Source organism: Hippocampus comes, unplaced genomic scaffold (genome assembly GCF_001891065.2).
Source record: "Hippocampus comes isolate QL1 unplaced genomic scaffold, H_comes_QL1_v1.1 scaffold94, whole genome shotgun sequence".
NCBI classification, from domain to species: Eukaryota; Metazoa; Chordata; class Actinopteri; order Syngnathiformes; family Syngnathidae; genus Hippocampus; species Hippocampus comes.
This window is the reverse complement of record NW_017806059.1, coordinates 1,239,811-1,311,899: the sequence shown is the minus strand read 5'-3', so window position 1 is coordinate 1,311,899 and position 72,089 is coordinate 1,239,811. Positions and strand designations below refer to the sequence as shown.

The 72,089-nt window shown below is 40.2% G+C and overlaps 3 protein-coding genes and 1 long non-coding RNA gene across 4 annotated transcripts in view; 1 reads left to right on the top strand and 3 right to left on the bottom strand.

The window, feature by feature from the left end:
- Positions 1-11,431, bottom strand: part of LOC109529668 (myelin basic protein) — a 39,885-nt gene extending 28,454 nt beyond the window's left edge. Inside the window, exons 1-2 of the mRNA XM_019893046.1 lie at positions 11,216-11,431; positions 1,862-1,920 (exon numbers count right to left, since the gene is read on the bottom strand). Of these exons, the coding sequence (XP_019748605.1) occupies positions 1,862-1,906 (45 nt within the window). The 5' untranslated portion in view covers positions 1,907-1,920; positions 11,216-11,431. The remainder of the gene's footprint in view (positions 1-1,861; positions 1,921-11,215) is intronic.
- Positions 11,432-21,475: 10,044 nt separating this feature from the next.
- On the top strand, positions 21,476-29,608 carry galr1a (galanin receptor 1a). Its single transcript, XM_019892987.1, has 3 exons — positions 21,476-22,440; positions 22,525-22,590; positions 28,255-29,608. The coding sequence occupies exons 1-3, from the start codon at positions 21,781-21,783 to the stop codon at positions 28,573-28,575; spliced, it is 1,047 nt and encodes a 348-aa protein (XP_019748546.1). The 5' UTR covers positions 21,476-21,780; the 3' UTR covers positions 28,576-29,608.
- An 11,142-nt stretch (positions 29,609-40,750) lies between these two features.
- On the bottom strand, positions 40,751-60,845 carry LOC109529700 (DEP domain-containing protein 1B-like). Its single transcript, XM_019893106.1, has 11 exons — positions 60,663-60,845; positions 56,283-56,548; positions 55,400-55,541; positions 51,411-51,538; positions 51,206-51,336; positions 51,081-51,128; positions 49,119-49,259; positions 48,876-49,042; positions 44,882-45,058; positions 42,293-42,475; positions 40,751-42,190 (listed from the first exon to the last, which is right to left on the bottom strand). The coding sequence occupies exons 1-11, from the start codon at positions 60,708-60,710 to the stop codon at positions 42,026-42,028; spliced, it is 1,596 nt and encodes a 531-aa protein (XP_019748665.1). The 5' UTR covers positions 60,711-60,845; the 3' UTR covers positions 40,751-42,025.
- Positions 45,995-46,959, bottom strand: LOC109529701 (uncharacterized). The gene is made up of 3 exons (XR_002170882.1): positions 46,895-46,959; positions 46,297-46,409; positions 45,995-46,214 (listed from the first exon to the last, which is right to left on the bottom strand). It is a non-coding gene; the product is annotated as an uncharacterized LOC109529701 (long non-coding RNA).
- Positions 60,846-72,089: the final 11,244 nt, after the last annotated feature.

Below are 72,089 nucleotides of genomic sequence, written 5' to 3'. Positions count from 1 at the left end.
GTAGCTTTCTCCAGCTGCCATAAAGCCTCGCCCAGAAGGTTTGCACTTGACACAATCTGCTTTTAACCAAAGTATTTCCATCTGTCCATCCCTTCTCTGTACTGCTGACCCGAATAAGGCTCGCGGGTAGGCTGCAGTCCATTCCAGATGACTTTGGGCAAGAGGCAACCCCACCAACCTGAACTGGTCGCCAGGCAACCTCAGCAGCAACAAATAACCATTCACTCTGATGAACAATGTAGAGTTTTCAATGAACCTACCATGAATTTTTTTTAGAATGCGGGAGGAAAAATGGAGTACCTGGAGAAAACCCACACAGGCGTGGAAAGAACATACAAACTGCTGACAGGAAGGCTCAATTTTAACCCACAATCTCTGAGCTATGAGGCAGATGTGCCCAACAGTCATCCACTAAGGCATTTTCAGGCGAATGAAAAGATGAGCTGAGACAAGGCTTCCATCTTGTTTGGACTCCCCTTCTCCCAATGCACTGACACAATCCCATTGTCCAGTAAGCTTCAGCCAGGCAGCCAAATCTAAGCAGGACGACACGATCAACAAGGAAAATGCTCTTTTTCATTTTTCCTTTTTTCTTCTTCCCACTCACAACAAGCCCGTAACCTTTGCAAAGCTTATGGACACCTCACCTGTAATGCCCCACACTCATTATAGCTTCTCTGATTTTGAAAGGCTGTGACAATAACGACTTGAGCAAGGCTCTGGTTAATTATATCATGTCATGAAATTGCATGTGTTCCAGTGGTCCTGTTTCAACCTGACCCCCGACACATTAGAGTAACAGTGTCTCGCCTGTCATGTCTGCATCCAACTAAACAGAACGATGTTGCAAAAGCCTCACTCCAAAATACATTATGTGTGCCATTTTGATAGACCGTATACAGTACTACATTTTTTTGTCAAACGCCAGAGGCACACTCGAGCACCTTCACTGGTCAATCAGAATGCCTACTGTTGAGGTGTTCAATGCAACAATGAATGTAATCATCTTGCTGAGGAGAATAGGCTTCAATTTGCTGCAAAACATGACACCTTATGTAAGCAAACCTTCTGTTCTAAGCAGCTACTAATCAATCCATACTGAGCCCTTCAAGTAGAACTATTTTGCATTCAATCAGTTCTTGCTGCCCACCCACTGACAAAACAAGGCGTTGACAGGAAGAAAACAAGCCATCACAAACTGTAACTGCTTACCCATACCCACTTAACCCAACCTTCAGACATAGCTAGTTGGGTTTGGGTGGATTTGAATGGCCAAGCCCTGAATGCATCAAAGCCCTTTGGGATGATCTGCAAGAGACTTTCCAAGCCAGAGCTACTCAACCTACATCAGTGATTTGATGTCACGACCTGAATCAATGGATGACTTCCACACACTCCAAAATCTACCCGTACTTGGAGATTTCCTTCGAGTTTGAATTCCTGGGGAGTATTCGCCACATGTCACACTATTTTCAATATAGTGGCAATTGCAAAGTCCTCAGAACAGATCAAATTGATCTGTTTCAAATTGCAAACATCAATGAAATTGTCGAAGAGTATGCATTAAAGCATTCAGTGAAGCTTGGTGTTCTGTTTCTAATAAATTGGTCGGGTAAAAAAAAAAAAATAATAATCGTCCATTATTACAGATTAGTCAAGTGCAAATATAGAAATGAATGGCAAAAATTATACTTTTGTTTAACAATGTGCTACGCTATTTGAGGGTTTTCCGAGAAGTTGACTACAGTTAGTAAATTTGTGGGAATGAAGGAGCATGACAACTTGGCCACAATCAGTCCAAACTCCAACTCATAAAAGCTAACGTTCACGCAGCCATGACGGCACCTTGAAGGATTTGTACCTTGTTGTCTGTTGGTGACTCTCTCTTTCCAAGGCGCTGCCCCATGCTGCTGACAGAGGCTGTAAGGAGAAAAAAAGAATCATGAAAAACCGGTAAAAACCAGGGGGTTGGAAAAAGTGTGTTGTGAGACTAATTTTTGGCAAAGCAAGAAGAGTGATTACTAAAGCATGACTAAAATATACCTACACCTTGTGCACCACTGAGGACAATTGTGTCATGGAAAAACAATTTCCTTTGGTGATTGCATTCTAGGAATGGATGTGATATAACTTTGTATGCATGTAGTGTGCTGGAAAACACAGAACACAAATGAGTGACATTTTCTCTCGTAGGCTATCAGACGGCTGTGATTCAAATGAAGTTTTCTGCCTGTTTCCATAGCAGTTACACTCTGCTGTGCCGTTATATGACTGGGTTGTGTTCAGTCAAAGTAGGAGCTCAAATATTCCTGAAGAGACTAGTGCCTTCAAATATAAATTATCAGACAAGATGCATTCTATCAATAGTAAGTGGTCAAGGAAAATAGAAGTTTGCACTCACGTGAAGTGCATTCTTATTTGAACTTTTCCAATGTGTTAGGCGAGTCTATTGAGTTGACATTTGCCTTCTTCAAAATATTGGTTTCACAGAAAAATTGTGTGTGTGTGTGTGCGCGCGCGCACACACACACACACACACACACACACACACACAACCAGTGGTACGTCTACTTACGAACGCCTCTTCATACGAAATTTTCAAGGTATGAAACGCCTCGACAGGAAAATATTGCCTCTTGTTACGAAAGCAATTTCAAGATACGAAAGGTAAAAATACAGTATGGGTTGCTACTCGCAGCTTCAAGTTTCCTGAACACAGCATACTTATAGCTGCTCTGCCATTGGCTATCACCGAGCATCTTCCTGCCATCCCTTGGCTTAGAGGGACCTCTACCGTATGTGTCTATGTGTGTAAATAGATAAATAGATATGTATCGATGCAGCTTCCTCGTTATTCGCCCCTCGGGCCATGAGGCGTTCCGATAGTTTTACGTAAATCTGAATTACTCAGAAAAAATGTTCACCAGTCCGGTGATCACTCACTTTGCTGATATTTTGCCTTGGAGATTTTTGAAGGATTGTTTAAATAAATAAGAGAGAGAGAGAGAGAGAGAGAGAGAGAGAGAGAGAGAGAGAGAGAGAGAGAGAGAGAGAGAGAGAGAGAGAGAGATCCACTGTAAGTCCTATATATTGTTGTGCTTTTTTTAAAACTAAAATTTCTCTTTTGTGTTCCGAATGTGCTGGTTTTAGAACAGAAAAACGAGCAATCCCCCCAAAATCCATCCATCCATTTTCTGTTCTGCTTTATCCTCACAAAGGTTGGCGCCTCCCCTAGCAGCCTTCGGGGAGTAGAAGGGTTACACCCTGAACCGATTGCTAGCCAATCATCGGGCACACGTAGACAAACAACCATTTGCGCTCACAGTCACACCTAAGGACAATTTAGAGTGTTCAATCAGCCTGCCATGCATGTTTTGGAATGTGGGAGGAAACCGGAGTACCCGTAGAAAACCCACACAGGCCCAGGGAAAACATGCAAACTCCACACAGGGAGGCCGGAGCCGGAATCAAACCCTGCACCTCTGCACTGTGAGGTCGACACGCTAACCACAGGGTCACCGTTCCACCCCGACCCATAATATAAGCTGAAATTTAATGCTAGTCATGCAAGGGGGAACCATTAGAATTGCCAAAGGCTGGGGATTCAGTTAAGTGCCGTACTCTGACTTAATGCAAACCAAAATCTTTGAGTCAGGCACGGAAAGATATCACAGAGACCAAATGTGAGGCCTCACAGCCAGTTTCACTCTCGAATGTTACACAATCAGAGTTGTGATCCTGAGAAGACTTGCAAGAAAGGACTGTTGCATAATACAGTGGAAAAAGGCAGAAAAGGTTGTTGAGCAGCGGGGGGGGTGATAAAAGCCTACAATTACAATTCAGCAGCATTACTTCTTAAATGAAAAATCACGCTCGCAAACGCATTCCGTTGGCATTTCCTCTCCCACTCGGTGTCCTGTGATTTTGAAAGCCATAGGGGAGGTGTTAATAAAACATGCAGCAGGAGAAAAAAAAAAAATGGGCCGGTTTAATCTTTTACAGTGTAATGCTATATCGCAGTTCAACTTTCACTTTTAAGTACACTACTAAGCTGCAGTCATACTCATTGTTCCCACAGAGCAAAGAGAATATGCCGGTATTGTTATAAGCATTTACAAACGGAACAGTTGACGACATTCAAAAGCACAGCAGAGAAAACAAAAGTAGTTCACAAAAAATAAGAATGTACAAGAAAATGTCCATTAAAGTCCATTAAATAAGGTTTCTAAAACTGCTAAAAGAAAATAAATTATTTAAAAAATCATTAGAAGACCTTTAATCAAAGGCATGGAGATAAAGCAAAGTTTTTAACTTGGACATAAAAGCATTTACACTCGAGGTTGACTTCACTTCTGGTGGCAGTTTATTCCATTCGTATGCAGCATCACAACGAAATGCAGTTTCACCATGTTTGCTTTGAACTCTGGACTCCACCAATTGACTCAAGTCTGCAGATATTAGAGCCCGACTGGGCTTATATTTAATCAGCATTTATTTGATTTATTCAGGACCCAAACCATTCGGTGATTTATAGGCCAGTCGTAAAATGTTAAAATCTATTTTCCATCTGATTAGGAGTCATGTTCTGATCTCCTTCTTTTGATCAGAACCCGGGCTGCAGTCTTGAGAATTAGCTGTAGCTGTTTGAGGCGCTTTTGAAGGATCAAGTCTACTGGATATAAAAGCATGGACAAACGTCTCCCTTCAGTCTGGATATGTTTTTCAGATGGTAAAAGGCTGTTTTAGTGAAAGATTTGATATGACTGCTGAAAGTCAGGTCCAAGTCCATCAGCACCCCAAAATTAGCCATTATTAAAAAAAAAAAAAAAAAAAAAACCCAGACTCCTCAGATTCATGATAACCACGATGCGTCCCCTGCCTTACAAAGCGTCAACAATTTTCAATAAAAGAGAGGATCTTGAGGCTGCATTGCGTCCAGATCATCCGGAAATTGACTCATTATTATGTCATTGCTCCTTTCCAGGATGACAATGTCAGTTTGGTGAATAAGTGACGAGGACTATAAACTCAAACAAGAAAAGAGGCCAACAAGTAGATGTTGTCGGCATGGTGACAGTCAGCTGTAAATGTCTGGTGAGAAGTAGAGCTCCTGCAAAAGCCTGAGGGCTCCCACTGTTGCTCTGAAACATCAGGGCCACTACCTGCTGTCCTTCTCTCTTTATTAACAAGCTATACTTACTACAATGTTAACATGGAACCTGTTTTATTAAGAACAGTATTTCTGTATGTATACTAAGGTAGGCAGTGATTTCCTTTTCACAAACTCAATCTTGTCTTCTATCTAGTTTATTTTCTGGTTTCATCCATGTTAGGGACCCAACGACAACCACATTGTAGCTCTGGAGCTGTTTGTACTTCAGGTAATGAGACTCAACCTGTTGACCGAGAGGCACAAACGGAGAAGGAAGACAGAACGGAAGTTGACTCATTTCAAGAGACAGTATCGCTTTCACTTGCGAATTTGTTCACTGCATTCGCATGCACTCAGCATGTTGGGAACTTGTATAAAACCGGCTATTAACTGGTATGAATGTGTTTTGAAGAAAGAGTAACGCCAACACATTATATTGTGTGCTACGGAAAATGCGAAGAAATTCAGAGGGATGCCGAGGAATGCATTCCTGCGGCTTTCCCAGCTAAGTAGTCACAGGCAAACAGAGCCTTGGCCTTAAACTACGGCATGCGAAGGTTAAGCTACAACTTCTGGCATTCTCTCTTGTATGCTCGTAATCCAATCCAATGATGCAAAATTTGTCCGTCGAAAGGCCATCAATGGAACACAAGATTAGGATATCTAAGAATGTTGTGAATGTGTGGTCATCATGTTTCATGCACCCTGGAATTTGATGGTGTGAAAACAAAATCCCTCATCAACTAAAAGGTGAGGATTACGTCATGCACACAGTGTTGTACAAAAAGCCAAGCTTCTGCTCAACACACCTGTTCTGTTTTCTGCTCCTTTGTCTACCATTGTTTTTGGCATTATCACACAATTGTGACAATTGGTGCTTTTTGATGATGCATAGATCAGATGAGCGCAACCTGAGCGTGCAGACTGCAGACGCATCAGATACATATCCGATTTATATACGTGTACAAAAAAAATAAAAGGCTTGGGGCCGATTTGGGGCAAAAAGGTAAAAATAAATAAATCAGAAATGTACTGTTCATATTGACATGAAAAAAATCTCATACATGACACATAGGACGAAAAAAAATCGGAACTGACCATTTTGTACATGGCTTTAGACAAATTTGGCAAAATTCAGAAAATGTCTCGGATTTATTTGGGGGTGGGAGGGTTTTTTTAAGATACAGTATTATAATGTCTCGTGGTGTTTCAGTTATCAACATTGCTTCCCTCATTTTCTGTTTCCGGGCAAGAAATTTCATTTTGGTCAATCCCTACTTCTAAAGGTAAGCACACTTCAACCCTTTCAGCCAGCAGACAGTGCACAGCTTCTGTTCCATGTCATTGCAAAATGCTGTTGACCAGTGCTTCTACATTCAATTCTACATTAATGGTGCTTCATTTGATTTGAAAGATGTACAAGAAAGAGAAGGTTATTTTCTGATCCCTCGTCAAGACAACAGTCTATTTATATCAATCAAAGTGCAGGAGAAATCACAATTGACTGACTCACCAGCAGGAAAATATGATACTTTTTAATGTGATCTCCTCCTAATGCAGAGTGACAGGCAGGCCTCTTTGTATTTGTATGTTTCATTCAACATCGGTGAAGCAGGGAGTAATGCAGAGTGACAGGCAGGCCTCTTTGTATTTGTAGGTTTCATTCAACATCGGTGGTATAGGAGATGCCAGCTGATATAGTTTTGACACACTGCACCCACCGTTTTGTAGCTGCAATCAATACATTTGTTTATATTTTAGCAAGATTTCACAAACTCTACACAGCACCCTTCAAACATAGCATATCCTTGATTTTTTTTTTTTTTTTTTAGGTTTCTACTTTCTATATAAACTGTTCAATGTTGATTGATCATGTCAGTTGGGTATTCATTTACATCAAGAATATGCTCAACAATGTCAAACCACAACGATGGACATATTGTTCAGTTAATACACTGGTGTCAAATTCAAGGCCCGGGGCGCAGATGTGGCCCACCACATCATTTTAAGTGGCCCGCAAAAGCAAATCAAAGATGACAACTTCCATGATGCTTGCTAAAATCTGAACAAAAATTTCAATTTTTCGTTTGTAATAAATCAGTTACATATTGTAATCATTTTCTTGTTACCAACCCCTTCATTACAGTTACTTAAGCAATAATTAAATACAGTAAAATGTTCTGGACTTCTTTATATAGTTTCAGTCGTAACGGCCCTACAAGGGAAACGGTAATTCCAATGTGGCCCGGCAGCGGCAACAATGAGTTTGACGCCCCTGAGTTAGTAAATTTGCGGAATAAATAATACAAGTGTTGTGGCCGATTAGTGTGGTGTACATGGTGGGTGACTAGGCATCAAAACGGGGCTGTCCAAACTTTTTTGTTTGAGGGCCGCGTACAGAAATATGGAAGGATGAAAGGGTCACTTTAAAATTCTTCCACTGTTTAAAACACACTAAAGTCAGTTAACAAAGCAATGATATATTATTTGTACTGTCTGTTTAATTTCAGCAGCTCTCTGTTAAAGGTATTAAGGCAAATAGTTGAGTATTTTTCTGAGTTTTTGGGGTGGCCAACAGCCGTCTATCTCACAGAGTAAATATGGCTCTGCACTTAACAGCAGCCGAATACCATTTCCGCATTCAGAGCCAAAAAAAGAACCAAGTGTCGTAAAGGGACCATTTTTCAAACAGTTAACTTGAGCACAAAGTGGAAGAAACAATTTCTTCCTCCAAAATTGAATTACTGTATCTTAATTCACGACAGGGTTTCGAAGAAAATGTGTTCTCTTAATCATAATTGGTTTATTTGTAACTTTGAATACAGTATAGAGAAAAGTTCGACAGTACCTAAACAAATTCATTCGTAGTAATGGCACCTATTTTTCTGACAACCTCCTTTCTCCCTCTGCCGACCTCCACCTTCTTTAACCAACCTTGCGGCCCATGTCAAATGTCATTTTTAGTACATTTTTTTTTTGTCATGACGTGGGCCGTTAAAAATGGATGGTGGGCCGGAAATGGCCCCCGGGCCATAATTTGGACACCAGTGTGACTCATTCAAAATACGACATTTCTTTTAAAAACAGACGATGCAAAAGCTGGTATCTCACTGAGTGGCAAATGCTCGTGAATGCTTACGCATGTAGCGAATTTGGGGTTTTCGTCAGGGTTCGTAGAAGGTTGCAAAGATGTTTGCAGATAGTTTTTACTTGTCCTACACAGTTTTTCTCGTCAACAAGATATTTTGAATATGTTAAAAAAAACTGTTTGGGGCAAGTACCGCATTTTGGGGATTATAAAAAGTGACTTTTTTCCCCAAACTTTGACCCCTGCTTATTTATGGATTTTTACTGACAAACAACAAGTCGTCGATAGATTTTCCCCATTCTTGTCACATCTGACCAATGAAATTACCGAACATGTCACGCCCTCATATTGAATTCTCATCAACTACATTGCAGCTCCAGGAGAAATCAGCTGGCTAATAGAGAGAGAGCAAAGAGTGAGAGAATGCGACTCAAAGGGGACAAAAACGCACGGCACGGCTGTTTGAACAAATAATTAAGAGCCAAAATAAGCATCTTAAATTGCGTTTAATTTGAGTAAAGGGAACAAATGTAATAAATGCAGCCATTGCTGTAGTGAGACCCGGGTCTTAGCTCGTCTCTGAATTTGCCCCATATGACAGCAAGAGTCTTAGAAAGGTTCTGGGACACTCTGCAATTGTAGCTGCTTTCAGAATGGTTCTATGTGGGGGGCGTCTATACCGTTTCATACCCTATTTAATAACGTGGCGACCGCAGCTATTAGTCCGAAACCGCTAAAGTATATACAAATGAGTTTTTAGGCATAAATTTAGCTCTTGCAGCTTTTAATCAGGTGCATTTTCATCGTGCCATTATGCGAACTGTTTATCTTTACGAGAGTCGCGGGCGTGCTGGAGCCAATCCCAGCTGTCTTCTGGCAATAGGCGGTGCATACCCTGAAATGGTTGCCAGCCAATCGGAGATCTGTGTGTTTTCTAGTCCAGAAACTGTGGTTGAACATATTTTCATCCACCCTGTATATCCATATTGGGCCAAAGCAACTGTTTATTTTCATATTTCACTAGAGATTGTGAAATATCACACTTAATCCAGAAATTGTTTCACAGGGATTTGTGATGCGGCATCAATTTAGTTTTTGCAAATGTGAATTATCAGTGGCACAGAAAATGGATGTATGGCTGAATAATATAAATTGTTTGTGTTTGGGATGGGAACCTCTCACCAAGTCAGCAGGCTATGAGTTTAATCTGTTAATTACACTTTCGTTCGATTCCGTCCTTCCCGTGTGGAGTTTGCATGTTCTCCTGCGTGGATTTTCTACGGGTACTCGGGTTTCCTCTCACATTCCAAAAAACATGCATGGCAGGTTATTGGAACACTCTAAATTGTCCTTATGTGTCAGTGTGAGCGTGGATGGTTGTTCGTCTCTGTGTGCCCTGCGATTGGCTGGTAACCAGTTCAGGGTGTCCTCCGCCGTAGACAGCCGGGATAGGCTCCAGCACCCCCCCGCGATCCTTGTGAGGATAAGCGAATCAGATGGATGGATTACACTTTATCGATTGCATCACCAGCAGATGCATTATTTAACGTACACCATTTATTTTTTTCTTACTTTGAGGCGGCTTCACTGCTTTAAATACAGTATTAACAATGATCCCTAATTCCTTTACTACAGTAAATGACAGGTAGATTTATTTCTACTATTATTTATTTAAACAAATTAGAAGATGTATAAATTACCTCGTTATGCTGTAGTGATAAATCTTTGAATCTCAAAGTCTATGTCTGATCACAAACAAATCAGTTTATAATTCACTGACATAAATTTTAAAAAAAAGGGATCACACATCACACATCATTGATGCGTTAGACGTTCCTTCCCCAGAGCCATTGACGTAACACACCCCAAGATTCATATTTACTAGTTTAGCTGGTTTGGAAATTACATCACATGATGTGACTGACAGATTTAAATATGTATTAATTGTGTTTCCGACGACCACATGTGGTTAAACTGTAGGTGGGTGCTGCACGTCACTTGAACTACCAGCACTAGGTTATTTAATAATCAATTATTGCTATTTATTAAATCAATTCAGAAACCTCTGTCCCAAACATACAGTATGCACATTTGCAAGGATACAATGACTGAATTGATAATATTGATTTCATTGTCTAAAACATGGAGCCAAATGTTGAAAACAGAACAAAAAAACATTTCCCAAAATTTGCATGACAGTTGTCAGGTAGCAAAGGAGAAAAACAAAAAAAAGATGAATAATCCAGGACCCAAGACAGACCGGGGCCCATAAAAGAGCATTTTACATTTGTGGCATTAAAGTGGTGCGGTGGCTTCCCCTAATAGTTGGACATACATTACTTCATACAAAAGGGTTTGGGAATACAAATATGTAAAACATCAAGATGAATAGCAAAACAAGAGGAGCGTTTGCACTACAAAGTGTAGTATCAGGATCACTGTACAGTGCTTTAAAACTCAGCTTTTTTGAAAACAAACTAATGTTTCAATAAAATGACTGTGTGAACGACATGTAATATTCGAAATGAAGTAAAAGACATTTTTTGTAGGGTTAGATGTAAGCCGAATTACTGCAAATCTTGTAACATTGAAATGTTTGGATACTTATAATAATCCACTGTGCTACTCGGGTGCTTTTATAGTGGAGTTGTAGTAAATTCCAAGATTTGTGAAAGGTGATTGGTTTCACAAGCAGCGAGACAGTCGAGGGTCGTAGTGACTAAAATTAGTTGCAAAGATATTAACAGAATTGGAAGACGAGGAAGCAAATGAAAACAGGATTTGTTGCGCAACACGACGTACGCCAAGCGAAGTAAATACGCGTAAGTGGATGACGTGTATGTCGTCCGTAAACGCACTCGCGCAGTTCTGTCGCAGTCGAAGCGTACGAATACAATCAGATACACATAATCATATCATCGTTGAGTATATTACAGTTGTTTTTATGGCTAAGAGCAGGACTGGCGTGCACGTACCCTTCTCTCCGGTTACACCGTCAACAGCATCCACAGCTCAGCCTCGCCGTCAGTCCTGTCAGTGGTCGTCAACATTGAACTCAACACCTTTTTTTCCTCGACTTGACTCTAGTCAAAATGTGAAGTAAAATACGAGGAGGAAAATAACACAACGCCGCGTGTCGGCGTTTCCTGTTTTAGGTAGCTGACAGTGATGATGGTGTTTGCGAGGGGTGGGGCGGAATGCAGCTCGGGGAAAGCTAAAACACGTCCGTGCATGTTTTTTTTTTTTCACGAGACATTGCATGTAAATGGTAGGTTAAATATTTACTCCGTCAAAGGAATGACTCGTGCATTTATGAAAAGACTTTGACAGCATATACTTCGTCTGCAGTGCTCAATTATAAAACATTACCTGTAAAATTGGATTCCTTGGAAATGCTGCATTTAGCTTAAATGTCACTGCATTAATTTGTGTATGTTGATAGTTATGGCAAAACTAGACCTGACATTCAAAAGCTTGTGTTGCATTGCCTCACGCTCCCCGACCACTTCACTTCCGATTTGTTTGTGGAAGCCACTCCCCATGGCCGCTTCCTCTTGGCCGTGATTACCTGAGAAGGTGTCATGCAACTAGGCATGACCGTCGGCATCAGTATTCGTCTTTTCGTACCAGCTACAGCTACTAGTGGGTAGTTGGGCTGAAGTAAAACTTTCAGTTTTTCATCAAAAACGTTTTATTTGCACTCCCTCTATTTGAAATTATTTTTACCTTTTCTGAGTCGAAGATATTCCCCAATGAGGCTTTGTTAAAGGGGAAGTCAAGTCAAAAAAATGTTCTTTACAATTACGTATTCTACACTTGACTAACTTGTGGCTGGGCAGCGTGGGATCGGATGTGGGTGTAAATGGGTGTTTGTCTCTATATGTGCGCTGCAACTGACCGGCGACCAGTTCAAGGTGTAGTCTGCCTTCTGCCTGAAGTCAGCTGGGATAGGCTCCAGCAAGTCCCCACAACCCATGACCCTGTTGAGGATAAGGGCTGTTGAAAATGGATGAAAATGAATATGGATGGCTACGTTTGACATTCTGCCAAAAGTATTCCGCGAGCCATGTTGTCTATTAGCCAGAAACTGAGCTGCACTGTATTTGTTTAGGTACTAGCCGAATAGCAAGAGAATGAGGCAGTCACATGCTTTGTACATAACCTAATATGTTCCAAGTGGGAATCCTAATCATCGTCCCATCTTATCATATAAATGAGAATATACGGTATTTGATGATGATTATTATTTTTATTTTTATTATGGAGAATTAACTTTGAACAGAAGTCAATGACAAATTATCTGCCACATCTGTCTCATGGGCTTGAGTTTGATACCTGTGAGGGGTTTGTTTGTTTTTTTTTTTGTTGTGTAGTCTGCCTTCTGCCTGAAGTCAGCTGGGATAGGCTCCAGCAAGTCCCCACAACCCATGACCCTGTTGAGGATAAGGGCTGTTGAAAATGGATGAAAATGAATATGGATGGCTACGTTTGACATTCTGCCAAAAGTATTCCGCGAGCCATGTTGTCTATTAGCCAGAAACTGAGCTGCACTGTATTTGTTTAGGTACTAGCCGAATAGCAAGAGAATGAGGCAGTCACATGCTTTGTACATAACCTAATATGTTCCAAGTGGGAATCCTAATCATCGTCCCATCTTATCATATAAATGAGAATATACGGTATTTGATGATGATTATTATTTTTATTTTTATTATGGAGAATTAACTTTGAACAGAAGTCAATGACAAATTATCTGCCACATCTGTCTCATGGGCTTGAGTTTGATACCTGTGAGGGGTTTGTTTGTTTTTTTTTTTGTTTTTTTTTTTTGTCTCCGGTAGTATTAGCTACAGTATTGTTCCAGTGACAAGCAATTGTACTACAACCAAAGACATGACATATAAGTATAGAAAGTCTTTCCGTAATGTAAGGGTACCATTGTGCAGTAGTACCACCCTGTGACAGCTGTACAACAATGTGGCGAGTCATCGAGCAGACTGATCACTCTCAGTTGTGCAATGATGACAATACTACAGTATAATGGTTGTACAGATGATGCAGATAACTGTTGCACTATTTAAAGTGACAGGTGGCAGTAGCTGTAATTGTAATGCAACTTTGGATGTGAAATTTGACACAAAGTCCATTTTGAGCACTTTAAAGTGTCCACTGCTGTGCACTATTTGTCAACGACAGTCATTCAAGTGTGTAGAGAGCTGAAGCTGCAATGATCCATGCGATAATACTGTGGCAAAGGACTGTGCAAAATTGGCAAACATTTGCAAAGTCCTACTATGATGGTAATCATATTTAGATTTCAGGGCGGCACGGTGAACAAGTGGTTAGGGTGCCTGCCTCACAGTGCAGAGGTGCAGGCTTCGATTTCAGCCTTCCTGTGTGGAGTTTCCATGTTCTCCCTGTGCCTGCCTGGATTTTCTCCGGGTATTCTGGTTGCCTCCCACATTCCAAAAACAGGTTAATGGAACACTCCAAAGTGTGAATGTGAGCATGAATGATTGTTCATCTATGTGTGCCCTGTGATTGGCTGGCAACCAGTTCAGGGTGTTCCCCGCCTACTGCCCAAAGACAGCCAGGATAGGCTCCAGCATGCCCCGTGACCCTCGTGAGGGTAAGTGGATTAGAACATTGATGGATGGATACTTTGAATTCCAAAAGAGAGGACATTTGGCCAGGGCGCGGAATATTGAAATGATACTCAAAGATGCCATACATTACAACTCTAATAATTTTAAAGTAGGCCTGCACGATATTGGAAAATCATGCAAGGTGGGTGTTGTATATTTCAATATCAACATTATTGGGAAATTTAGCATGTGCCTAAAGAAATCACATTCTTATTATCTAAGGAAAGAAATATATTTTTTCCATGCAGCAAAATATTCCTTTATTCTGATCTAATTAAGTTTATTTGTCTTATTAGCCCTAGACACTTTTCTCTTATTGGATGCCGATGAATATTTAAGGTTGCAGTATACTGAGCTAGGAACCCTTCAGTTGGACACTACCAAAAACCTGAATACTCCAGGGGGAGGCTTCAGGTTATGGGAAAAGATGTTACGTAATGGCTCTTGTAGATTCCAGTGTGGACGCATGTTTTGTTGATTCGTGTGTCATGGAAATGTTGGGGTGTCCAATTGAACAAGCTAGCGGAAATGAATAGGGTATTTGACCAAGACGGACGTCTCCTGGCGGAGGTTAAACAGATTACCGTATTATACTGTACATGATTATTCTCATGCACTGTATTGGATTTCCTTGTCCTTGTCGCCAAGCAATTTACGTTTATCTTGTTCCTTGCCGTTTGCAAATATTTTTGGTTTGGTTTGCTTTTTCCTGGTTATTTGTTACCAGCATCTTTCGTTGTACTTTGTTGGTCCTGCGTTTTGTAAATAAACATTTTTGTTCACGATCTTATCCTTGTCTGCGTTTGTGGCATCCACTCTTATATGGAGACATAACACTTGAGGTCCAAATTAGTTTTCTTGGATAATATTCTGTGACTTTCAGATCTTTTTGATGCACAATAAATATTCAATATAGGTGATATGTACAGAAAAAAAAAATAAAGAGAAGATAGTCAAGTTATCAATCTTTTTTTGTGGACTTAACAGAGTTTAAATGTGATTCAGTTGTGATTTCAAATACCGTAAAATAATTGTCTCATAGTTGTCACTGGGTGATACCACCGCACTACGGTTCACTTACATTATGAAATGTCCTTCCATACTTAATTTTTCCATACTTATTTGTCATGTCCTTGTTCATGATGATACTAATGCACCGTGTTATACCGGAGACAAATTCTTTGTGTGTTCTCCATACTTGGCCAATAAAGATGATTCTGATTCTGATAATTTACGGTATTTTTTCAGAAAATTCACGATGCCAGTTAATTTTTTTAATAGAATTTTTCTCGTAACCCAACTGCGATAAAGTTTCCGTTCAAATCAATGTTTATTTCTATTTTTATTTTTTTTACAGTGTTGCCAATGTACGTTTAACATGATCTAGATCAGAGGTAGCTGGAGCTTATCCCAGCTGGGTCAGACAGAATACAGCAAGGACTGGTCATCAATAGGGCACATGTAATATTCCGTGGAAACGAACTGCCATTCACACATTTACCTCATCACTAAGTGTGGCAAGTGAATACTCTTCATACTTTTTGTACTGTCTTGTCAGGAAAACCAACCACAGCAGCAGGCAGTGACACCCTGAACATTTTACAAGTCATAATTTTATACTCTGCACCAAATAGTCAGTCTGAACACTGAAAGGTACGACAAGAGCAATTATTTTTATCTTTAACTTTTATGATGTTTTGAAAAAGAGCTCTTCATAGTTCTTGGTATCTTTGTTCGAAATACTATATATCCATCTAACCATCTGTCTATCCTCCCATTTTCTGTGCGGTTTATCCGATTCAGGGTCACTGATAACTATCCTTTAATTATCCCATTTCCACAATATAACATCATAGCAACATTTGTTTGAAAGTGACTGTTTGTTCTGCCTTCCAGATGTTATCAACCTTATCCCCTTTCCATGTGATGAATCTGAAAGAGTGGAAACAAAAAAAAAGTGTTGAATACCCATCAGCTTCCCGGGTCATTTACGAAATGTGTACAGATAAGGCAACTGCTTGTAAAATGTCCTGGGATGACCTGTGCAGTACATAGAATGCTAGTTCAGGGCAAAAGATCTCATCAAGTGTTCCGTAATTTTTATGCACAAGTGCCCTTTGCACTGGAAAACAAAAGCAAAAAAAAAAAAAACCAAAACAAAACAGGATGTGGTAATTTTGTTGGGGTTTTTTCAACCCCTCTGTTGTTGGTCTAGAATAGTGGATCTTTCATACATGCATTGAAAAATGTATTTTCAAAATAAATTAAGAGCACGTACGTTGCATGTATTCACGTACTTTGTCCATATTTAAAGTTGCATTTTTGTCATACATCATGTTAGGAAATACGTGGTCCAACGTGTCCTCCCCAGTAGCACTGTTGAAAAATTGTGCCCTCCCCCTCCCCCCGTAAGTTGTCCATCCATGCCCCAAGTGGCCCAGTTATAACGGGGAAACTACAACATGTATATCGCAAGGGGTGTAACGTTACACCAAATACCACAGTTTGGTGCGTACCTTGGTTGTTGTTGTTGGTTGTAAAACAAAGCCTGTTCTTTGTCTAATGTATACAAAGTATACATAAGATCTTTATGGCTAATTTTAAACAGAAGTCAAAGAAAAATGGTTTTGCCGCAGAAAACGGCAACGGTGTTGAAGAACAGATATGGTTTGACACCACTCAAATGTTTTCTCCTCTGATAATACTAAATTGAACAAACAGAAATCGACAGAAAGTATTCTTCTCTTTTTGATGAAAAATGTACAGCGAGAAATATGCATAACTAGAATGTCACCTTGTCGACGGCAAACCTCCACCAGCGCTAAACAATCCGAAACGGATTCTGACTTCTTCCGCACTACAACATGATGCATTCTCATTTGACCATTTCACAACTCCAATAGTTTGTTACTAAATGTCATGGTAATTAGTCATGTACTTTAAATTATTCACTAATCTACTACCCTGTAGCCAGCATTTTAGTATCCGATTCACAAGATAACATAAATCTATTTGTCTCTTCATGTGAGCGAGGACTTTCAATCAGTCTAATTACATCTGTGAAAAAGACAGATAAGGGAAAAACATTGATTATTTTTTTCCAGCTAGTAATAACGTGAAGCAGTCATACATTTAAACATGAAAATAAGAGGATGTCTGTTCCCCACAGCCACTCTACGATTTTTTTTAATCACCCACTTGGTCATTTGCATTTGGCCTAAATGCGAATGACTTCGTATTTGAAAATACGATAGCGTCCATCTTACTGATCAGTAAGCACAATTTCTCCCAACAAAAATTCACACTGTTGATGACAAACAACGACTCGTTCCCTCCCAGTTGCTGTGATGTGTGATGGATAATCCATTACCTTGACTGAGGTCTGGCTATTGCCAAGGCAACAAATTCATATACAGTATCGCTGTTTAAATCTGTCCAGACTCTAAGCAAATGAGGTATGCTTTTATGATGTCAATATTACAGTGTCAAGTCATTTTCTTTGCAACCTGCTGAGGTCTCCAGAAAATTGTCAGGACGTGTCAGCATTCTTTTTCCTCTCACAAAGTCCCGTCAGTGGGAACAAACACCGCCAGGTGCTTTGAATCAGGATCATTTGGACCCCATTTGCTTGCTGTAAATGGCATCAGTGCCATTGTGCTTGTGACCATGACCACATATTGGCCATTGAAATCAAGAATAGTATGAATGAATGACAAAAGGAGGGGTCCCAAAACAGAACCAGGTGGAGTACCATATGACAGAGCGGGAGAGTGGCACCAACACAAACAGTTCTGTCTTCCAAATAGTATCAAAATCACTAGACCTAATGCCCAATGCCCACCTCGTGCTAGAAATAAGCCAAAAGAATCGGGTATTCTACACGCACGCACGCACGCACACACACACACACACACACACACACACACACACACACACACACACACACACACAAACAAACACACACGTTGAATTAGCCTTTATGATTTTCAATTGCAGGAAGCAAATCAAGTCTATGAAATCATATAAAGCAGGTCCCAAAAGTCAAAATTAAAATTTACTCTAACTAAAATAACATTGTTGACAGATTGAATTTGACAGTTTAAGTACGAGTGCATTTTTTGTTTCTAATTAGTAGCAATGAACTTTTTGTATGATAAATGTTTTCTTGCATGCATTTTTCTATTAGTTGTATCCACTATTGCTGATGAAATGATGCCAATTTCCATCTTCGGGATTAATAAAGTGGTGGCAGAGTGATCGACTGGTTAGCATGTTCGCCTCACACGTCATGGGTTTTGTTTCCAGGCCCTACCCTTCCTGTGTAGAATTTGGATGCTCTCCCCATGCGTGCGTGGGTTTTCTGCGGGTACTCCGGTTTCCTCCCATATTCCAAAAACATGCACCATAGGTTAATTAAACACTCCAAATTGACCCGAAGTGTGATTGCGAACGCAAATGGTTGTTTGTCTATATGTGCCCTGCGATGGCCTGGCAACCAGTTCAGGGTGTACCCCGCCTACTGCCTGATGACAGCTGAGATAGCCCCTCCCCCCCCCCCGACCTTTGAGAGGTTAAGCGGATAAGAAAATGGATGGAATATTATTCTCGGTTTGTCTTAAGCGTGTGTTGGATTTCTTGTCCTTTTGTGACAAGCGATTTATACAATATTTGTCTTTGCCTTTTTCAAGCATTTTTGGTTTGTCTTGTTTTATCCTCGTTCTTTGTTACCAGCATCTTTCATTGTACTTTGTCGGTCTTGTGTTTTTGTAAACTTATCCTCGTTCTTTGTTACCAGCATCTTTCATTGTGCTTTGTCGGACTTGTGTTTTTGTAAATAAACATTTTGTCAACTCTTATCTGTGTCTACTCTTTTGGAATCTCATTCTGTTGCAGAGTGCTCCGGAACTCCTGACAGGTGACTTGTGATCACCCCGACCAACTTTCCATCATCCATTCCTGCAGGAATTCCTTGCAGCTCCCTATCAACGCAATTTGCGCTCTTCGATCTCTTGTATGGACTCCAGTAAATCACTTTCTGCTTCCATCATGTCAAAGACTGTGCGCTTCTCACGTGCTGAAATTTAAGGGGAATGAGAGGAGCTGCTTCTATTTGTCATGAAGCTAGTCGGCTGGATGACTTTGCCAGGGACAGGGATGTCTGGGCCTCCATGCTTCAGCTGTTGCCCCTCTGATCGTTGAAGACTGATGGATGGATAAACCCTGATGTAGCAAAAACTGTGTACCGTTCTAAACGGAAGCCTGCAACTATAGTGCGTGGCAGTTAGAAACTGCAACGGATATCTTCTGTCCATGAAATTGGTTATGCAAGCATGCACATGCGCACACACAGGCAGGTATACAGCCACACTAAAAATAATAATAGAGCTTTTGAGTGGAATAGCAGTCCATGCTGCACTGGTTGATGCGAACAATGATTTTATCAGGAAAAATTATTGACGGAGAAATACCAAGAGAATGAGACTGACTGTTTTTAATGCTATTTTGTACAAAAGGAGTTTTAGTTAAATGGAACTGTGGCATCATTTTTGTTTGGTGGTTGACCTTTAAATCATAATTTCGTGACCAATTAGAATTTTAATGTAATCGTGTTCCGCCAGATGGAAGGTCTGTTATGTGACATGTTCTCCCCTTTCTACCGACTCTTTACAAGACCATTACTGTTTGCTGGTAGGGACAGCAAACAAGGAGTTGCATCAAGGTTTCTCCCAAGGAAAATATATATTGAATCATTCCACCTTCTCTTTTCAGCTATTGTACAATTGCCGTTGGGAGAGCACAATGGATATGCTTCGTTTTCATTTTGTCAGACACAATAAGTCTAATGAAAGCCTACCTCATACAAAGAGTGAAAACTGAAGAGTATAAAATCAAATTGCTGTCATGCAACCAGTGGATGCAGTGGAAATCGCAAACAGTCATGACTTGTCATCCCTTCGAACCAATTTTTTGAGCACAATTTAAGGAGCCCAACCACGAGACTCAAACCTCCAGGAATTATTGACACTTTCCCGGACGATCAGGCCCTTTGCACAGTGCATGATCTGCGTTCAGGGAGGCAGCCCTGTAGGTAGATAGAGAAAATAATGTCCACCCACAGGCAATTCTTGGGTCTGTCGGGATTCCAAGCAGAAATTAATTGGGAGCATTCACCCCTCTCTAATGCTTGTCGTCATGTTAATAGTTCACCCCCCAAATGTGAACAGTAAACATTTTTATTTCGCATTAACACACACTAGCACATTCACTAATGGTGAGGACTTCAGTAAGTTAAGACAATCTAGAAAATACAAGACCATTGAAGTGCCAGTTACCTTCAACATACTCATACTCATTTTCCTTATTTTGTAACATTTGCAAGTAAATATAAAACGAATGCATTTTCAAAACGCGATCGCCATTATGCCGTAGTGTGCCACTAGATGGCATCAACCGCAGGCAACTGGCTTGTGGGCCGCAAGGAGCTGCCTGGTTTGCCTTGTGACAAGAATCGCCTCTGTGTACACCAGCACTGTCAGTGCTCTTTCTGCTATCAAGTGTGAACAACAGATTATTGTCATGATTGTAAAGTAAATCTGTCAAAATGCTGCCGAGAAGAGTTCCATCAAAGGTTCCATTTCTACTTGTCACTTCTCTGCTGCACACAATTTTGAGGGAGTTTTCTTCCTATTTTGGTTGACTTATTTGACTAAATGACGGTGACAATAATGAAAACGGCCCTCATTATGTGTGCAGATCAAGACACAATGAACACTCCAACAACGTGTTACTTGTAGAATAGTCCGAACTCATTTTTTTTGCGGGCAAATCGTAACTATGGATTCCTTCGTAGGGCTGTTCTGACTTAACCCAAATGTATGATCACCAGCTCATATTGCTTGTACAAAGTACATATACACAACACATTCACGAATGAGTTTTGAAATCAGAGACGAGTCAGAATTGTTTGTTCAAATATTACATTTGTTTTGAAGGGGCGATTGAGAACAAAACATGCTTGCAATACAGTATGTCAACGTTTTTAATAGTGAAAACAATTTGCAATTGTGGTATCTCAGCAAGGAACTTGAAATTGATGCACATAATTTGCACATAAAATGTGATGTGGAACCGGGCATAGAATTTCACATCCTTTGGTCTCAGCACTGACCATGACCATTGTCAGCATTCTAAAGGAAAGCTTTTGGATGCGACTTTGTGATGGATTAGACTGTGCATGTGTAGACCACCTAACGGATGAAATTATTGTGTCTGGGATAACTTGTATTATCTCCCGACGAACATGCACGAACCTCTGTGCGTCCGCTTATCGAAGAAAACCCAACTGTCATCCATTCAAGTGAGAATTCAAATTTCTTCACAGGCAGAATTAAAAGCAGAAAGTACCATTTTGAACCGATGACATAATCTTACATCAACATGCAAAGCCCTCCTTTATTTAAAAAAATAAAAAAAAGAACCATATAAAAATCCGAATGCATGAAACATATGCTAATTGATGACGTGGTGCTTAAACCATCCCCTGATATAATGCGAGGGCGGGCAAAGTGTCGGAGCAGAAAAGAAAAACCACAGCTTGGTTGCGCGCGTTTGTTGCGCACGCATCAGGTGTGCACCTGGAGACTCACATCTGGATGACTGATTAACGCTCCAAAGAAATCTTGAATGTTTCCATGCAATTCGTATTGTGATGCAACTATTGGCGTACATCGCGGGATTTCTGAAAGCTCAATCGTCCGAATGTTCGTGCGGGAGCTCCCGTGACGCACTTGGACAGCTGACATCTATTCGAACAAAATACAAGGCACAGAGAAGCAGAGGCGCACAAAGAGCTCGGGTCGGTTCGTCTGGTAACCTTTCAAGTTCACAAGTAAACCATGAATCTTACAGAGTCGCAGTGGCTCATGGAAGAGCCGTGGAACCCGAACCGAACAGAGGAAGAGCAACTTTTATTCGGGATCGGCACGGATAATCTCATCACGCTGGTGATTTTTGCTCTCATCTTCGTGCTCGGTGTGCTGGGTAACTCCATGGTGATCACTGTCCTAGCCAGGAGCAAACCGGGAAAACCACGCAGCACCACCAACATCTTCATCCTCAACCTGAGCATCGCAGACCTGTCCTACCTGCTCTTTTGCGTCCCTTTCCAGTCTACCATCTACATGATGCAAACCTGGGTCCTGGGCGCCTTCATTTGTAAATTTATCCACTATTTCTTCACGGTTTCCATGCTGGTCAGCATCTTCACCCTCTCGGCAATGTCTGTGGACAGATACGTGGCCATCGTACACTCCAGAAAGTCCTCCAGGATCAGGGTGGCCAAACATGCCTTCATCGGCGTGGTGGTCATTTGGATTCTCTCCCTGTCCATGGCAGCGCCCATCATGTATTACCAGAACATCATTCATGGGGGAGAAAATCTAACATTTTGCTGGGAAGTGTGGCCGGACCAAAACCAGAAAAAAATCTATGTGGTTTGCACCTTTGTTTTTGGCTACGTTCTGCCACTGCTGCTCATATCTTTTTGCTATTCAAAGGTAAGTGAATTGATATTGGTCATTTGCTCGTTATGAGCGTTACCGAACACTGATCTGATATTACCTTTATGTCGTTCCTTGCAGGTTTTAAAACATTTACACAAAAAACTGAGGAATATGTCCAAAAAGTCTGAGACATCAAAGAAAAAGGTATGTTTGAAGAGGCATTTGTAGTATTTCACTGTTGAGCACAGAGTTGAACTATAGCCTACACTGTATTTAGAATAATAAGATCGCACAGTCAAGTATACCGCCATTAAACGATCTGATTGAATACTGGATGTCATTTTTAATTCTAATAATAATGTGATATTTCCTTATTGCTACACTTTGTCATTTTTATGGGGCGTACTTTAGACATCAGAACACAATTTCCGCACGCCGCACATGTACAGAAGGATCCTATGAAATTAACTGACGTGAGGTGTCTGTCCAGGGGCGCAGATGGGATTTTGGACCTGGGGGGGGGATTTGTCGGTGTAGCGATTTTAGTAAACACATACACACATACATCACAAGAATTAAAAAAGCAGGACTCTTCAAAAGTCTTTTTGGATGTGTTAAATAGATGAATAGAAAAAAAATCTTAAAAGGTGCCATATTGTATCTATTGTTCTTATATGGTAGCAGTGAGTTCGTGAGTTCAGCAGCAGGGGTACACATCATTGAGAACACGTGAGTGCGGTTTTAATAAAGTGTGTGTGTCTAGGTGGGGACATGGGGGCAACCGCGCCCGCGTGTCTGTCCGTACGTTGTGTGCTTGTGTCCTTTGGTCAGTTCAGCAGCACAACTTGATAACTACTTTGAGATAAACACTGAGGTGTGGGAAACAACCAGATTCGAAAGTAAACACATTGAACCACATGCAACACTTTTATTCAATAAATCTCGGCAAGTGGTGACATTTTCATCAAGTGACTTGTGGAGTAGTTGTAGAAAATCACAATGTCCTACCACTGGTGAGTTAATGTTGAACAGGCCCAGGCTAGGAATGTGGTCTTTTGGGGCGAGCTGTTGCCCCCGGTTTACATTTCTGGAATCCAGGCATCAACAACCTACCGATTGCCGGCGTGGTTGTAGAAGCAATAGCCATAAGAAATAATACATTTTTTATACACCAAGATTCCCCTTCAAGTTGTGAACTGTGAAGTATTTTTAAGACAAAAGGGTACATACTGTAATATATATCAGCAACAGTCGATAACATTTTCATCGGTCACAATTTCATGGTCAAAAGCTTAAAAAGCTCCTTTGAATATGATAAGTTACTTTTGCTGTTTTCATTACGTTTGCCTGCTCTCATGATTACACTGCACATATCTGTTTTAAATATGCGTTTGTTGACTTAGTAGTAACAGATGGATAGAGCAAAGCAGCTCCCACTGTCGTTGCAAAATGCTGTTTGCCGAGTGAATTCATGGATCTTAAAAAGATGCTTACAGTGGAATATCCAGTGCTCTTAAAAAAACGAATTGAACATAAAAGCAATCCTTCCTTAATCGTCCCTGTAATGTCACAATTCTTTTAATATGGGCTACTCTAGTTCGGGAACACATTCAGATAAACAGTTTGAAATATCCCTGAGTTTTAGTTGTCACGGTTTATTGGTACAGCCTGATTTTATTTGGCAAGTAATGTTTTTAATGGCTTCTTGGCACTCATGTGAGTTGTACAGATCATTGTCCACATTTTTAAGCATTCTGTCAACAGAACAGAGGCAGTGAATGCTTTCGAGACGGCAAAAAAAAAAAAAAAAAAAAAAAATCCCCACCACGAATCTCAATTTAGTGTCATACAACAACCGTTCTCGGGATCTCCTCAGGCGGACTCTCTATACCAGTGGTGTCAAACATACGGCCCATGGGCCGGAACCGGCCCCAAGGAGGTTCGATCAGGCCCACAGGATAATTTAAGAGTGAAAGAATACATAAAAGACACGGAATGAATATTTTTAATAAGCTGCAATTCATGGATCATCCGCTAGGGGATCCCTGTTTTGAGCAGAGAAGAAGACAACAGCAGTCTCAGTCTGTCACTGAGACAGACCCAACACATATTCTATATATTCTAACTGAATTGCTAGCGAAATAGCATTAGCATCAAAGCCATATTCTAACTTTGACTTTGTGAAACGATGCATGATGAACCGAGGCCACAATGTAACATTGTTGCTGAAATGTGTATTCTGCCCATATTTAGTCATGCAGTATAATTTCCCCATGCCCGAAGCGAAACTTTGCGTCCTTGAAGCAATCATCAGTTAATATTGGTACACTCCTTACTGGAGACCTTGTGGAGACAACAGCAGTCTCAGTCTGTCACTGAGACAGACCCAACACATATTCTATATATTCTAACTGTGACTTTGTGAAACGATGCATGATGAACCGAGGCCACAATGTAACATTGTTGCTGAAATGTGTATTCTGCCCATATTTAGTCATGCAGTATAATTTCCCCATGCCCGAAGCGAAACTTTGCGTCCTTGAAGCAATCGTCAGTTAATATTGGTACACTCCTTACTAGAGACCTTGTGGAGACACACAAACCATCGGAATGTGCCAGTTGATACAAGCTGAGAATCGGTTTAGGTCACAGTGGTGTTAAACATATGGCCCGCGGGCCGGAACCGGTGCCCAATGAGGTTCGATCGGGCCCGCAGGATAATTTAAAAGTGAAAGAATACATAAAAGACACGGAATGAATATTTTTAATAAGCTGCAATCCATGGATCATCCCCTTGGGGAACCCTGTTTTGAGCAAGAAGAAGACATCAGAAGTCTCAGTCTGTTACTGAGACAGACCCAACACAGCAGTAAAAGCCAGCTAATTGCTAGCGGAATAGCATGAGCATCAAAGCCATATTCCAATGGTGACTTTGTGAAACGATGCATGATGAAGGTGGGTGAACTTGTATGTCCCCAGAACCGACAAGCTTTTGCCAATATTAGCCTGACGAGGAATACAAGAGAGCATTTCGGACCTATCCGCAGATTTAGACAGCCAAATGAAACAGAGTCAAGTCATTTTGTCAAATGTTTTGTCAAAGGTATGTTGATTAAATTTCAACATTTTCCGAATGTTCTTGTGCTTCTTTCTACCAAAACAAAGGAAAGACATGATATTTTGGTTATTTATAGCAGAGTATGGTCTAATTTTAACAGTCCGGCCCACTTGACATCGACCGAGGCCATATGTGGCCCACAATGTGAAATGAGTTTGACACCCCTGCTCTATACATTCAGAACGGCATCAATAAAATGTGCCAGCGTTCACTGTTCATTACCTACGCCTGCCCATATTAGGACCCCACCACTACCATGGCCCACTGAGTCCAGAGCGTTGACATCGGCAAACCGCTCACCCAAATGATGCCATACGTGCTGTCTGCCATCTATTCTGCACGGTGAAAAAGAAGGATTCACGACAAATAGAACAGCTCTCGAGCGCTCTACGCCATCGAGCGTGACCATTTCCCCATTCAAAGTTGGTTACGACGACAAACTGCTGTCAGGTCGAGCCCCAGTGAAGACGACGAACATGTAGATAAGCTTCCGGGAGATAGTTTGTGCAGGAATTCTTTGGTTATGCAAACTGTAGTTGCAGCAGCTGTCCGGGTGGTGGGCCGAGGTGGATAGAGAGAAAGTGGGCTAGTGTGGTGATACATGGTCTGCGTTTGTCAGGCCGGTTGAGAGCACTGCCCGATTCTCTGAAATGTCTTTGGATATACAGAAGTTTATGGTGGAAAAATGAACATTCGTTGATTTGCTCGACATTGCTGGTGTCAGCTCTCCCATTGCATGGTCCCCCAAAATTTATATTTGTGGCACTGTATTGCATGATGAAATTGCACGTTTTAGAGTGGCCTTTTATTGTGGGCAGCCCAATCAGCACCATCTAATCAACATTTTCACATAGCATGTGCATGGATTATTTTGGCAAAGGAAAAGCATTCACTAACACAGATTGAGACAATTTTCTCAACGATACTTGAGAGAAAGGGCTTTTGTCTACATTTACGAAGAAAAAGCATGAACGCCTTTCAAGGACAGCGGTTACAACAGTGGACAGCTCATCATGTTATCAGGTTACAGAATGCATAGAAGGGTTCAATATTTGAGTTCGATTCATGAAAATGGCAGCAAAAATAAAAGTGCGGCATTTATAGTTTTGTTCGGTGATAGCCATTAAGAGGATGACAAAATATGTTGTTCTCCAACTGTGAGACGGAGGATTGAGAGGAAGCATATTTTCAGTGGAAAGTCAGTATCATTATTTGAATAACTTAAAATATTTCGCATATCATCAAATCTAGTGACAATGAAAGGTGAGAATAGATGAGACATGAAACAAAGTGATATCTGCCTGTGTGTGTGTTTTTTTTTTAACATCTGTTAGGGATGGTGAAGTTGTGAACATTTTATGGAGGCTTCCTAAAAAAAGCATTGTCACTTCTCAAAACTGTGGGAACCTCTCCACCACTTCTTGTTTGTATGTCGAGACTGGAGAAGAACCTTCTGACAATATTGACTTAATATTGACTCTGGAAAGATGTTTTTGGACACACCTCTTACTGTATCTATGTGCTCAATCTGGGGTAGGGTAATAAATGTTAGCAAATTCTGCACTAAGTTTCCGATGAGGTTTAGACAGTCTGGGGAGGTCATTTCCGCACGACTGGTTGGTCCCGATGCACAAAAGTTCATCAGGCATGCTGAGATGGAACTTAGCAAGGAATTTAAAGGCCCGATACCTTAACACACTGCCATGAACGTGAACAGCAATTGTGAGCCCGCGTTCTCTTCTGCTGTGGGGTAGCAGTGACCTCTGACCACATGCGTGCTCTTGGAACGTTTTCTTCCCTCTTCATTTTGCTTGGTGTGCCAATGCTTTTGTCCACTTTGCGTGTATTGTTTTGGACCAAAGACATCATGTAAATTATTGTTTCATTTGAATTCTCTTTCAAATGGGATTGGGAGTCATTTCTAGCCTCTCTCAAAAACAACCGTGAGGAAAAGTGCCACATTTTTTTTCAGGCTCTTTAATCGTGTTCCATTTGCCACAATGGAGACTAATTCGTTCTGGAATAAGGCTCGTTGGCTGAGATGAGAACGCATGGAATTATTATTATTATTGTGCTGTTGTTGTTGTTGTTTTTGTTTTTTTTAGTCGCTGACACATTCCAGCTGCTTGACTAACAGTCTTACATACAGTCATTGTGTACATCTCTTTGCTGTTCAGTCATCATTCGACACTTGGCTTTGAAATCGCACAACCACAAATGTATGATGTCCGGTTATTCTTGTTGACATTGATGGTTAATTCTGCCCACTTTCAATGTTTACATTTTTGAGTGATTGGAATCCTTAACTTTCGTCAAACCTTGTTCTGAATAAGGTAATTGGGTGCCAACTGCGAGGCCACGCATGTAACCTTTCTCCTCTTCTCTTGTACACCTTTGACATTCACTTTGAATTTTACCACGCTTGAGATGACCTTTACGAACTTTGAATAACATTTTCTGCTGGGGGGGCCGTCCCAATTACGGAAGAATGTTTCTCTTTCATAAGTCCTCCGTATTGAAGAGCCTCAGTCAAAAACGAATTCATTGAAACAGATTAATTTTGCAAGTGATCCTTTGGTGCCGCTTTCTTGCAATGAAATACACGAAACACAATTTTGATGACGCCAAAGACAAAAGACAACGGTAAATGACAAGCTCAATTCATCAAGCAGATTTACTTCGTTTCACTGCTACCTTTGATCCACTAACACCATTCTGTGTTCTCTCCTCCTCATGTGGTGGCTTCCCAGACAGCTCAGACGGTGCTGGTTGTGGTGGTGGTCTTCTGTCTGTCGTGGCTCCCTCATCACGTGGTTCACCTCTGGGTAGAATTCGGGACCTTCCCACTGAACCAGGCTTCCTTTTTGCTGCGGATTGCCGCCCACTGCCTTGCGTACAGCAACTCATCTGTCAACCCAGTCATCTATGCTTTCCTGTCAGAAAACTTCAGGAAGGCTTATAAGCAGGTGTTCAAATGCCAAATTGGCACCGAGGACGTGCTGTTTAATGAGATTAAGGAGATCCGCAGCAAGGCAGACGCACCGCCTTCAACTAACTGCACCAACGTTTGATTTAGAAAGTGTGCACAGAAGCGTACATATAATTCATGGCAACTGTTTGACTAAAACTGAGTTTAAGCGCAACAGTGACAGGCCAAGTTTCAGATATTCCGTGGATGAAGCCACGGCTGTTCCACTTAAGCGCTGTAAAGTTTAAATGATTTGCACATTGTTTTCGATATGATACATAATCATGTCAAATGTTATCCGCTCTTGACTAATCTTTCTCTTTTGGGTGAATCTGAAATTGAGGCATGCACGCTCACAAATCCAAATAATGTTATGCTAGTTTGGCAAGCATTTTGAATGTTCTTCCTTGATGAAGAACTGCGCTGGGTAGTGACGCGATGGAACAATGAAGGCTCCTAAATTTAGGTCAGAGCCAGATTATGGTTCAGAAGTACTTGGAAAAGAGACTTTTCTTCATGGAGAATCATTGACAGGCCTTTACTTGCATGCACCATCACTTGCTACTCGTTTTTGGTCTTGCTTCTCACCTTTACTAAGTGAAAATCCCGCTCTATTAGATTTAGATCAGGTAAGTGAATTTTCCAGGGAAGACTATCCAGGTTGTTTTTGTTTTTTAGGTTCAAACATTTTTGTCGAGCATTAAAAAAAAAAAAAAAAAAAAACTCATGAAGGCAAGTGGCCTTGTAGTTAGGACATCTGATTCACAATTCGAAGGTTCAGTGTTTGAATCTTGGCTACCTGGCTTAGTTACTTCTACCTGATGAATGCAAAGGGCCATCAGTTTGATACACCCTTCTGAAATAACAGATTTACTCAAATTACCTTTCACTATGAATTAGTTAAAATCTAGACACTGATCACGTTCATAATTCCTCGGAATAATTATCAACAACGATTGAACCAAGTAGCAATGGATAAATGTCAATATGCAACACTTGGTTTCCATAAATCACTGCAACTGTTTTCATTTTCAAATGATCATTTCAACACCATTCCTAGGAAATCACAATGACCCATCACTGGTGATCTGTATTTAGAACAGGCCCGTGGGCGGATCATCAGGTCCATAGGGGCGACCAAATACCCCCAGGCACCATATCGGTGACCTCTGCACTAAATTGTCCATTCACTTTATTCCCGAGGGCACTCATGGAGAAATAATTATGTTCGTGACTTCCTGTAAGACACCACATAGGGGATTTTAAGTCACAGCGGGTTTTGTTTCGCAGAGCAGTTTATGAAAAAAAAAAAAAAATCCCAACTCCTTTTCATAAACCCCCATTGCATTGAAAAATACGTGAGGTTGTTGTGCTCTTGATGGTTCTAGTAACAAGCAGAAGAAGTTGAAAAAAATCGTCTGAGAATCTTCATTTGAAAAGATCATCGCTGCAACGTAGTACCTGGTGTCTTTTTCATTTTGTGGACAAAGAGCACAGGGCCACCAGACCCACATTGAACTTTGTACTCATGTGCTTGCATTGCCGTGAAGATTCGCTGGGAGCCAAGTTTCACAAGAACATCGGGTATTGTTTTTATGTGTGTGGGAGATACCACACCTGAGTATTAGTCGTCCTCTGAAAATATAGCAATATTTTGGATTTTATGGACAGTAAGTGTTTTTTTTGTCAGCAAGCTGCCGTGAGCGCATGTGGCGAAGAAGACGTTCTGCTCCTGAAATTCAAAATATTGGGGCTGATCGCTCTAATACTTGCAACGGTTGAAGTTGAGATTAAAGTTCAGCCGTTCACATCACTTTGAAGACCGGTCGCAGTTTTATGATATCGAGGGATGTGAAGCTTGCTTACATTAACCCTTTCATGCACCCTGTAACCTGATATATAACATGATAAGCTGTCCAAGGTAGTAACCGCTGTGCCCCAAAGGGTTAATTGTCCTGATCATGTGGTTCACATACAGAGGGAAGTAGTAGACTTGATTGGGTCCTATGTCTTCTTTAAGCTAAATAAGAGTGTGGCCAACCTCTTTTAACAAAACACAACCAAGTACTGTGTAGGCACTGAGCTTTTGAGATTGCTCATTGCCTCACGTCTTAAGTGACAGAGTTCAGAAAGTAGCGATGTTGCTGGCCTCTTTTGTGTGTGTGTGTGTGTGTGTGTGTGTGTGTGTGTGTGTGTGTGACTGTGTGTGTGTGTGTGTGTGTGTGTCATCCTCCTACCCCACAACATGATTCGGAAGCGGGATTGAACTGTTTTCCTTTCCAAGCTGCAACAAATCCTCATTGTGGACAAACTATATAGAAATAAATGGATGGATCAAACTGTCATTGTCCAAATAATTCTATTATACATTGATCGACTAGGGCGGCCCGGTGGTCTAGTAGTTAGCACGTCGACCTCACAGTACAGAGGTACCGGGTTCAAGTCCAGCTCCGGCCTCCCCGTGTGGAGTTTGCATGTTCTCCCCGGGCCTGCATGGGTTTTCTACGGGTACTCTGGTTTCCTCCCACATTCCAAAAACATGCATGGCAGGCTGATAGAACACTCGAAATTGTCCCTAGGTGTGAGTGTGAGCGTGGTTGGTTGTTCGTCTGTGTGTGCCCTGCGATTGGCTGGCAACCGGTTCAGGGTGTCTCCCGCCTAATGCCCGAGGACGGCTGGGGTAGGCTCCAGCTCCCCCATGATCCTTGTGAGGGTAAGCAGATCGGAAAATGGATGGATGGATTGATCGACTAAATTGACTAACCAGTGATGAAGATTTCCCTTACTACAATGACTAGTGGCAATGTTGGTTCAGATGTCAGAATCGTGAGGGGTCTACTGTTAAATTTAGCAGTAGCATAAAATTTTCACAAGTAACGCTTTGCTACTAGCGTCCATATTACACTATTCTGTAAGATTTGAGATTTGTCTCATTTCCTTCATACACTCGATATCGTATTTGAATCGTTTTTATTTTATGAACGCCAAATGTTTGAATGTTAATTTTATTAAAAACAAACACAAAAAAAAGAAACGTGGAGTGTTGAGTGTGCTGCAACAGAACAATGTTTCTAACTTGCTGCTGCAGCAAGCACACTCCAACAGCATGAGCACTGGAATGTGATATACTTTATTGCTTTGTTTGCTATTTCCTGCTTAAGTCTTGTGAGCTCTTACAGCAGGGTTTGAGGTTGGAGTCTGTAGCTGTTATTGATGGAGATATGACATGTATCTAATCGTCTAATTTACCCCCAAAAGTGTGTCTAGAAAATTCATTTTCATTTTTTTCCCCATTCTTTTTGCACCATTGTTCATGTAGAAAATACCTCTCCATGAAATAGGGTCTACTGTAAATATTAGACTGATAATAACACTGGTCAACACATTTGTACATTTTTAAAAAATCAACGATGATTTGTTTTTGTGCAGCCTCTGCCCTTGTTGTTTTGTTTTTTTTCCTCGAGCACATCTGGTTTTCATTATAATAACAATATTGTCATTGTCCTGTGACCGAAACACAGACACCCCATTAACGTAAAAAAAACCCCCAAAACATATATACACGTGTTTTTCACAGGATGGTGACGATATGTAATGTAGTAATATATTTACTAATATTTATGAAATAGCAACAGGTCAACTTTTTTTTTTTTTCTGAAATGTCATTGCTACAAATTGGAATGCACGATAAAATGTGTAAGCTTTTATAAGCCAAAATTTAAAATTACAAAAATGAAAATATCCTAAAAACTTGATGCGCTCGAGTAAAGTGAAGACATTTTCCAAATCAGTGCCCAAAAAATCCATACGTTTAGGGCGAGATGAAGCCATCACTGGTTAAAATTTGCTGTTGACCATTGGAATGTTTATGTAATCTGTCTAAAAGTCGTTTCCACCGAGCAAAGCTCTTGGACTTGTCAAGGTGCGGATAATTGCCAAGAAGCTTTCCTTTTTGTTATTTTTCCTCATGAATCATGATTGTAAAATGGCTTGTATGTGTTATTGCATAATATATTCTGATGTAGAAAGACATGAAAAGTTAAGGTACGCGTGTCACTTTTAATGTGAGAGTCGTGTCCCTGTTCTGCAAACATTATCAAATATAAATAGAGAGAAAAAAAAATACGACGGCCTTTGCTGAGAAAGCCGTGCACACACAAAAGCATGCTGCTGATTTTTGGATGCAAAATAAAGGCGCGCCGCTCGAATTTGACGTTTCACACACACACACACACACACACACACACACACACACACACACACACACACACACACACACACACACACACACACACGTTCTTGTCATTTGCCGTTGTCTGTGTTGTAAGTGAAAAGCTCACTTCCCTGCTGTGGTCCAAATCTGATGTTGTGATTAACTGTGTCTTTATTCAGTGTATGTATTAAAATCTGTGGCATTTCCACCAATACGTATTTTGTTACTACAATTTCAATCTGTGGTTTTCATGTTGAAAATTCCCTTGTGTTTACTTTGAATTGAAATTTTGTTTGCTCATTCCATTTTACTTCATTTCCATAAAAGGAGCTTTCTCTTGGTTCCCAGTGAAAGCACCAACTGATGATTTAGACTTCCTTTGCTCCCACAATGAGCTGAAGAAAAATAACAGATAAGGTTCCCATCACTGGGGTTCCACCACCAGTTTGTTTTGTTGATCACGCAGCAGTGGAGGGATTTTGCGGACGTCGTAATCTGAAGGGCTTGACCTGATCCCAAGAAATATTACGCAAGGGCAAAGGCTGATTGGATAGAACAGGACGAATATTTTGGAGAGGAAAAGTGTTCTTTTATAGACTGTCTTTAAAAAAATTTAAAAAAGGATCAGAGTGGGCTCTGTGACAATGGCAATTCGCAGATGGTTGATTTTTATTAGACAGCAACTGTATACGAAGAAAGTTTTTTAAAACAAAAAGACAGCATTTAAACTCCAAAACCTCCAGAGGTATTGGAAAAGTAGACTGAAAACATTTGGGTGTGACATCACTTGATGAACTCGAGACAAGAGATCTACATTTTTTTTCTTTTTTTTGGGGGGTCTTTTCATCTGAAATGGATTCACAGCTTTCACGGAACATCGCGGTTTTAGGGGAGCAAAAATACTGACACGTTTCCTTGAAATAGAGGCAAGTGAAGATGATACAAATGAAGTGACATTCACTTTAATTCAATAGTAAAAGAGTGGCAAATGTTTTGTATGCAATTGCTGCAACTAGCCTGTGACCCACTGACACCAACAGAAATTCACAATGTTTTTTTTTTTATTTATTCTTTTTAACTCCCTTTAGTCTCCTAACCTTAGCAAGTAAAATTAATTCATTAAGGAATTAATTAATTTCAGTCTGAAAGATGATGAAATTTATGTTGGAGCTTTGCTGACTTTGCTTTTGTTAAAGTATTAAATGTGTGAAGCTGTGGCTTATTTTCCTGTACAATTTTATAATTACTGTTTTTTTATTTTTGACAGAAGATAAGCAATCAATCTCTATGTGATTTAAATCTGGAGAATGACTCGAGAGTCAAATTTGCCTCCATTGTAATTTTTGCAATGCATTTTGAGTCATTGTCTTATTGAATGATTTCTCACCTTCCAAATCCCTTTGTTTGGTTTTACTTTTAAGTGGCCCAAAAAATGTTTTTCTGGAGATTTCTGAGTTCATTTGGCTGCCACCATCATGTGATATATTGTCAATGAAGCCACCACTTTGTTTTAACACAATGCGCTGCATACATGTTTTGAATCACAAGAAAACTTTCGTCATTTTGGAAGAGGTTAATCTTTATCAGGTCAGCATTTGTGTGGCTTGTCTCAAATTTCAGCCTGGGCCTTCCTATTCTCCCTCTATGTTTTGCATCTTTACCTTTGTTTGCTTTCAGACGCTACGCAGCGGGGTTGTATCCGGATAATTTTTTACAACATTTTAAATGTTCCCGTTCTCGAGAGCTTTTATTTTTGTTCGTCTCCCCATTCAACATGTTACTTCACACACATGGTTGGTTTATTTCTTCTTCAAATCATTCAAAACGTTTGACGTGAAGATTGGCAATACGGCTGTTCTTCAACCAAAAGACAGCTCTCTGGTTTTCATGTTGGTTACAGCTGTAACTAATACAGTGCCCACATGAAAAATGGGTGGGTTTGAACAAAGAGTGTTGTCTTTTATTTGGGGGGGTGCATCTGATCTAGATGAAAATATTGAATGTAGTCTCATAGCGATCTTTCAGTTCTTTTGGAAATAGCGTTTATGTGTGTGTGTGTGTGTGTGTGTGTGTGTGTGTGGGTCTGATTTTTTTGTCAATTCATTTTCCCTTGAGACAAATCAACTCACTTTCAAGTTCTTTAAAAACTAGATAAGAACAATAGAGTTGACAAAATAATGATTAAAAGTGAAGCGACAACATGATATGATGCAAAAAACACAAACACACTTAGCGGTATACCAAACACGATCACACCTAATCACCCACGCTTAACGCTGCCCTTAAGCCTCGCCTCTCACCAGCCACCGATATTTCAACATACATATGTACATTTATGAAAATAATACACGCTATAAAGAGTATAAACAACTTCAAGCACAAGCAGAGTAAATATGTTTTGATGTAAGGTACACAACAGCAAGCAAAGGGAGAGATTGAATGACTCCAGCAGAAAGTAGAAATAACATACAATAGTAAGATATTTGACAATGAATATGAAGAAAATCTGAAAAGTGGTTGATCTAAGACAGGGGTCTGCAACCCAAAATGTTGAAAGAGCCATATAGGACAAAAAAAACAAAAAACAAATATGTCTGAAGCCGCAAAAATATAAAAGCCTTCGATAATAAAACTTACAATGAAAGAAACACATGCTTTTTGTATGTAGGAGACTGGACTGTCTCAGAATTGTTTGCTATTTATTCCTCTGTTGTGTGTTCACAAACGCCCTCATAGAATTTATTTTGTGATTTCCTCGCTTGATTTTTTGTTTTAGTGCATTATTGTCGCTTTTCTTAGTGTCAGTGAAGTGATCATGAATTTTCGTTTTTCGCAGGCTGTCTTTGAACGGCTCTCGAGTTGAACGAGAAGAGAGAAGGCACGGAGTCGGCCGCAGATGTGTCTGTGTTTGTCGAGACTGTTAAAAGCATAAATAAAGTGTACGTTTTAAAAAACCAACTCCACAGCTCCCCTTTTTCGGAGCTGCAACATGTATCTATATCTATTTGAGCTATATTAGCCTACTATCAAAATCTTTTTCCATTTTCAAAAATTTTTATAAAGCTCCAAGGAGCCACTAGATGTCGCTAAAGAGCCGCATGCGGCTCTGGAGCCGCGTGTTGCCGACCCCCGATCTAAGAGACTAAGGTGAGTTATTCCAGTCTGATGTGGTTTAAGACTTGAATGCACGCAAACCAACTTCTTTTATAATTGTTGGTGTAGAAAAAAATACTTTTGCCTAAGAGCTGGTGTGGTTGCTCTGTTTTCCGCAGAACGAATCCAATTTATCCGTGCAGTGCCCTGGCAAACAACAAACAAGACGGCTGCACAGATTAACAGAAATGCTGCAGCTCATTTGTCCAGAACCTCGTAAAATTTTCCCCTACCTCACCCATCCAGTTGTAAAAAAAAAAAAAAAAAGCTTTCTGACAAAGCTGTTAAGGTTTTCTCAGGCAAAGGCAATCATCAATAGAGTTCAGAATTGAATCCCTGACTCCCACTTTTATTTAAAAAAAAAAAAAATCTTTGCAATTTTAAAACAAGCTTTTAAACCCAGAATCTCCATCATATCTCAAAATGGATTTACCCCTCAGTGATAAGAGTAGCTGTGGGAACATGCTCAAACAAATGAACGTCACAAAGTAAAATTGCAGCACTGATTCCGAAAAGTTAATTGCACTATTTCAGGTTTCACCCACATAGAGCACTTTTGTAAATGTTGAATTTCCAACTAAAAGTTTACTGGATGATGATTAAACCAGTGTGTGTATATCTATCTGTACACACACACACACACACACACACACACACACACACACACACACACACACACACACACACACACACACACCGTTGTGTTGTGCATTGTTGAATTTTGAAAAGCCTGAAGCCTTCTATATCCGAAGTACAAAATACATGATCGTCCAAATCGGCCATTATCTTTTTTTTTTTTTTCGACCACCCCCCCCCCATTTCCATTCATGCACAGAATCAAACATCGAAAAACAAAACATTGTCCATTTTCGCATTTTGGTTTTTAGAACAAAAATTGTCTTTTTTTTTTTTTAGTTCCCGTTTTGAAAAATGAATGAACAAATGTTATTTGGATTGCTGTGATTAACCATTGCTTGTTTTTGCTTGGCAACAAAACAACAGCTGATTTCACAGTCGGGCACGTTTAACGTATAATTTTCACAAACCTATGCTTTCAGACCCATGACCTAATATTTTCAGGTTACCAAATGCTTTTTGCAGTCTTACAAACAGCCAAAGTGGCACCGTTGATCCACTTCAGAAAAACCCAAACAATGAGGGGATCCCAAGAAACAACCAGTCAAGAAGCGAATAAAGAGAAATACATCTGGTAGCCATTCAGCTGGAGGGGACAGATAATTAGGAAGTTTATGAAGAAAAGGGAACCATGCAGAATCAAACAATTCCTCAACGAAATGGGAAGGGATGCAGTTTGGGATGCTGTGAAAGAAAATGAAAGAACATGACAATGACAAAAATAGGGTGCTTTCAAACGACTCTTCAAGATTTACTGCGAAGTGAACTTTCTCATCAGAACAAAACCGTGATTCAGCCGAATCAGCTTGTGACTGATTTGACTTTGGCAGAGAAGCGTCAAGTGAGTTTGCGCAAGTCACTGAGCCCCACTCAGCACACCATCCTCAATCAGTGCAAGAATGCACTTGTCCTTGAAGGCAAGGCAATATTTTATAGCCATTTCAAAAGCAATGCAAGGAATGCACATCTCTGGCTATTTAAGTTTAGAAACTAATCAAAGGGCTCATCAAATGTTAGCAGAAAATATATTTCAAGAGCTATTCTTATGCTGAAATTTCCACAACTAAACAGCTGTGTAGTTTTGGCTCAACCACATAAACATCAGTTACAACTACTCCAGAAAATGTTCACAATCAAGATATTAATCAATGGGCATCATCTTTTGTGTGAACTTGGTTTACCTGGGGAATTCAGTGCTCATGTGAGTAATGACAGTGAGACGTGGAGGGGCGTGATTGGGAGGATCCCGACCAAAACTCGATTAGTGTTTTGTTACTGGACTTCTGCGCTCATCACGGATTGTTCATAACGAACACCTTGTTCAAACATAAGGCTGTCCATATGTGGACTTGGCACAAGGACACCCTTGGTCGCAGTCCGATGACTGACTGTGGTTGTAGCATCGGATTTGCGACCGCATGTTTTGGACACTCGGGTAAAGAGGAGAGGCGGCACTGTCAACTGATCACCACCTGGTGGTGAGTTGAATCCGATGGTGGGGGAAGATGCCGGTTCGACCTGACAGACCCAAACGTAATGTGAGGGTTTGTTCCCGGTCGGAAGGAGTTTCAACTCCCACCTCTGACGGAGCTCTTGCCACATTACGGATAAAGCAGGGGACATTGAGTCTCAGTGGACCATGTTCCGCGCCTCTATTGTTGAGGCGGCCGATCTGAGTTGTGGCCATAACGTGGTGGCCACCTGCCGTGGCGGCAACCCCCGAACCCGCTGGTGGACACCGGCAGTAAAGGGATGCCGTCAGGCTGAAGAAGAGTCCTATAAGGCCTGTGGAACCCCAGTGGCAGCTGATGGGTCTAGGCTGGGCAAGTGGTCGCTGGAATGCAGCTTCAGAGGTCGCTGAGGCAAAAACTTGAGCGTAGGAAGAGTTCTGTGAGCCGACTTCTGGAAGACTTCGAGGAAATTCTGGTCCACCATCCGATGTCTCAGGAAGTGGAAGCAGTGCACCATTAACACTGTGTACAGTGTGGATGGGGCACTGCTGACCTCGACTCGGGACATTGGGAGTCGGTGGGCAAAATACATTGAAGACCTCCTCAACTCCACCAACACGCCTTCCTTAGAGGAAGCAGAGTCTGGGGACTCGGAGGTGGACTCTCCTATCTCTCTGGTCGAAGTCACCGAGGTGGTAAAAAAGTGCCTCGAGGGCAAACTTCTTCGAAGATGGATGGATGGAAGTTTATCTGTTCTTTGAAAATATAATCACTGTATTAATTTTCCTCTGTGGATTGGCACACGGGCAGCTGCCATTTTGTATTTGTTGTTCATGTAATATACCGCTTGAGATCAACATTGAGAAAGGTTGACTTGAAATTTTGTGTTCTGTCAATCATTTTTATTGACTCAATCACCTGCAGCACCTTGCGTCTAGAGGCTCATGCTGCAAACATAATAGCTCCTGTAACACTCAACTCACGTATGACTGAAGAACATAGAATACTGAATGTTGGAAACCTGTACCTGTTTAGCTTTCTTTTCATCATGTCCTGTTATTGACAAATCACTTTTTGGCGAGCGTATGATTTTCGAAATGCTGTACTTTTGCATGACAGTGCAACAGAACACACAGAGGAACACTGCAAAGCTTTCAAAAGCCACAGCTGCAAGTCGATTCCCAGAAGCCTATTATGGAGAAACAGTGTGAATCTTCAGTGCAGTCCAGTTCAGTTCAGCAGCCAGTGCCTCAATCTTACACATTCTGTTACACAATGTAATAAGCAACTAGGCTCAGCCTCAGAGCTAATCGGTGAATGATCTACCGGTAATTGCCTTTCATCGCGTACTCAAAAATAATTGTTCTTCTGATAATCAATGCTATATTTGTGTATTGGAATCAGACCAAAAATATCAACATTTGCTCCAGGTGCTGGAAGGATATGGAAACTACACAAGCGTTGGGAACAGCAATTATCTCGATCGAATCAATGAACAGAAACAGATATCAAAGTAAATGAAATACGATGTTTATTTTGAAATTGTGAAGCTTCAGTTTGAAGAGGAGAACTTGCCCAAAAGCTAATTCATGCTTGTGTTCACATCTGACATCGATGCTTCCCAACAGATGTCCATAGTCAACCGTTGAAAAAAAAATCTAGTGGCACAACCACCAATCAAAAATGTCACAAAAGTAGATACAGGTACCTTCTGCCATGTACAGTAGAGGGAGAGAAGTTAGTGTCATTTCATGTGCATAATATGCCCCAGGCCGCAAATCACACTTCAAAAATCGGTATTGTCTCTGTGCTTGTGTTTGATACGGCCCTGGTATCTTTTATCAGACATTTTTTTTCATTAAAAATATATATATTTTGTGCATGCAAATACTTGTTTTCTACTTTTTCTACTTCTTCCCTCCGAACTTTGCTGCTGTACGTTGCAAATTTCTCCCTTGTGAGACAATAAAGGTTTTCTGATCTTATCTTATATGAATGAATGTATGGATTCAAAACATACCAAAAAAGCATGTAAGTGCTTATGAATCCAGGTTAAAAATGACATTCTTTTTGTTTTCTTTTTTAAAGGTTGTTCAAAGCATTTTTAAAATCATGTGCATAATTTATATTTATTTATTTGCTTTTTTTCTTCTACTTCTCACTTTCATAATTTTGCTGCTGTAAATTGGGAATTTCTCCATTGTAAGACAAATAAAGATTTTCTTATCTTAATATATCATTGGCTTAGACTGTTGAACAAAGATAAATTATTTGTCGTAAATAATGACATTTTACACCAGTGGAGTAAAATTTAATGATCGCTCATGGCACACTGGTTTGTATCCAAAGGTGGACACATGCCACAGAAGAACCCTATTCCCGCCTATTGCATCTGCAAAGGTGTCTTTTCATCCAGTACCAGAAGCTTCCATGAAATAAAACTACAATTTCACTACAGTATGTATGTCAAGGGTTTGTGAAGTGGGACTGAAGCAGTCGCATAAAAAAAAAAAAAAAAAAAAAAAAAAAAAAGGTTGCCTGCTTTGCATTCAGCTCAGGCGTTTCTCTTGTGGCCATAAAGTTAGTGGCTGCTGTACTGTTTCAGAAGAAAACTGCCCATAATCAGTCAGAATGGGTTGCTGGAGGCTACCCCGGCTGACATCGGGCAGAAGGCCAACTACACCCTGAACTGGTCGCCAGTTCAGAGTCGATCCCATGCTGCCTGCACCCAGGTCAGGCGAGTCTACCACTACACCATCAGTGACTCCCGAATCTAATTACGATACATAAAATGTGAATAAGGTACAAATATTTACACGGAGACAATTTTTTCATCTTGCAGTGTCATTTATTGTATAAAAAAACAAAGATCATTGTTATGCTCTGAGCCTACAGTGGGAAATAATGCCCTTAATCTGGGATATTAGAGGACAAACCAAAATACACTGAAGATTTATAGAATCAATCTACATCAAACACACATTGAATGTTTCATTTACCAGCAACGTCAAAGTTCAAGTGTAACAGTCATTCCAGCATTATTAAGACAACGATTTGAGTGTATTAATCAAGAACAATAGCATCTATGAAAATAAAACATCTCTTAAGACAGCCTCGAAGTGAACATGACTGACGACAGCAGTGTGACAAATACTTTCATTTATAATACATTGAAATATGTACCGATTAGGAAAGTCGACACACCCGTACATACATACATTAAAAAGGAAAACATGTTTGAGAGTGCACATCAAATGAGATCTAAAGTTCGTTTTTGGAGAAAAGGGTGCCGTTTGCTGATTTTCAATTGTAATTTATAGAAAGCGTGATCATTATGATTATTACAAATGAAACATACAACCGTGTACCAGCTGTTTTTTTTTTGGGGGGGGGGTGTATCCTGTACAGAGTTGACTTATTGAATGCAGTCGAAAATTAACACAAAGCTTTTGATTTTCACATACAACGATGTTTAGACCCAGTAACACTTTCATATTTTTGAAATGCATATATTTCACTTGAGTGCAATTTTAATCTTAATCTGAACAAGTACTCAACTCCTTGAATTCATTGTAACAAACAGCAGTGGTTCTTTTAGCGCTCGAGAATTGTAAACATAAATATGTTTTAAAACTATTTATTATTTATAATTTTCAGTATGGTTAGTGGTTTCATCTACCTCCTTTTCTGTTAGATTTTGACTTTTCTAAACCACAAGTTGAAACAGTATCATGGCTAGTTCAAAATATAGAACTTTTTTTTTTCCAAGTGTGAGCAGAAAATAAAAGTTTGAAGGTCAGATATATTCCTCCTTTGGCAGTTTGGCCCCTCTGCACGTCGCTGCTCGTCACTCACATATTTTTGCAGCAGCACTTGTTGATTGATGTTATTTGTTGATCTGATTTGCCCATAATGAATTTAATTGACACAACACAGTCCACAAATACTTTATGGCAAAGTGTCGACCTCTTCCCAACCTTTTTAATCAACCTTTCTCTGAAGGTTTGTGAAACAAACAGTTTTGTTGAACAAGCATTCTGGGGTGTCATACAGTACCGTTACACACCATGCTTAACTAAACCAGACTCAGCGGTGGTATTTCAGGCCCTGAAACTCCAGCTCCTCTGAAAAGGGTTCGATGGTTTCTTGAGGTTGAAAAACAGGAGGTGAGGTTTGAGGCGAGGGTTTTTCTCAGGCATGACAGCAGCTCGACTTTCCTCAGAGGGGAATCGATTGCGGTAGATTTCAGGATAAGACTTTTGAAACTGAAATAAAAGTAGGCGCTGGACTGAGCAAAGTAAAATGGGAGGGTGTTGCATTCTCGAAAATGGCATATTAGATCTGTATTTGTCCACACGAGGGCATACCTGTTTTAGTCTTTTCTTTTTGTCCTTGGCAGGAAGCTCTTTGTCAGAGATCAGGCCTTCCAGTAGCTCCTGAAGGGGAGTCTGGGTACCAATCACCTTTGGCTCCTCTGACACCACCCGTCGAATCTGTTTGTGAAATGCTGGAGATGTGCTGAAGTCTGTATCAGAACCTGCATATTTAATCTGGTGGGGGGGGGACAAAAAAACAAACGCAAATGAAAGTTTTGCCTGTCTGCGCATGTATAAACACCAAAGAATTTTTCACAGCCCATTTTGTTCAGCGGAAATGTCGGTGCTGTTGGACAGTCTGCGGCTGGATGGATGGATGGCTTGTGGAGCCGACGATGAGAAGAAAGAAGCGTCAGCGCAGATGCGTATGTGGAACTGGGAGTCGCCGCTTGGAATTGAAGCGGATTTACAGGGGACAGGAGATGTGAGCCAATCTCTTTTTCGTCAATGGACTCTACAGTTTCGTGTTTGCTTTCAAACTTAGCTTGTAGCAGACGTGTGCACGTTTTCAGCATGACGTCTCTGATCCACTGGTGAAAAGGACACTTTGATTCGCTCCTCTTTCATCTATAACTGCTTCAAACAACAAAGTGTATGCGGAAAAAGTGGTTGAGAGTGCACGACTGTCTGTGTCTTATGTGCTGTGTGGTATTATTTTGTCATTTTATGGTAACTGTTCTGTTGGTGGTGACGCGGGCATCCGCAGCGGCTCCTCTCTCTCCTGTGGTTGAGAGGAAAGAAATATCATCCGTGCTGCATGTTGCACATAGAGCACATTTGACAATAAAGTTGACTTGAACTTGAAGAAATGGTTGCCTTTGACGCTCAAATTAGCTCCACCTCAAATATTGTATGCAAGCTTGATCACATGAAATCATGTTTCCGCCCTTAACTGAAATAACAACAAGATTATGGGTATGTGTACAATAAAGGCGGAAGAAAACTGTCATTGGGTCTGTCTCCGTGTGAAAACCGTTTGTGTAATGTCCATAAGCGCCACCTCCCACTGTATGATTAGCATGTAATCATATCCATCAAGTCTCTGCCACGGTGTAAGGTGTTTCACCCTGTTCTTGTGCTTGCTAGGGAGAGACAGATCACCACAGTCCATGAGTCATTCAATATTTGTGTGCTGTGTTGGGGAAAGAGGACACAAGCTCGCTGCTTTAAAAAAATAAAATAAAAATACAATGAGAGACTCCTACAGATCATTACAGAGACCAACTGCAGATGCACAACCATTAGGAGCCAGACTTGTTCAGATACTTCTTGTTAGGCATATCAGCTGAAAAGCACAGACAAACCAAAAACAGCAGGTGTACTATTGTGTAAGGCCATGCCATGTTGCCTCTGCAGGAGAGAGACGATCCTCTATTTACAGTGCCACGAAAAAGTATTTGTCTTGTATTTCTTCTCAAATATTTTTTTTGGCATTGTTTGTCCACGCTAATGTTTAAGATAATCAAACAAATGTAAACAATAAAGGTAACCCAAGGAAATATAAAATGCAGTTTTTAAATTTTCCTTTCTTTCTTTCTCTTTTTTTTTGATTGACAGTTTTTTTTTTCAAAGCTATCTGGCCTTGTGTGAAAAATTAACTGCGGCGAATCAAAGCTTGGGAAAGCTGAATTCATTTTTGCTTATCACACCTAAGCCTGATTACTTCCAGACGTGTTCAATAGAGGAATTGCTTAAACAGAACCCTTCTAAAAAGAAAAAAAAAAGAAGTTGGCCAAAAAGCTGCTTCACGCTAATGTTTAAGATAATCAAACAAATGTAAACGATAAAGGAGGTAACCCAAGGAAATATAAAATGCAGTTTTTAAATTTTCCTTTCTTTCTTTCTCTTTTTTTTTGATTGACAGTTTTTTTTTTCAAAGCTATCTGGCCTTGTGTGAAAAATTAACTGCGGCGAATCAAAGTTTGGGAAAGCTGAATTCATTTTTGCTTATCACACCGAAGCCCGATTACTTCCAGACGTGTTCAATAGAGGAATTGCTTAAACAGAACCCTTCTAAAAAGAAAAAAAAAGAAAAGAAGTTGCCCAAAAAGCTGTTACAAAAGGCCATGATCCAAAGAAATTCAAGAAAAGATGAGAAATGTAATGCCAAAAAAAAAAGCAAGCAGTTGAGAAGAGGGCAAATACTTTTTCACGGCACTGCCATCACCCATGCCGAAAAACAGCACCGAGTATCTGTTTTTTTTTTCAAAGCTATCTGGCCTTGTGTGAAAAATTAACTGCGGCGAATCAAAGCTTGGGAAAGCTGAATTCATTTTTGCTTATCACACCTAAGCCTGATTACTTCCAGACGTGTTCAATAGAGGAATTGCTTAAACAGAACCCTTCTAAAAAGAAAAAAAAAGAAAAGAAGTTGCCCAAAAAGCTGTTACAAAAGGCCATGATCCAAAGAAATTCAAGAAAAGATGAGAAATGTAATGCCAAAAAAAAAAGCAAGCAGTTGAGAAGAGGGCAAATACCTTTTCACGGCGCTGCCATCACCCATGCCGAAAAACAGCACCGGGTATATCACCATTCACGGATTTATCATACTGTACTCATACATTCCTAAATAACACAGACCTGAACTCTTCGCAGGTGGGAAAGGTGCTCCTCAACTTGACAGCGCAGCTTGTCGGGCACTTGGAAGATGGTGTGGTGATGCTCCATCATGAAAGTGACCAGTTTTGAGGCAAGCAGCTCATCCAAGTCCATCTCATCCGGGGAGCCCAAAACGCACTGCGAGAACATTTGCACCACCTAGGCCGGGGTGAGTACAATCATTAGTACTTGCATTATATCTATGATGGCACTAAGAGTTAAATGTATCATCATTCAAAGAAAACAAATTGAACCACCAGCTGACAGCCGGCCAGTAAACAGCACAGTGATGGAAGATTCCAGTAAAAATCCAAAAGTCAAGCGAGCCTCCTAGTGGGGCTGACGCTAGGGATGGTGGTAAATGTCTCAAGGTGGTGCAGAGAAAGTTCTGGATCGCGACTGGGGTGGAAGGTAACAGCTCATCAGTTGGTATCGGCTCGAGGCTCAACGCAAGGTACGGCAAGCGCCGAACTGAAGATCGTCATTTGCGCTATATGCACTTAAGAAATGTGAGTATCTATCACTGATTCAAAATGTAATAAAATGGGTCAAGGGAAAGTCAAAATTGGTATTATTTACATGATTGTATTTTGGTTTGTTTTCTCTCATTTGCTTTGGTACCTAGGCGCATTTTTGTTTTATTCATTGATTGGCTTTTCCTTGTCATTTTTTTGTACAAGTGATTTTTCGTTATTTATTTCTCTTGCAAGCTCTTTCTGTGAGTAGCATTACTTGTTGCAGCAATTTATGTTGCACTTTGTCAGTCTCGCGACCTTATTTTGTAACGAAACCTTTTTCTATTCGATCTTATCCTTGTTTGCATTTGTGGGATCCGCTCCTGTTCCGGACTGGTCCGGAACCATAACACACTATTATACATAACTTAGCTGACGCAAACACGGTCGTGAGTGGTCCATCGCAAGCGTGCCTACGTTTCAAATACCTTTCCTAGATAAGTGAAGGTTAAATAAATGAACTAAATAATGACTTCATTGTTTTAATTACAGCAGCGTAAAATATTTGGTATATGTAGATGTGTTTGCATGGAAAGTTATGAAGAAAAAAAAAGAACAAATGGTACAGTGAAAAACAGAATAAATTGTACACTGCGTCTTTTTATTCGTACATTTTAAAATACAAAACAAACAGCCAGAAGCCTGGCTGAATTTTCCAGTCCTGCTCTCAGGCCAACTTGACATTGTCCACAACTTGGAAGAACATCTGCCTGGCCTCATGTCATTTTCTGGCCTCGTGATCGCCTGGCTTGCAATTTCTATTTTCTGTGAATCTAAGGCCCCATTCATTGTGCGCTTTCCTTTGACATAGAAACGCAAAATGAGTAACAGTTGGTGAAAGAATTATACGACGCGTTATTGCATGTAAAAGGTCTTACTGACATGGACGAATGCTGAATGAGGGCTGCTGCTTGGTGGCCAGATGAAGAGCTTACACTTGTCCATGCATTGGAGACGTCTTCAGCATGTCCGTCCGTCCATGTAACTCCAAAAAACTTGCAAAAAAATAAATAAAAAAAATGTCACAGTTTGGTATGATGATAGAAGTAATTGATTTTATGCATGCATTTGCATTTTATCTTTAACAGTTGATTTTCTTTGAATGTATTTATTCAGGAATATTGTTTTTCTTTCATTTAACGTGCACTAAATTTTATTTTAATCACGACTGTTTTATTTTCCTCATAGCGCAGTTGTAGACAAATTGTGCATATTGCAGTTGCTGACAGCTAATAACTTTAATGACTGTGTACTTTATTTGGATTAATAATATGTCTTGTTTTATGGGTACTGTACTTGCATGGGTCTATTTTGGTGGTGAGTAAAAACTTTGTTGCATAGGCAGAACCTTCGCTTTAGCATCAGCCTGTAATTGCTCTAGTCTAGGTAACTAAAAAGTGTTTCTAATAATTGCGACAACAGGTGACAAACTAAATACAAACATGAAGTAATTTTGTAAGTCTAATACTGTAGTTTGTACCTCAGAAATAGCAGCATAGCACATCCAGGATTCAGGAAGAATTGGTTGGTTGCTTTCGTTTTCCGCTTACCGATTGACATATAAACGCAAAATGAGGAACAGTAAATGAGTTGAATGTCCTCTAAGTGATGTGAAATGAAATTTACCAGGACAGGCAATGCTGGAGTTGCAGGAGATGCTGCACTTCTGATGCTGAGCTTCTTTCACCAAATATCCATCCACAACAGCTGTGAATCAAAATACGTGCCAAATAAGATCAGAGTTCACTGTTACATTGTATGGGCCTGTAATCGTGAACCTTACATTTGTGTTCTATCAAACATCTTTTAACACTTATTTACAGTAATTAAATTTATTCAAACTGCAATGCCTCATTATTTGTGGGACATTTCTCCCCTGTATGTCAATGCAATGTTTCCGTTCAAAGTGAATATTACAGTGGCTAACAAAAAAAACCGAATATACTGTGTGTAAATAAATCCTCTATCCTGGTTCATGAGTAGTTGTGTGATGAAACTTGAAACAGGAAAACATTTTCACTACAGTGCGGCGGTCAAAACACACGCACTCACAAAAAACAGACTGCTGGCAATTATTTCAACAGATAACAAACAATATGACAATTTTCCCCAAAAATATTTACTGTATTTCATGTTTACCTTTGTAGTAGCGCCATAGCATAATCCGTTGCTCCAGTGTCCAAGAATGGCCCATGGTGTCTAGTTGGTCGTACCATTTTTTCACCCTCGACGCTCATTTCCACAATGGCTATTGTGATCCATGAGCTTTTTTTGTTGGTTTGTTTCAACTTTGCAGCTTCCATGGACTTGTTTTGCCTTGCGAACACTGTTAAACTCACCTCGCTCGGCAGTAATAAGTGCGTGGGCGTTTCTTCTCGCCGATTCAAAGGTGCACTGGATGTCTTTGTCCCCGAAAAATGTAGTTCTCGCCATTCGCTTTTTGCTCCATTCTGAAAATATTGGGGGGGGCGAGAGGGGTTCTTCTTCCGCTCGTCATAACCACTGCTATGCTTTGCGATAGTGCATGCAGTTTTTTCTTTAAACCAAACAATCCGCGGACGATGTGCTGCCCCAACCATGGCGTGTGATCTGTACAGATCATAGATCAAAGATGATCTCTTGCACCACTAATTAAAACGTGAACTTGCGCTCGTGTGACCGGATGAAATTCTTCCTACCACACCCTGTAAAGTGGTCCACGTATGGGACATATCCCTGAATTCTGTCATTATTTCTTCATAACATCAATGACTTATGCAGGGTTCCCACTCTTCCACTTGCTTTTTATTTATGGACCTTTTAAGCACTTTTGAGGGCTAATTTAGCCATTTTTAAGGACCGTTTCTCCATTCAGCAGGGGTTTCACAGTGGATTTAATGAACAGAAAGCCACATATCACTGAGCTGGTGTTCAAATCATTGCTGCCAAAGGAAGGGCACATCTTTAATTTTAGGGGCAATCAGCTAACCCTTTATTTGACATACTGTATGTCAAATTGGTCCGAAATAACGTGGCCCAATCACATGATCATCATCGGAACTGATCGGAGACGGCGGGAAAAGCAGAGCGGGAACCAGGAAGGCATGTAGCCCGACAGGGGGCTTTGAGGGGAAGGGCGCCAGGTGCATTTTCCGACAAAACTATTCATTGGAAGGGTGGGGAAAATGACATACACAAATGAAATGAACACCACAGGTTAATTTTTAAGGATTTTTTTTTTAGAAGCTTTTCCTGAAAAGTAAGGACAATTAAGAACATAATTTTACAACTTCTTTTTTTATGGATTTTTATTAACTTTAAGGACCCGTGGGAACCCTGTTATGTATCAATCTGGATGTATTTATTTATTTCAAATAATGAATCAACACTTAATTTTTTTTTGTGTTTCCAAACTTTTGTCTGGCACTAGATAGAATGATGATTGAAACACATGAAGAAAATAACTCGTAAGGAATCCATACCAGTGTGCGTGTGGCAATAGTGTCATTGAGTGGTGGCAGATGGGGGTTCTGCGAGACCCGCGCCATGAGTCTCAGCAATAGCTGAAGATGACGTCGATTGGGCGGCGAGAGCAAAAGAGTGCTGACTTGAAGAGCCTCAGTGGCCAAATCTTGCTCCTGTAGTAGACCTGGGGAGGAAATCAAGCAGGCAAGGATAAAGTTTTCACTCGTGGGGGTACAGATCCTGTAAAAAGTTTAGCTCACTGAGAATGTTGACAAAGACTTCATAAAGATGGAAAGTCAGAAGGGGTTCTTTGAGTCGCTGATAGTAGTCGGCCACGGTTTTCAAGACATCTCTCTCAAATCCCGGGTACACTGGTTGTTTGGTGTCATTGCCATTAGGCCCTTAAACAGAAAAAGAGTTAATTGTTTTGTGTTCCCTTCACTGAAATTACCACTGTGAAATAAAATACCATGCAAAAGGACGAGCGTTGTTCATTTAATGACGGTTGTCAAAAGTAGTCACTTTGACATGGTGAAACAATAGATCAGAACTGGCAGGAGAACAAAAAATACAAAACCAGTTTTCAAAATGTTCTGTCGAGCGGTGATTCTCAAAATGTGGTATTCGGGGCTCTCTCTGGAAGGATGCAAGATAATCATTGAACAAGTTGTGTTGAGCAGATTGTTCATGAGTTTGGTATTTTCCCATTGTCTGGGCAGTCATGAAGGTACCGAGTATGATTTACGGTTGAACGAGGGAGAGGGGGAATGTGGAGAATGGAAGAACAAAGTAGAGTGAACAGTATGTTCAAGAGATGTGGGCAATTATTTAACTTTTCTGTGCAATCAATGTTGATCCAATCATTATTTAAGTACCTTCCGGTACATATTCTTCGAGGAAATATAAGGACTACTGTTTGAGTGGAAGGCAAACCGCATCATGTCACAGTGTCTTGCACTCTGTACAATATTCAGTCATCTCGTTACCACTGCATCCCGCGTCCTAGACACATAATTTTCCCGCGGGACGCACAGTTCCGAATAATGTGCTATTTTGGCACCCAAGGAAATTTCTCAGTCAAAACAAAGCAAAAAAAAAACTACATCTTTTTTTTCCAGCAACTCAGTGTCGAAGTTCAACAATCGCCGCCATTGTTGTTTGGATCTTGCATTAAGTAATCTCGCGTGACGAGATTTCCGTTCTCGCGAGACGAGATTGGCGAGATCGGCCTTCAAACCTCGTGGAAAGCAGACGATTGCCAAGTTGTGTAACGTTAAAACAAGTGTTGCGAACAAGTGTTCTGAAAGTTTATTGCGGAGATCTTACAGAGGAAGCAGCTAAAGTTGAATAGTTTTTTGCGATATTAAGTTGACTTTGAGAAAGCCTTGCATCATTGGAAGCAGAGTAAAGAGAGGAGAATTTATGAACTCAAAGACTGAACCATGGGATGAAATAAGAACCTATTTCTCAGCAAATCGTGTTTGCCTGAATTATTTAAATTTTTGCGGCATTTGTTTATCAGAAACAAACCTATTATCAATGTATATTGTTGTTGTTTGTGTTATTATCATATGCAATTGAATAAGTAGACCATTTCAGAATTCGAAATGTGGGACTCTCTAAATGCATAATGGGACTCATACTTTTCTGATCAGCGAGTCCCTGGGACTCGCTGGGGTTAAACTGCAAAATTATCACTGAGTATTAAAGAATAATTATGAATAAAACTTCTGCCGAATTCTTATAAACGCTTAGGCCCACTATCCAACTATATTTTAATCCGGTTTATGATGGTGGCACTTTGTGTGAAACGTTTTAGAACCACGGTTGTAAATGAATGGTGCAACGACCATGGAAGAACCTTTTCAGTTTTGGTGAGGATTGGCATTGCGATGCAATTACAGTCGTGTATTTTTACTGTTTGAGTATGCAATTCATGTTTATCAGTCAGGTTCTTCGACACCAAACTCATTCAACCATGCTTTTAGAGAGCACACGTTGTGCACTGCTGCACAGTTGTTACAGAACAGAGGAGTTTTCCTAAACTGATCTCACTGCGGCAAAAAAATAATTGCCCAAATGCTTGTGTCTCATTACAGTTTTTTTTTTAAGACATCCTTCACACAAATGTTGTCTGCTGTAGTCTGAAAAACAAGTGTCAGTTCAGTGCCTTTTTTTGTTGTTGTTTTACAGTACGACTTTGCAAACAAGAGTATACTTACACTTGGCGAGGCATTTCATTGCTGATATCACCCAGTAGGGCATGTCATCTGGGAAGAGGGAATCAGACGGATAATAGTCAGATATTTCATCACATCCAAACTACTTGTAAGTCCAGTGCCATTACCATCATTGTTCTCCAACACAACTATGCCCGACTTGTTGATGTTGAAGACGTTGTGAACTATGTATTTGCCTTTCACGTGTGCTGGATTTAATATACCATCCAATGTTGTTAAACCCAGCACTTGCTGTAAGCTGAAAGTCAATTCATGTAGTAGATTGAGAAAAACAACAAAATGGAGAATGGCATTAGAGGGATTGGTACATACTGTGCAGCTGTCATTGATTTCCAGATGTGGTCCACTTCCTTGGGAGTAATATCTTTTCTGCGAATGAGCTTGCATTCATGCACATCCCCGATTGCTACACTGTGCCTTTTGGTCCAAAAATCGGAAGTCTGTTAAAAAGGACAGCGATGTAAACGTTTTGCAAACATTTTGGTTCATCTACCACTTTAAAATAACAACCAGAGATGAAATAAAGTGCTGAAAATAAATAAGAATAGAACATAAGACATTAAACAATTAAAGAACACACTCACACACACAAACGCAAAAATGAAACAAGGGCAGAGTGTCATGCTGAGTTGAGAGTCAAGGAACAGAAATGTGTTTTACAAATGGACAATGAGGGGACTCGTCTGATGTGTTCTGGCAGATTATTCCACAGTCTGGGATCGACATCAGAAAGAACGTGACCCGCTCTGAACATCCGCTTTGACTTCAGGGCCTACAGGAGCAGCTGGTCAGCTGACCTAAGGTATGGGGCAGGAGCGTATGGTTGGAGCAGCGCAAGGAGGGGCAAGACCATTTACAAACTTTAACAACAAATAAAATAATCTTACAATAAATTCTAAAGTGCTTAGGTAGCCAGCGGAGAGAGGCTAGTCTACGAGTTATCTGCTCTGCCTTACATGTTCGAGTTAAAAGGAGAGCAGCAGCATTTTGAACCTAGTGGACATATTTGAGGTAGGACTGGCTGATGTGATGAAGGCAGGATGACTGATTCAAAGTGCTGCCATGCAAGAAAGAGCTTCACCTTTATCAGCAGCCAAAGGCAAAATAAGATGGAGTCACAGCTGTACCAAATTGCTGATCCAATTAAAAATCACAGCCCAACCTAAAAACCCAAGTTTGAGGCTGTTTCCTACACATCGTGCGGGAAGGGGTCCACGCTCACGGGTCGGAGCTTGGTGGTGGGTGGTTGAACACTGCGACCAACCAAAAACCATCACTTCATTTTTTCTTTTCTTTAAAATCTAAAAAAGGTTCAAGGAAATCCAGGATTTCATGTTTTCAGTTCACAACAAAAGCACTTCTAAGAAGAAAACAGCTTTCTTCGTAGTGAGACAGAGTAAACCTGAGTGACATGAGAATAGCGACGGAAGGAAATCGCATGCCTGCGCAAGGTGAAGTCCAGGGGCAGCAAATACAAATAGAATATTCAGAGTCCACGCGTAGCTGGCGCCGGTATTGGTTTCACTTGGTTGCCATGACAACTAGGATCTAACATTTATTTGAGGTTGTTGTTTGGTGAAAGTGTGTTTGTTTCCATACGAACCTTGATATGTGTTTTTTTTCTTGAAATCTTTTCAAATTATTATTTGAGATATTTTCTGAAAGATTTCTTCCGGTTTGGGGTCACGCATGCCGGATGGTGCGAGGGAGTTATATATATTTTTTTTTAGAGAGAGAGAGAGAGAGAGAGAGAGAGAGAGAGAGAGAGAGAGAGAGAGCGCGCAAATGATATCGTCTGGTTGACTGTATTTTCAATTTATCTACTGTCGGTTTACAAGGTGCACACGGTATCTTATCTTTGGGGCTGTGGGGGGTGTTTTAAATAGATTTATTTAATGTTGTGTCAAACAGATTATTGTAATGTTGATTGTTGATGTTTGGAATGTCTTTTTTAGTTTTCATGGTGTTCCAAAATGGAAGCGAAATAAAACCATTGTGGACATCAGTACGAAGCGTTGTTCTTGACCAGAGTAGATACACCAAGAATTAAAATCCTGTGGAACTGCAAAAGACAGTGGAGCAGTTTGGGACTAAAAACTATGAAATCTCAGACACTTAGTTCTGTCTGCCAGATACAACCACAACGACTACTACTACTACTACTACTACTACTACTACTACTACTACTACTACTACTACAAAAAAAAAAAAAAAAGTACCGCTATTACGACTAATCACCATCATCATCATCAACCAATTTATAATTTTGCCCTCTTCTGAAATTCTTTTTTTAATTTCCCCACTTTAATGATAAAGATAGCAACAAACGTGAATACAGCATGCAGACAAAGATCCATCCGTCTATTCTCTATCGTGCTTATCCTCACTGGGGCCACGCATGTGGTGGAGCCTATCCCAGCTGACTTTGGGCGAAAGACGGCGTACCCAACAAGTGTCAAAATCAAGGCCTGTGGGCCAGATCTGGCCCGCCACATCATTTTATGTGGCCCGCAAAAGCAAATCAAGCATGTCAAGTTCCATGATGCTTGTTAAAGTCTGAACCAAAATTTTAAATTGTCATATGTAATCCACAATAACAGTTATTATTCTTGACTTGACTGATTTTAAAACTAGTTATTCATCATCATCAATTTGTTGTGCGCTGCGTATGTAATATGTGGAGGTGATTAAACATTTGTATGGTTTCCCAAAATTCATAACGGCCCTCCAAGGCAAACCGTAACTACAATGTGGTCCGCGAAAAAAATGAGTTTGACACCCCTGGCGTACACCCTGAACTGATCGCCAGCCAATGTCAGGGGACAGAAACAAACAACCACTCACACTCACATTCAAGCCAACATCCAATTTTGAGCATGGGCCCCAGTTAGCCTGCAAAGACCACATGAGTAGCCCACCCGCCTGTTGTAAAAATCACTGACTAGTCATGAAACAGTGCCAAGTTCTCTGAATGCAAACACTTTCTTAGACTTTAAATTAAGAAAAGATTGCATCTTGATATTGACATGCATCTTTCCTACATTGCTTGATAATTAAGTGTAATAAATTATGAACATGAGCCGTGTGTTCACACACACTACCGGTTTCTAGTGCTATTGAATGAGAAACTGTGTCCAAGTTTTGACTGGCGGTGTATAGCTGGAATCACTCAAATTAGTGAAAACGTCGCAAAGTAGGCACCACTGCAAATTGTTGGCTCTTGCTCGCGCTACTTCACCTAAACTGGTATCCTCGCATGTACTCATGAAATAAAATGATAACTTTCAAAAGAAGAGCACAGCAAAATTTGTGTTTCATTTTGACTTCATGGTCACTGTGAAGGCCAGTCAGAGACGATGGGCGGGCTGGATGTGACCTCTGGGCCATACTTTGCCCAGCTCTGACACAGAGTCTTACCTTTTCAAAAAAGCATCAGAATGATATCTCAGGCTTTTTGGGGAATATGCTATGGATTATAGTTGAACTTTTCGGAAGATGTGTCTCCTTACAGCTAGCGTAAATGTAACCCCAGTTTTAAAAACAGAACATGTTTTGTATTTAAATGTGTGTCGTTTTTTATTGTATGTTTAGTTTTACAATAAACTCCAACTGGGTGTCATTAAACAGCTAGAAGCACACTCAGGGAGGACAGAATTACATGCGCTCCATGCTTGGTACTCAAGCAACATTGTGCATTCCAGGGTACTTTGACAACGTCCGGAACTCGCAAATCCACCGCGCTCTTCTGCGCATGAATCGTTTTTCTTCTATTAAATCGAATCCAAAACCTAAATCACGATAACATTTCGATGAATCATTCAGCCCTAATTCACATCAGATCTTCACATCATTGAGTATCATTATTAACAATAACATGATTATGTTTATAGTACAAACATGTTATGATATCTATCTTATTTGTGATTTCAATAGTGCCTATCAAACTGGTAGCCCTTCGCATTAATCAGTAGCAAAGTGGTAGCTCTCGGTTTCAAAATGATTGGTGACCCCTGATGTAGACCAATCCAGAACGCTACCACTGATGCACAAATTGCTGTAACTGAGATTCTAAGATGTTTTGGGGCATAGTATAAAACACCTCCAGCCGGACAAGAAACACATCACAGCAGTAGTCATTTAGTCAGTACCGTAGTCATTTGGCAGGAGGCCGTTGTTAAGAACTCTTAGTAAAGCGGAGTTTGTGCTATGCAGCGTTTTAAAATGAAATTGGAAGACTTTCACTACATCCTACACATTCAGTAATGAATTTATTTGAGCGTGCACAACTGTTACCATCTCACCATGCTAGACTTCACAGGTGCTGCATTCTCCTGCTGTGGTAATTCCTCATAGTCATCCCAGCGGATGAGTCTTGGCAGGTCAGTGCTGTGTCGAGACAGAGATCTCAATGGAAGAGACTTGAGGGGAGACAAACTGGGAAATCTATAACAAAAGGAGACATCAATGCACTCAGTGGAGTACCACACACACAAAATCACATGTGCTTCACTGTATCACCTGACTTCATAAAATCATCAAAATCAGCGTCACAGAGTTTCCATCAACGAAAAAAAACCACAGTGATCATTGTCAATTCATGCAATAGAGGATAGCATATGCACTTTTCCAAACAATGACACATTTGCTTTTTTTCCTCCTGATAATCATAATGGTGCTAAAGACTCACTAACAAAAGTTAGGATAAGTATTGGAAGAAAGAGAAAAGGAAAACAGACAAAAGACCATTTTTTCATCCTGCAAGGAGGGGAACATTTCAGACTACTGCACTAACAGACTTTGATTCTCTCCTCCTTCATCTATAAGTGCTTCAAACAAGGCGTATGCAGAAATATTTGCTACAATTGGATTATTGTCTGTGTTTTATGTCGTGTTCTGCTGTATTATTTTTGTTATTTTATGTTCAATGTTCTGTCAAGCACTTTGTTACAGCTGCAGCTATTGTGAAAGCACTATATAAAAAAATATGTACAGTATTGTCTTGTACTGTACCAATTTTGGAACCATTTTTTGATGCTCACATTAACAAGTATGCGGTTAGCAAACAAAATGGGGCTGTGCACAGGGGTTGCACCCCACACCAACTGGTAGTTTGATGCCTTGCCAACATGTGTCTTTAGAGTAAGCAGTCCAGTCTCACACCTGTCCATTAAAAAGTATGTTTACCTGTACAAATGACAGTTATCTTCAAAGTCCTCCGTCCCATGGCGTCCCTTAATGTCTTCGATGACATGCGCCTTGAGGAACTTCCTAAGCAGCTGTAAAGTCTGGTTGCGAGTCACCTCTGGCCCAAAGTTGCAGTTGTGCCGAAGAAGCTGATGGAGATAATCCACAGCCTCCGATCCTGAAAAAGTGCAGTCATAGTAGCGGAGGTGCATCCAGTGTCTTCTTAATGGCATGCCACCACGGAAGAGTTGAATAGTTTCATTCCACTGTAAAACAGGAAATAGCCCACAAATGAGGAATTGCGACATTTTAAAAAGAAAACCCACGCAGACATGGGGAGAACATGCAAAGTCCATACAGGAAGGCCGGAGCCGGAATCGAACCCTGCACCTCTGCACTATGAGGCCACACCACGCCGCCCTGTGTTTAATTAAAATTCCAATATAAATTTGTTCTGTATTGGTAATTATCATATCAGTCATCATATCATTAAAAAAAAAAAAATACTCGATTTGAATCGAATTTCCTTTTCATAGCCAACCAGTTCAGGGTGTTCCCCGCCTACTGCCCGAAGACAGCTGGGATTGGCTCCAGCACCCCCCACGGCCCTTGTGAGGATAAAGCGGATGAATTTCCTTTTCATCGCCCGATATTGAACCATAAATCTTTTTCCCATAAATTCGGAGGACTTCAGTATACGAGAGGAGCATATTAAAATAACATGGTGGAAGCACCGACATCAGCGCCAACAAGCTTGAATGTGGTTTATGGGGTTTTAAAAACATGAAGACATCAATAAACTGAAATTTTGCGAGACAGTCAGGGATGTAAATGTTATGAGTTTACTGTGTTTTTTTGCCACTTCGTTTATACAGCCTGCCCAGTGGTTGGAATTGATTAAAATTATTATTTATTGTGGGCGGCACAGTGGTCGACTGGTGAGAACGTTCACCTCACAGTGCAGAGGTGCAGGGTTCGAGTCCGGCTCTGGGCCTTCCTGTGTGGAGTTTGCATGTTCTCCCCGTGCCTGCGTGGGTTTTCGCCGGGTACTCCGGTTTCCTCCCACATTCCAGAAACATGCGCCGTAGGTGAATTGTTTCCTCTAAATTATCCCTCTGTGTGTGCCCTGTGATTGGCTGGCAACCAGTTTAGGGTGTCCGTCTTCTACTGCCTGAAGACAGCCGGGATAGGCTCCAGCACACCCACCATCCTTGTAAGTAGAAGCTGATTTTAAAATGGGTGGATGGATATTATTCATTGTATTGATTTGGTCATGTGAACTGAATTGAAACTCAAAGTGAATCGTAAATCGTAATCGGGCCCTCATGAATCGAATTAAATTGATTTTGGAAACCTGAATCTACACCCAGCCCTATGTTGTAGCATAAAATTATTGATCATTAAAGCACAGTTGCAGTATTTTACTTTATCAACATTGACTGTCAGTGACAATGCGTCAACATTTGTTGAGCTTTCATTGTTCTTATTTCAAAGAACCACTATTAATTTCAATAATATACAAAAAAATCTGTTCTAGCACGTCGATGTAAACTTTTTTTATGTAATTGTAGGTGAAGTCATCGCTAATTATATTACATCGGGTGTGCCTCCCTTACAGGAGGCTGCCATGTTTGGCCGCCACATTTCTGCTACGAATACCCAAAGGAGACAAACTTAGCGAAACATATTCGTTAATATGACGACTACGGAATGCACTGACTCCGTGACTTCAGGAAAGACTAGAAATCATTTGGGATGAGATTTTGCTTGCACCACTGCTGAAGAAACTATATTAGCTAGCTAGCACAGTTAAAAGGAGTAGGTCCTTTACTGATGGTGATGGCACACCCTCTTTTGTGCAGACATGTACACTTTTTTTACACCCTGTCCGGGCGTCCAGGAGGATTTTATAAATTCATGAAAATATCCGACTTGAATTGGTTTTTATGGGACCAATTAGCACGTGCTTAATTTGACTGGTGTTTTGCGGGACAAATGAGAGGTGAAGTGCTGGATTTATTTTTTTTATTTTATGTGGGGCGAAGTGCACTGTAACCTGCACGTGTGATGTTGACACTGGTGGAACGGTAGAAGCCAAAAACGAAAACAAGTAGTCGTAGTTAAGATAAATGCGCTGAGCAGGTACGCTCAGTTACAACGGTGAGTGCCAAATGTTTGCTGCTGAAATGGGATGGAACAAAGCCCCAGTTGAATAAGCAAGCATTACGACATCCTGTTCATTCGTCTGTGTTTGACTGCTGTGCTTGAAGTCACTAGACCGAGAGGTGCGTGACATTTACCTTTTGAACAAGCCAAATAACTATGGTTCAGAGTTGAGGATTGTGCTCTGACTGATCCGGACAAGATTTGCACTGACTGAGCTGAACAAGATCTTGGGTGGACCACCTAATCAGAGGCGCTGCTATGAAGATTTCTTCATTGACCACCCGGGCCAGGTTTTGATGAGCACCCACCTCTCCAAAGGCATCTTTCTGCAGCGTTTTATCTCGTTAAATGGACGTTTATAACCATTCTAACTAACATTGTATTGCACAACATTATCAAATGTTGCCCACTTTGCATCCATTGAAGCCTGATCATCCTAGAAAAGGGAATCGTCCATCTGCGGTCCCTTCTCAAGGTTTCAATTTTTTCTCCAAATGTTTTTTTTTTAATTTCTCCGTGCCCTCCTGGGGGTTAAGATCAGCAGACTTTCTATAGAGGCACCATTGAGAGCATCTTGACCAGCTGCATCACCGTGTGGTACACCACTTGCACCGTGTCCTGCAGAAAGAGTCTACAGCGCATTGTGAGAGCGGCTGAGAAGATCATTGGCGTCTCTCTTCCTCCACTCACGGGCACTTACAACTCTCGTCTGACCCGCCAAGCCACCCAGATCGCAGGTGACCCCACCCACCCGTCTCACAGTCTCTTCGACGTGCTGCCGTCGGGGAGGAGGCTGCGATGTCTCTCTGCTAAATCAACCAGGCTCAAGAACAGTTTATTCCACCAGGCGGTCAGGAGACTAAACTCCCTCCATGTTCTGCCCGCACTCCCCCCCATCTACCCCTGCCTCCTGCCACAATCAGTGTCCCTCCCCCAGTATCTGACATCTGATTATTGCACTTAAAACAAGTAACTACGAATATACAATAATCACAAGCGCCCTTGGTTGTCTGTTGTGGCCATTGTTTATTTATTTTTATTTAACATATTTATGTCTATGGAATTTTAATGTAGATTTTAGCTGTGTGTGTTCAACGCACTACAAATTTGCACTGTGGTTGAGAGAGGAAAGTAATTTCATCTGTGCTGTATGTTACACATAGAGCATATTTGACAATAAAAGCTGACTTGACTTGACTTGAAATATTTGTCAACTGTGGGCATGTGAAGCCCTTGGAGACTTTTTGTGATTTAGGGCTATATAAATAAATTTGACTTGACATTGACTGAACAGGACAGTTACTACACACGATAAAGGTAACAAGAAAGCTCACACGTACATATTTCAATGTCTAATAAAGGTGCCGGTCGGAAAACATTTATGAGTAAGAAAACTAAAGACTGAAGTCAATTGACTGAATTTTTTTTCTTTGCTAAATTAATATCCCTGTGAAACTGCTCTATCACTATGTACATGATTACACTGAAGAGATGTCAATAAATATTTTTTGTTAAAGATGGATTTTCTGCAGAAGAGGTATTATTTAGAACATGGTCATATGAATGAAAGACTTCAAAGGAGAGTTACTCTTACTTTTTTTTGTTTGTTTTATTTTCTCCCCATACAGAGGAGGCATAATTTAAATAAGGACTGCCCAATATATTGAACAAATGTTACTTTGATAAATGTAGAGCAGCATGTAAAAAGATGCAATGAATTCATACGGAATTGTATGCTTTAAGATAACTTTGATCAATCAGATGCATCGCCAAGGGAAAAGTATCAATAGGCATTACCAACACTAAGGAACTTAAGTGATAAGAATATGTTAATATTTTTCCGCATTATTTTTTTTTCTTTAATTAGATCGTAAAGATGTTTTTTCTGCGGGTTCATATCTGAATAATGTTGATATTCAAATGTCGCATATGCATATTTTTTCAATATTGTGCAGCCCTACTTTTAAATTATTAGAGTTATAATGTATGGCATATTTGAGTATCATTTCAGTACTGTATTTTGAGACTGGGCCGAGAGTCCACTCTTTTTTTGGAAATGAAACTACCTTACCTTCACTACTAATGCAACTAAAAATGCATATAAATTACATTTAGGGAGAGACTGCGTTATCTGGTTGTTTAATATTCGTAGTTCGTCCTACTAACTTAACACGCAAACTGTCTCTTTTGTTTAGATTTGTAAACATTACTCACCAGCTTTGTCGCCCTGTACGGACCTGGCCCGATAACTCTTCCCTCCATGCTACGAGATGGATATAATCTTTATTGGTCCAAAAACATTGAAATAAATAACTTTTAGCCGATTAACATAACGACCAGACTCCGGACGACGGACAGAAACTTCGTCGCCAACTTTGAATCTGCAACGTCACATAAATTGACGAACGTGATTGGATGTGGAGTTGAGCATGTGACCTACAGAGGTCATGACGCGCAGTCGGTTGCTGTGACAACAAGCAAACAGCTAGCATTTTTCAAGCTATCGCTTCGTGTGCTGGGTGGCGTGGTAGTTCACAGCCATGACGCAGGGAAATGACTGCACACTACACTAGGACGGAAATTGATTCAGTTTCACACAGTCGCGGAGTGGGAACTGAATTTGTATTTTTTTCCTGAGTTTTATTGCAACAGTCAGTTGACAACAGCACACGTAGCTCTCATAAAAGCAAAACCACTCGCACTCGTTCTCCATTTTTTCAAACTATTTGAACACGTCAACAATCACTTGTTAACAGACATGAACTTTTCTGCCACGTGAGCAATAGCCACAGAAACACAACAATGAACAAAATGCATATACAGTGTATATATATATTGTCAGTTGAACCTTGTTCTTTACAAAAAAATAGATTATTGGTAGAGAGTGTATTGGGAAATCTATCTAAGAAGTCATTATGTGTTTAATTTAATTTAATTCTCTAAGAAATGTGAAGAAATACCTCCCAGCAATGAATTGTTGTCTCTTGTCTTGTTATAACCATTAAAAAGGATGAATTTAAAATTATATGACTGTTCTAACCAGTGTCTATTTGCATCAGTTGTGCGAGTCTGCGAAAAACAACGTTACTGGAGAAGTTGCACAGTAAGACAGCGTCCCCTGCTGACCTTGACGTGCCATGTCTAAGGTACTTTTTTTCATAAGCAAAATATATTCAATACTGTACATCAGGCAATCCAATGAACATATTTTATATAGATACATACATACATAATAGTATAACAAAAATAAATGATATGTAAAGTAAATGTAATGTGAGTTACTCTTTAAACATTTCTGAATGTATAGCAATTATTGATCCACATTTTCATTTGTGATTAGATCAAGAGACTTAAAATAATTCTACCCCAAACAAAAATAGTTTAAATAATGGAGTGGAATTCAAAAATTTACATTTATGGATGTGAAAACGTAAAAATTAACAATAGGACACAATATTTTTCTTTAGATTCAATGTATATAGTTTTCCAAATCTTTCCAAAATGCAGCTAAAGGGGTAGTCAAAAAAGAAATGTGCCACACTGTCAAGTTCAGCTGTACAAAAAGAATGCTTCAACGTGAACTGTACGTGTGAGTTGGGTATTGTGAGTAATACTTTTAAATGTAATCTCTAACTTTATTTGTAATGAGGAGTTTAAAAGGAACAAGCCACGCTTTACTCCAACTAATGTTTCTAAATTAAGCATTCCAAAAATATTTCCTGCGTAGCACTATTTTCTTAATTCTAAAAAGAGAATCTCTTTTGTGTTTATTGGAAAATGTAATGCTTAAAATTTCAATAACAGTTCTGTAGAGATGATTGATTTCATTGATATTATTACAGACGGAAAATGTAGGCATAATTATATGATTTATTCAGTGGTATTGAAAAAAAATTATAATTCAGGTGCCTGAGTAACAAACAAGGTTCACCTAATACAGAAAAATATGTCACAAATACAATATCTTGTAAAAGGGTATGATGACGGCTTCAAATGAAATGATTTTGTTTCGACAAAATGTTGGTGACAAAAGTGAACTGCAATTCTGTAATATAGGCAAATTTGCTTCCATATAGAAATGGCAACACAACAGTCATTGGTATTATCTCCATTCAGTGAAACTGCTTCTGAATGTTTTTTTATGCGTGACCCAAAGCAAAAAAAAATCTGATCCTCTCCATTCAGTGAAACTGCTTCTGAATGTTTTTTTAAAAAAAAAATCAGATCCCAATTATTTTGTTTTGTTTTTAAACACAGCAGCACACCACTGACAGACAACACACAACCACCCGAAAAGGAAAACAAACCACATGTTGTTAACTTCCTTAGGCGCTACATGCTGACATCTAAGTATTTCCCCTCAATTCACAGGCACAAACAAGAAAGTTCAACTGGTGAGCGGATCCCGCAGTCTTGTCTGGGTTCAGAATTGCATGTGAGCTGTGTCAATCCATGGTTGCTCTTGTTGTGATGACTGTGATGATCCTGTGGTGAGATTGTTGAATACGGTTTTGTTCAAGATGATGACCAAGGAAAAACATGTTTCTATTTTTTTGCTTTTTCAAACCCCATGCAATGCTTTCTGTTTCAACTATACAGTAAATGCAAATCCACAGTTGTGTACTCCAACCAATACGGTTAGCCACCAGACATGATACTTTTAGGGCAGTTGTTTGCAAATCAGTTTTGATGGCTTCGTTGACTCAATGGAGAGCCGCTCGCCGCATACTGGGCAGAGTGGGCTTGGTGCTTGGAAATCACCTTTTGCCAGCCAGATTTCAAGTAGGTCTCAGGTATTGTCTGTTTCATGCCCCTTTCTTTTCTTCCTGGGGAGAAGCTCTTGTTAAATCATCGATAGGCCTTTTTTTTTTAACCCACCTGTTCCCAGTTAGACTGTTCACCTGTAGGATGTTCCAAACAGGTGTTTGATGAACGTTCCTGCACTTTTTTAGTCCTCTTTGCCAGCTATCCCAGCTTTTTTGCAGCGTGTTGCACCATAGCATTTTAAAGTTAAATGATTGTTTGCGAAAAACAATCAAATTTATCGGTTTGAACATAAAATATTGAACATGATTTTCTAATCATTGTATTCTGTTTTATTTATATTTAAGACAATGCTCCAACTTCATTGGAATTGGGTGGGTGTGTGTGTGTGTGTGTGTGTGTGTGTATTCATTCATTCATTCATTCATTCATCTTCCGAACGGCTTTACCGGGCTGCCCATATATATACACACACACACACACACACACACATGATGTTGAGATGTTGAGATGTTGAAATAAGCACGTTTAAAAACCATGCATTTGAATCAATTGTAGTGTGTACAGGCACCCACTTGATGGCAGCGTGATGACGAAAACCAATTTATATTGTACCATAACTGAGCTAAAAAAACTGACTATTTGAATTACATTTCGGTCCCTCTTCAAGCAGATCACTTTTTGAAAACTTATCTCCCCCATAAAGTAATTCACAAGACAATTTACAAAACGTCAAAGAGGTTCTCAACATATTTGTTGTTATAAAAGGTATTTGTATGGAAAGTTGTATGCACAAAAATATTGGGAACATGTTTTCATTGAGGTTGACATGGTGGTCGACTGCTTAGCACGTCCACCTCACAGTGCAGATGTCATGGGTTCGATTCCGGGCCACGGCCTTACCTGTGTGGAGCATGTTTGCATTCCAGTTTCTTCCCTCATTCCAAAAACATCCACGGTAGGTTAATTGACCACTCTAGTTGTATCCAATCCAATCCAATCCAATCCAATATTGTCCTTAGGTCTGTTTGTGAGCGTGAATGGTTAGTTGTCTAAATGTGTCCTGCGAATGGCTGGCAACCAGTTCAGTGTGTCCCGAAGACAGCTGGGAGAGGCTCCAGCATGCCTGCCACCCGCGTGAGGATAAGCGTATCAGATAAATGAATGGATGGATGGTGGATGTTTTCATTCATTGAGGATTTCATGGAACTGCTTCCTGAAAGCAGCTCCATTTAAACTGTAAATTCTACCTTTAAAGACAAGGGGGATCGGAGGGACACAATGTACGCCCTGTTCTACAAAATTAATCCAAAACCATCAACTGTTTAAAAAAAAATAGATTTCTAAACAATATCCACACCTTTTTATGACAAAAAAAGCAATTCAGGAAGAATATAGTGGACTGGTGCTGTGGTGGTTGACTGATTAGCACAGGGGTGTCAAACTCATTTCACAATGTGGGCTGCATACGGCCTCGGTAGATATCAAGTGGGCCGGACCATTAAAATTACACCATACTCTGCTATAAATAACCAAAATAGCATGTCTTTCCTTTGTTTTGGTATAGTGAAGGACAAGAACATAAGGAAAATGTTGAAATTTAATGAACATGTCTTTTACAAAACATTTCATGAAGCACCTTAGATTTCCTTCGACAAATGTGCAATTTACTTTTATCATTCACATATATGTATTGCAACTGATCCCACTGATTTTACAAAGGCACAAAACTTTAACAAGTAATTGGTATTGAAAAATATAGTAATGCATTTTAAGATTAAATTAGATTTATAAAGAAAGGAATTTTTAAATGATTTACACATGGGCATATAAAATCTAAATTTAATCCCTGCCTACACTTTACAAACTAAAGAGAAAACAGCGCATAATCCATGAATTGCATCTTATTAAGAATATTCATAACTTGTCTTTTATGCATTTTTCATTTTTAAATTATCCTGCGGGCCTGATCGAATCTCCTCGGGGGCCGGTTCCGGCCCGCAGGCCATATGTTTGACACCACTGGGCTAGCACCTCACAGTTCAGAAGTCATGGGTTCTGTGCTTTGACCTCCCTGTGTGGCATTTTCTCGGTGCTGGTGAAGCTTTTGTCCTGGTCCTGCGGTTCTTTCCCACATTATAAAATCATGCATATGTTAATTGAAACCTCTAAATCAGTGGTGCCCATTTTGTTGATCGCGATCAACAGGTAGCTCACGGACTGGTCCCAAGTCAATCGCGAGGGGTGGAGAGGAAAAAAAAAAGTATCTCTGTGCATGTTAGTAATATACTTTTTGTGTTAATGCACACTGAACCCAATCATCCTATCTGTCTCACTTTCACAAAAAGTATTTAAAAAACAAAATAAAATAAAGCAGGTCACGTTATCGTATGATGGCACGTGAACTGCATCACCGGAAGTTGTTAGCGCTCAGCAGTCTGCAATGGCAGCTTGCGATCAGAGCTGTTGCGATGTAGCCTTTATTATTATTATTATTATTATTATTATTGTATGTTGTGTTGTGTTTATTATTTTACTTTATGTTAACTGTTTTGTTAAGCGCTTTGTTACAGCTGCAGCTGTTGTGAAAGCGCTATATAAATCAATTGTTTTGTATTGTATTATTATCAGGCAAAGTGCATTTTGTATACAATTCACCGATGGCACTCGCAAAGAATGGGAATTATGGAGGGCTGAAATAAGCATTTTAAAACTGTTTGCATAACAGGCGCATGCCTCCGCGCCAGGCTGTTGCTCATCATGGCATGCGTGTATGTGTGTGCGCATGCGCGGTAAGGTTGGTTAATCAAAAAGTAGATCTTCGGTCAAAAAAGTTCGGGCACCCCTGCTCTAAATTGTCCTTAGATGGGAATGTGAGTATAAATGATTGTTTGTCTCCACATCACTACTTACAACTATATCCATCCAACCACTATCTCTGCTGGTTGTGCTGTTCAAGGTTGCCTTTGACCTGGAACCTATCCCAGCTGCCAAAAGGCAGACTTCACCCTGGACTGGTCACCAATCAGTTGTTGGCCACATACAACGACAAACAAACTCTTCCCTCTCACGTTCACACCATCGCTGAGTTGGAGGTGAACCGACATTGCCTTCACCAAAGGCAGGCATATGTATCACTACGCCACCCTACACTTATAAATACACTTAACCTTAAAAAAATGTGTGTGTAGTTTGTTTTTATCCAGGTATCCGTCACCTAGTATTTGTGGTGCAGTCGGAGTTTGTTTAGATATTGTAATATCAAGCACAATAATGAAGTAATTTAAATGACTTTTACCGAGCCCTAGGAAATTGAACATCAAGAAATATGGTTGTTGTTTTTTTACATAGGGTCAAAAATCCTTTTTAAGAAAGTAGTCTTGAATCCTTAAGGAGTGCTCATTTAGTTATTTCTTGTTGACTTGCTTTTGAAGAGCAGGCTTTGTTTCACTGAGATTAAAATTAAATGAGAAACAAAACCAATGGAGTGTAAAAAGAAAAACAAAATAGCCCTGCAAAGTAAGCCAGGAGGTATAGAATGTCATTTGCGTTTCATTATTTATGGTGGAACCATACGTTTACTTTTTCCAACTCATGTCCTTTCTCTATGTGCTGGGAATTATGCACTGCCTGTAGTGGAGTTGTCAGGCTTCACTGCTCACTAAATCGGCATTTCTGCCCCAGCTGGGCATTGCTCTCAAACACAGCATGCCAAGGCCTATTTTGATGACCTCATCTTCATTGTCACTCTTATTCTGGATGGGCCCCTGCAGGTAAAAGGGTGTCATGGACTGCTGCACTTCCTTATCTGGTTGTATTCCCTCTGCAGTATTGCAGTGCAGCAGATTATTCTTGATGACTTCATCTTAATCATATTTTGCATCATTTTCTTTTATCTGAACACAGCCTTCCCAAACTCGGCAGTGAAAACTTCCACAAGTGAATGCACACAAGCCTCTTTGAGCAGTCATTGACATGCAAGGGCATACTCCATCGGGACGCATGCACGCAACCATGCACACACATACACACATGCACACAATGCTAAATTTGTTCAATTTGAAGGAGTTCCGACTGTCTTAATGCCACATCTATCATACCATATATTCTGATCTAAAATTCAAGTCAAAATGTGAGTAGATTGTCATTGCCAACCAATATACTCATTAAAAGTAAAAATTATATAACATCTTACACTTAAAATTGGATTTCACACACAAAGATCTTATATTAGTAGTTAAAACATTATTTAGTACACTTACTGGTAAGTTCTTTTCCAAAGATTCAAGAAAAACAGGAAAATAATCAGGAAAAAAAATGGCATATAACACAAGTGACAAACTCAAGGCCCGGGGGCCAGATCTGGCCCGCCACATCATTTTATGTGGCCCTCGAAAGCAAAACAAAGATGTCAACTTTCATGATATTTTCTAAAATCTCGACCAAAATGTCAAATTCTCATTTGCAATAAATAAGAGAGATACTGTACTCATTTTCTTGTTACCAAACTCCTCATTACGGTAATTTAAACAATAGGTGAATAAACCGTTATTCCTGACTTCTTTATATGGTTTCAGTCATAACAACCCTCCAAGGGAAACTGTAATTAAAATCTGGCCCACGACAAAAATGAGTTTGACACCCCTGGCATAAAAGATTGTGCAAAACGTTCATGGGTGCCACCCATATACTCAGCTATCCTGCTGATCCTACCAATACATTTCACTTCCAAATGTAGCAGGATTAATTTAATCTAATTATTAGGCTTTTGAAAGATATGTAAAGCATTGTTACAATACGGGAATTATCTGCTAGACACATATTTTCCTTAATTTTGTTGCTACGTTTCAAGTTCGTGTGTTGACCCTGATTAGATGTTGTGCAGATGCATTTAATACTGTGGCCAAAAGGGGTTCCTGCAGTCAGTCAGCTGGGTCTCTTCACTGGTCCTTGAAGCATTTGACCTTGCTTTCTGACTCCAGACTCCAGACACTTGGTTCGGTGAAACACAGCTTTCTCGGACACAGAAACTAGACAAAATAAACAACCTGCCCTCAGAGTCTCAGCAGAACCTCAAGAAATCTAAAACCACGTCTCGGCCCAGGGGCACTCACTCACAAGGTATCAGCGAAAGACTTGCTGAAATTTTAATTGTCTGAATGCATCATGTGGTTTAGAAAAGAAAATCAAATCTGGGTGGCTCATCCTTCCTCTTTGAAACCCTTCCAAAACAGAGCAGCATTTTTGATTAGGGTTTCATTTATTCAGTTTAGGCGGCTCTGATTTCAAGGTTGGGTTACACTATCTTGGGGGACAAATAAATGACATTGTGTAGGCAGGTAATTCAAGAGTCTGCATGCTTCGATCCTGACAGATAAGAAGGAGATAAGAGACAGGTGTCGTGTTGGAATGAGGCTTCCTTCTTGAAAGTCAATCAAGGAAGCTCGATGAAAAATATTTTCATGAAAATAAAGGCAGGCGTCACTTGCTTAAGTTTAAAAAGAGCAGTGCTTTAAAAGAGTACGAATGGATCTAACTAAATCTTATCCAGTGCATAGCCTACTTGAGCACTGAGAGAATAATGCACTTTAGTGACCAACCATGGTGAATTTTTGTATTGGAGATTTGTTTATGTGTGTGTGAATGTTATTATGGTGAATGAAAACTGACAAAAAAACAAAAACTGAAACTACATTTTATGTTAATAAAAATAACTAAAGCAGGGGTGGGCAATTAATTTTGCAAATAGGCCACATGAGAAACGGACATGGCCAACATCCATTTTCAACACCGCTGATCCTGAATAGGGTCGCGAGAGATGTTGGAGCCTATCCCAGCTGACTTCAGGCGGAATAACCTCTGAACTGGTTGCCAGTCAGTCATGGGGCACACATAGACACGAACAACCATCCACACCCACATTCAAACTGTCACTGAGTGGGGATCGATCCCACGTGGCCGCACACTCACACCTAGGGACAATTTAGAGTGTTCCATTAACCTGCCATGCATGTTTTTGGAATGTAGGAGGAAACTAGAGTGCCCGGAGAAAACCCACGCAGGTACGGAGAGAACATGAAAACGGCACACAGGAAGCTTACAGGGAAGATGCCCGTTGTGCTATTTCATTACTATTTTCCTCCACTGTACCCCCAAAAAACAGCCCACAATTTAGAGGGAGCAGCCCAATTTATCCATTTACCACATAGATAGCAAAATGAACCAATCAACATCAGTTTGGAGACCTATGTGGTAGCCAGGACTCATGTCTAAATACACATTTTATAAGAATCTCCTTTTAGAATGAAAAATGTCATTCTTGCACTTGCTTACAATTATATTATTTATTTTCACACCATAACAAGCAAACAACATGGCTGAGAAATTGCTGTTTAACATATCACAGTCATGCTTTCATACAATAAAATGACTTTTTTTTTTCGATTTAATAATCGCACAATGCAAAACGGTGTTGGTCTGATTGGGTGTTCGCTAGCAAATGCATGAGAAAGAAGTACACTATAAGCAAAGCATGGGCAAATAAAATCTAGTACATTAAGCTCAGCAAAACAATGATTTTTACTAAGATTTTATCCTACTTGTATTATGAGTGTGTTGAGCAAGCTTCTGAATGTGTGTATTTTATTTCATGAAACCCTGACTGTGGATGGTATGACGAACGATGACTTCTCAGTTGCAGAGCAAGTTGACAGCTTGTACATTTAGATTTGAATGTAACAAAGAGATAGGCTGGTCTAAGTCAAAATGCTGAGGTTTATTTCTTTATTTATGTATTTATTTATTTGAGTCAGAAGAGACCTGGTCATACCCAGGAGCAGTGTTATTGTTTCAACAACAGTTTCCTATTTTTGTGGGGAACAACAAGAGATACCCTAAGCACCTCACACCGTTAAAATCAACCCTACACCGTCATCTTTTTTTTCCAAGTGAATGAGAAAATGTGTCACGATATGGTTTAATAACTAACAGCCCAAGTCTTTAAGTGCCCCTCAGCAGTGCAGCAGCAACTTAGTGCGCTTCCAGCCTGCTCTGCCTCTGCTCATTTATTTTTCACAACATTCTCCAAAATCAGGATTCATGTCTGATGCAAATTTCTGAAAAAAGTCTTCGTGAGTGTAACAGTTAGTTGGTGAACACTGGAAGATGGTGATGAAAGTTTCTGACACTGAAAGTAAATACTGTAGGTCAAAAAATAAAAATAAAAAAAGTTAAACAGATGAGGTGGTATTTTGTGGATATAATCACCACTTCTGTGAACTGGCTGAAGATATTGAGCCAGCTTGGACCTGTCGAGTGGAGACGATAACAGAAAAGTGTCCACCTATTTTGAATCAGCATAGTAATGATTACTATTAAACCTTTAAATGCCACTTAAAATGTACTAAATAAAAGTGTGGTGGAGTCTGTTGAGATTATAACTGACTATCCATGTTATAATAATCGGATAGTAGGTATTTATTCAAATGGCTCTATGTCATGGCATAAAGGCAATGTCTTATTAAAAATACATTAGGAGTAATGGGGCTTGATGAATAACTCAGCAGCTGCCGCTCAAATGTAAGAGTAACGGAAAGCTTCAGTACAATACAATACGTGGCACCTTTAAATATCTCAAGACACCGAGTGTCAGCATATGGACACTGAGTCACGGTGTGGGCTGCTTTATTCTTTACATCCAGTTCAATGAACTACACTACACTACACTACCGTAGGAAAATTATCTCCTGCTCTTTATCATAATGTTTTAATTCTATTTGTCAGTCACAAGCTACAGGGCTTAAACAGCTTTTAGTTTGATTGTATTCTCGGTGTAAAATGTACGTTTTTTGGGGGAGGGGGGGGGTTACTTTTTTATTGGCTTGCATTTGTGTTTCCCCTGTACCGCCTCTGGCCAGTAGATGTCAGATTTGTATCATGAAATGTTGGCGGCACGGCAAACCTCCCAGCCCTGCCGTTTTAATTTGGACTTGGTGACGAGACAAAATATCGAGTAAAGAGTATTTATAAGACAAAGGTTCTATCCGAGCAAACGTTTTTAATCTCGAGCTTGTAAGATTGACATGAGTCCCCAAATATATAGCACTTAATATTCATAAGCTTTGTGTTGATTGACTATTGTTCCACATACTGTAGTCATCAACTACAGTACTTTAAAACTGAGAAATACTTGAGCAATAACCATCCATCCATCTATCCATCTATTATGCACTCGGAGAAACACAAATTCCGGACCCGAGATTGAAACCAATTTATATAAAATATAATGTCATATTTCGTAAAAGCAAGCCACACAGTGGTGGCACATTATTGCGGTACCCCTCATTCAGGTAGTTAAAGTGGGGTGAAGCTGCTTACCTTCTACCAATTATGTATTGTCACATGTCTTAGTAAGGCTGGATTCACCAATCTTTTTGGTGGAATATACTTTGGAATCATTGTTAAAAGGCATCTTGCGGATAATTACATATTTTCACTTCTTAAAGAGAAAGAGCGTGACGTTGTTTTCTTTTCAATTTTAGATGTGATTTCGGTGCACTTATCTGAGAAAATGTTCTGACAAACATGTTTTATTTTGTCAAGGGATAATTTGTTTCCAGAAAATTCAGCTCTTAGAAACACATAGCTCGCATCGGCAAAAGTTATCCTCTTGACTAAGTGTTGCTTTGAATACTTGAAGATGAAAACGAATTTACTTCTTTTTTCATTCAAAAACTCTCCATGACAGTAATGAAAAAGTGCTTGAGCGCTTGACGAGCCATTCACGGGTGTCTCTGCGCATGCGTGAGAATCGAGGGGTGGGGGGGGGTGGGGGGGTTGGGGCGCTAAAAACCAACAAGCGGTTTTGTATGACAGTAC

Excerpts from the sequence above, each read along its gene's own strand:
- galr1a (XM_019892987.1), top strand. The coding sequence starts at position 21,781 with ATGAATCTTACAGAGTCGCAGTGGCTCATGGAAGAGCCGTGGAACCCG. Across the intron at positions 22,441-22,524 it reads TATCTTTTTGCTATTCAAAG|GTTTTAAAACATTTACACAA; the intron begins GTAAGTGAATTG and ends CGTTCCTTGCAG. Across the intron at positions 22,591-28,254 it reads CTGAGACATCAAAGAAAAAG|ACAGCTCAGACGGTGCTGGT; the intron begins GTATGTTTGAAG and ends GTGGCTTCCCAG.
- LOC109529700 (XM_019893106.1), bottom strand. The coding sequence starts at position 60,710 with ATGGAGGGAAGAGTTATCGGGCCAGGTCCGTACAGGGCGACAAAGCTG. Across the intron at positions 49,043-49,118 it reads AGTCTTTGTCAACATTCTCA|GTCTACTACAGGAGCAAGAT; the intron begins GTGAGCTAAACT and ends TTTCCTCCCCAG. Across the intron at positions 42,191-42,292 it reads AAAAGAAAAGACTAAAACAG|TTTCAAAAGTCTTATCCTGA; the intron begins GTATGCCCTCGT and ends CTTTTATTTCAG.